This window comes from Phacochoerus africanus, chromosome 2, assembly GCF_016906955.1.
Source record: "Phacochoerus africanus isolate WHEZ1 chromosome 2, ROS_Pafr_v1, whole genome shotgun sequence".
NCBI classification, from domain to species: Eukaryota; Metazoa; Chordata; class Mammalia; order Artiodactyla; family Suidae; genus Phacochoerus; species Phacochoerus africanus.
Window position 1 is genome coordinate 218,062,469 of NC_062545.1, and position 72,089 is coordinate 218,134,557.

The 72,089-nt window shown below is 37.4% G+C and overlaps 1 protein-coding gene across 1 annotated transcript; it reads right to left on the minus strand.

The window, feature by feature from the left end:
• Positions 1–4,854: 4,854 nt before the first annotated feature.
• On the minus strand, positions 4,855–46,856 carry IL33 (interleukin 33). Its single transcript, XM_047767664.1, has 9 exons — positions 46,634–46,856; positions 20,071–20,175; positions 17,902–18,008; positions 12,227–12,352; positions 11,525–11,668; positions 10,272–10,379; positions 9,552–9,602; positions 8,589–8,686; positions 4,855–6,969 (listed from the first exon to the last, which is right to left on the minus strand). The coding sequence occupies exons 3-9, from the start codon at positions 17,996–17,998 to the stop codon at positions 6,763–6,765; spliced, it is 831 nt and encodes a 276-aa protein (XP_047623620.1). The 5' UTR covers positions 17,999–18,008; positions 20,071–20,175; positions 46,634–46,856; the 3' UTR covers positions 4,855–6,762.
• Positions 46,857–72,089: the final 25,233 nt, after the last annotated feature.

Sequence of the window (72,089 nt, forward strand, 5' to 3'; positions counted from 1 at the left end):
GCAAGAAGCACCTCTTCCCACTTAGCCCCTACAGGAGGTGCTGCACCAGCTGCTCCTAGGTATAGGTTCCTTAGAAGGGATAGTGATCAAGGGTCTGCCAAACTCTGAGGTGACTGGGGCCACAGGTGGAGCCCACTCACAGGCCCCCGGTGGTGGCAGCCCTTGCCTCCCTCTGGCGTCTGAGATGATTTCAATTGTCCTTCCCTGCCACCTGTAGATCATGCAAGAGGCACCATGTTGCATTTAGCCCCCTGCTGCCCTTAGCCCACACAAGAGGTGCCCAGCCATCCACAGCCTACACAAGAAGCTCCCAGTCTCCTCTAGTACAAGCCAGTGGCTTCTTGCCACCTGAAGACTGCACCAGAGGTGCCCCACCATCTGAGATCCCGCACTTGGATGCACAGGGAGATTCCTATGGCGGTCCACCCCTCCTCCTCTCACCCTCCTCAACAATGGCACCTTGCTTCTCCTGCCACCCAGACCTTCTCCCAGGTTCCCTCTGCCTTGGTGTTCCACTCCCCAGCCTGTAGCACACTGCTCCCCTGCCCAAGGCACAGCACTCCTTAGTCCCTTAGGCTGTCCCCACACAGCAAAGCCTAGTCCTCTCCCCAGGCCTGACCTCCAGAGCCTGAGTCTCAGCACTCAGACACACCTGAGCATCTCAAGCTGTGGTGGCCAGGGCCGGTGGTTCAGATGATCTGTGCGGCTCTCACTCTATTTTTCCCTCCTCAGCCCATCTACTGTGCTTTTCTTGGCAACACTGAGGTCCCTCCATCTTGGCTGATCTCCCCATCAGTTAGGTGGCTTCCCAGGGTGTAGGTTCCTTTTCTCCTTCACAGCTCCCTCTCAGGAATGCTAATCCCATTCTGATTCCTTTTCTCAGCCTCTCTCTCTCTTTTCTTTTGTTCTACCCAGTTACAGTTATGTCAAGAGTTTCTTGCCCTTTTTGGAGGGTTAAGTTCTTCTGCCAGCATTCAGTAGATGTTCTGTGTGAATTGTTTCACATGTAGATGTGTTTTTTTGATGTGTTTGTGGGAGAAGGAAAGTGCAATGTCTTACTCCTCTGCCACCTTGAACTGCCTCCTGATCTATTTAATCTTATTATTACATAATTTTTAGTTATCACATTTTTATATCTTGAAACGTCTATACTCTTATCCAGCAATCTTTTGAAATAATATGGGTCATTCTTTAATTTTTACTATTAAATATTTTTATATTTATTCTGCAATATTTGATACATGTGAAAGACTATGTAACTTATTTGTAGGTTAAGAAATGTGGAGTTCCTGGAGTTCCCATCATGGCTCAGTGGTTAATGAATCTGACTGGTATCCATGAGGACTTGGATTTGATCCCTGGCCTTGCTTAGTGGGCTAAGATCTGGCATTGCCATGGGCTGTGGTGTAGGTCTCAGACACGGCTTGGATCCTGTGTTGCTGTGGCTGTGGTGTAGGCTGACAGCTACAACTCTGATTTGACCCCTGGCCTGGGGAACCTTCATATGCTGCAGGTGCGGCCCTAAAAAGACAAAGGACAAAGAGAAACAAAATGTAGAGTTCCTATTGTGGCTCAGCAGGTTAAGGATGCAGCTTTGTCTCTCTGAGGATGTGGGTTTGATCCCTGGCCTTGCTCAGTGAATTAAGGATCTGGTGTTGCTGTAAGCTGTGGCATAGGTTGCAGATGTGGCCCAGATCTGGTGTTGTCATGGCTGAGGCAAAGGCCTCAGCTGTAGCTCGGATTTGACCCCTAGCCCAGGAACTTCCATATTGCTACAGGTACAACCGTTAAAAAAAAAATGTGATCAAATAAGCACCTATGAACTTAGTGGATTACTTCTATAGCTGTCAGAGCTTATCCATTCTGATCACTACCCCCTAAACACACACATAAACACACACACACACACACACACACACACACACACACACTATCGCTTATAGGGTTTTTCTTAAAAGTCATGGAGAGATTTGATTGTGCCTTTCTGTGTTCTCATTATATCTTACAAACCTTGTTTTTAGGTTTACCTGTATTTCTAAGCTAACATTCATAGATGCTTGCAATGTGCAAGGCAGTTCTTATCACTGTCCTAAGAACAGGTGTTAACTTCATCTCTTCTATGGATGTTTGCTTTAAGCCACATTCAACAGAAGGCTCATTAGCTTATGCAGACATAGATTTATTTTTCTCTCTCAACAAGAAAGTCTGCAGTTAATGCTATAAAGCTAGTATGACAGCAAAAATTTGTCACATGTGACCTGGTCTCTTACATTAGGTTCCCCAGAAACAGACCCTGATTAAGGGATTTATTAGCATGTGACTTACTAAGGAAATATTCCTAAGAAAGACTTCTTGAGGGAATTGGGCAGACCAGGAATGAACAGAAATCTGAGCAAGAAGGTGATCTCATATTGAAGTCCAGCAGAGGATGACTTCCACTAGAATCCTATAGGGGAAATCTTGAGTGAAAACTAATTTTTTTTTCACCCGAAAAAAGGGAGGTGGGCTTTCAAAATCTTTGTGAGGCTTATGGAAGGAATGCAAACTCGTAGAAACTGATCTTTCTGTGCAAGAGAGCACAGCAACATCAGTACTGTAAGGGCAGTCTCTGTAAGGAGAGTTGCAAATGCTGGATATTGAAAGCACACAGAAGTTGTGGCGATGGCTGGTGGTCTGATTATGTAGTATACCCATAAATATTATCATAGAATTCAGTATAAAGGAATCTGAGGAGATTTGAGCAGAACACCAATATTGTTCTTTATACTAGTGTTCTCCCATTTTTTTTTCCCCACCTACCGCTTTTAATGTGTAAGCCTTTGTCTCCTTGTGTATTACCTCATGGTCAGAAGTTCTCTGCTCTACATTCAGCCTCATATATATGGTCTAGGTAGGAAGAAGGGGAGAGGGTAAAAGACTGAAAAAGGACATGCAAGCTGAATATATCCCCTTTAAAAATTTTTTTCTCAAACCATTATACTGTCTATATTGTATTGCCCAGAAGAATATCAAATGGTTACCACATTACTGTGTGGGAGTCTGGGAAGGAGTGAATTTTTAGTTGGGCTTCTTGCTGCCCAGGACAAAATGAGGTTGTTCTGTTGGTAGGAAAGCAGGGGTGATGGTGATAGATATTAAGTAAACAACTGTAATGTTTTGTATCTCATCATTTTGCAGTGGATAAGTTGAGACTGAGCAAGGTTATATAATTTGCTAAAGTTGCACAGCCAATAAGCAGTAAACTAAGCCTATGTTCTTAATATGCTGGGGAGCGATTCTTGCATTCTATTTATGGGAGTATCCTCTGGATTAGGGACTGTAATTGGACTTGGGCAAGTGTTTTGTCATCTTGACACCTCAGTAGGAAGTAGCTAATTGATACATCCAGTATACATGGCATGTATTTAAGGAGTATCTGCTAGAAGATTAGATATCTGGGCTATAGAAGTGATTGCATGAGGAGAGAAGGAACTTTAGGACAAGCCTGTCCCAATCCCCACTCTAGTATCTCGGTTTAAGATTTTTCTATCTATTCGATTACTCAGTATGAGGCACAAAGTTTGAAGTTGGGGCTGGTCTTTGGATTGTTTTGTTCTGCAGATATGGGATTGTGAATTAATCCTTTTAGACGCTGTCGCATTCTAATTAAATTAGCAAATTTCTTTCCCAAATTCTCAAAATTTCAACTTTCTTAGCTTTTTTTCCATCTCTAAGTCACTTTACTCATTGAAACAAAATTTTCTCAATATTTTAAGGTATACAATAAATACATAAAAATGTAAAGAATATAAATAAAATTAGGGAAAAGAAAGTTTTAACATAATTGTCCATTTCTGGTACAATGAAATGGGCAAGTTCCTTCAGGTAATGTGTCTTAGAGACCATCAAAACATGTGCAAGTAGCATTATTCACAATAGCCAGGACATGGAAACAACCCAAATGTCCATCAACAGATGATTGGATTAGGAAGATGTGGTATATATACACAATGGAATACTACTCATCCATAAAAAAGAATGACATAATGCCATTTGCAGCAACATGGATGGAACTAGAGAATCTCATACTGAGTGAAATAAGCCAGAAAGACAAAGACAAATACCATATGATATCACGTATAGCTGGAATCTAATATCTAGCACAAATGAACATCTCCACAGAAAAGAAAATCATGGACTTGGAAAATAGACTTGTGGCTGCCTGATGGGAGAGAGAGGGAGTGGGAGGGATCGGGAGCTTGGGGTTATCAGACACAACTTAGAATAGATTTACAAGGAGATCCTGCTGAATAGCATTGAGAACTTTGTCTAGATACTCATATTGCAACAGAACAAAGAGTGGGGAAAAAAATGTATACATGTAAGGATAACTTGATCCCCTTGCTGTACAGTGGGAAAAAATAAATAAAATAAACAAACAAACAAAAAACACATGCAAGTAAGTGACAAAGAGCCACCGCATATTTGAATATTTTAATCAAATAATACTATGGTGATAGTGGAAAGTATTTTTTAAAGGAAATTTAAACATGTTTTATAAGATAACCAGGTTGAAAGATATATAAATAAGGAGTCAGTTTAAAGTTCTGATGCAAGTATATGTTGGCTCTTTGATTTTGGGTAAAAGTCACTGAATATCTCCTTTATCCTGGTGCATGATGGACACTGGGAGTATAATGGTGAAAAAGACACAATCTCTTCTCTGAAAAAATCTTATGTAATTTTAAGTCACCAAGAATATTAGGAAAATGACCTTCCCCATTTGCTGACATTGATGGATTGGGGTATGCTTTCTTTTACTTAAGAATTTCATAATATTGCATCATTTTATGATAAAATCATTATGGTCTCACATACTTTTGAAAAATACAGTTTATTCAAGAATATAAACAATGTGCAATGAATATATTTGGTTACTTTGTAATAATCATTTTAAGTATATCATATAGATACATATGATCAACACTTAGTATTTTTCAGAGAGAATTATATAGATTCAGCTTTTATTTTTGTCTCTATAGTAAAATTATTGACAAAGCAATGAAACAAAGACATATTTTTTCTACAATTGTTTGTCCTCCTATAGTGATTCTCAGACCCTTTTATTTTATGTTTCACCAACAGTTATATTCAGTATATCTCAACAAATTAAAAACTAAAAGGCCTATACTTTCCAAAAAAATCATATTTCATAAGTAGTCTGTTATTATGTTTATCATTTATTATCAGTATTATGCCTATGAACAATTTAAGGAGAAATTGCTAAGGATTTTTGTTTTTGTTTTTGTTTTTTTTGGCTGTGTCTGTGGCATGTGGAATTTCCCAGGCCAGGGATCAAACCTGTACCACAGCAACAACCTGGGCTGCTGCTGTGACAGGGTCAGATACTTAACCTGCTGTGTCACAAGGGAATTCTGCTAAGGTTTAAAAATAAGCAAAAGCTATTTAGTACCTGAAAAATGTTATTATATGCTTGAGTACAAATGTTAGGTATCTTAGTAACAATAAAACATGAAGATGTTTAATAAAGAACATTGCCGTCACTAAGTTTATAGCATAAGGCAGCCAAAGCAGAATAAAGATGTTAACATCCAGAGGTCAGGTGATGTGGAAGTGAAGCTCACAGGGTACAAATGTAATGTATACCACAGTGGGTCAAATGAAATGGAGAAGAACCGTAAGTCAAATGAATATTCCATAGTAAGCAGGGTCATTGGGAATTTGAACAACAAAAGGACTTGTGCACATAGGAGGAAAGGATTAGAGGAAATTCCATCCAAGGTGATGAGTATATCAAGTCATAGATCCCTGGAAGCCAGGGTCAAAAGAACATGGTATGCTACAAACATGAGGGACAGTTTGTTATTGAAATTGCAATTTTAATCCTGTGTCCCTCTAGGCTTGGTAGGTTAGATTAGATGACTTCTGCAACATACCCCCTCCCGCCACCATGGTACATGGATCCCATGGTACTTAGGTACCCGAACATATGTTGTGGCTCAGTGCTTTAAAAGAAATTCTAATTTGTTAGATATTCCTAACAATTTCACTGGAATTTATTCACTTTCTAACATAAGAGTGCCTTGCTTAAAGTTAACTCAGTCTGTAAAAATCAGGATTAAAAGATGAGTAAAAGTGAAATTATTAACTTCTAAAATACTTGATTTATTTTTCCTAAATTTTAAAATAATTTTCCTAAATTATTACCTGCCTAGCCATATAGGCATCTGAAGTTTCAGGTATTTAGAAACTTGGTCTTTGATTCCAGTTGTGAAGTGTTCAATCTGTGTAACTTCCAATTATCTTTTTATTAGCAACTCTAGTGTTTGAGGCTATTGTTTGGAACCAGGGAAAATTATGTCCCTATGTACCTCTTTAAAATGGATCCTTACATAAAGTGAGACTGAGGATAAGGCCCTTGCTTCTCTCCAGAGGTCTCAGCTCTAAATATGAAATTATTTCTGGACTGAAAATAGAAAAAATAAAAGTCAGGCTGTATATCTTCATAATCTTAGTAAGTCTCTTTACTGATATGCTATTTAATATACTAATACTTGTATTGAATATGCAGTTATACAGAGGAAAATAAAAAACAGAACTAAAGGATTACAAAATAATATTTTTATACATAATAAGGAAAACATTACATAGTAAACCAAACATTATATTTCCCTTAAATGTTATCTGTCTCTTTCTTTACCTCTCATCCTTTCTCCAATGATAGCTATTTTGGCTATTCAATCCAAGATCCCCAGCTTTCCGTCACATTAAGTTTGAGAGCTTAAATGTGGTATTCTCTCTATTTGAATCCTCAGGGTGTTCCCCTAGTTTTATTAGAGCTAGCTGGTTATTCTTTACTCCTAGAAACACTCCAGGATGGCTCTTACATTCAAATGAAACACATTTGGAGGGCTGCTCATGAAGGACAAAGAAGGCCTGTTCTGGCAGTGGATTTTCACATTTCTGTAGCTGAGGAAAACAAGAGAGAAAGTAACCAATATGTGAGTGGGAAGTCCAGAATCAACTTTACATCCCTGTGTTGGAAACTAAAGGAGAATAATTATTCATCACTTGATATTTATAGCAATCCTGATTACCGAGTAGGGAATAGAAGGTGGGAAAGAAGTGAGCAGAGAGCCTAAGTGGGGAGATTTGATTTGATTTACTGATAGTATATTTTGAGAGACATGATGGCTTAGAATAACTGGATCTGGATGCAGTTGTTCTCCATTTGTACCCCTCTTTGCCATGTACTATCTCCAAGACCTGGGCTCTTTGCTTTACCACTCAAGCCTCAATTTTAGTCTACCTGTCTTCTAAATTAGTCAACCTCCAACTTACTCACAGATATGTGAGTGATATAAATGATTATTATTTTAAGACACTAAGTGTTGGAGATGGTTTGTTACATGGCAAACCTAACCAATATAATAATGTCATAAGAGTTACTGTGAGAATTACATGAGATAGTGCTTGTAAAAACATTTAGCCCACTGCTTGGTGTATGATAGGGGTAAACTCATTATTGAGTAGTTACGTATGCCAAACAGCATTATATACACTTAGCTTTTTTTTTTTGCTTTTTAGGGCCACACCTGCGACATGTGTGTTTCCAGGCTAGGGGTCAAATCAGACTGTAGCTGCCAGCCACAGCCACAGCCACGGCAACACGGTATCTGAGCCATGTCTGTGACATACACCACAGGTAATGGCAATGCAAAATCCTTAACCCACTGAGCGAGACCAGGGAATCGAACCCACGTCTTCATGGATGCTAGTCAGATTAATTTCTGCTGTGCCACAATGGGAACTCCCTAGGATTTTTTTTTTAAACGGAGATGCCTGTTACCATCCATTGTTTTGTTGATACCTTGCATGGCTATATTAGTTAGCTTTATAATCTGTGAATTTATATAATTTACCTTCTATATTATACTCTCATGTTTCCATTATTGTGCACAGTTTTGACTTGCTTGTTCCTTAGGATATTTGTAAAGCTTCATTATGAGTAATATAATACTGCTATTTACTAACTGAAGAAGACAATAGTGAATCCTATGATTAGAATGTAGATTGTTATGCTATCTATATATCTTGGCATATGGAAATGTTTATGACCCACCCTTTAGAAATCTCAGAGTATAAAACTACTTTTGCATTTGCTCAAGAAAATTATATTTTATGAGGAAATACATCCTGGAAGAACATAGTAGTTCCTAAAGCCAAATAGAAAGGATTTGAGATCATTCTGTGTAGCAGTGTTTCCAATATTTTAATGTACATATGAATTCTCTGGAGATGTATTAAAATGCTTATTCTGAGTCAGTTGAAAGGGAGCCTGAAAGCCTACATTTCTAATAAGCTCCCAGGTAAGGCCATACTGCTAGCAGAGAGCAGACTTTAAATAGCAGGGCTATACATGCTAATTTCCCTTCCTTCCCTACTCTAGAAGCAAGTTATTGATAGTAAGCATTTTGTTTTATGTACACTAGTATAGATAAAACTTCTTCTTCAAAATACCTCAAATACCCAAATCTTCACAGCTGGGTAGAGTCAAGTCATGACAATTAGGTACATATTTCCATTACCTCCACAGAACGCTCCTTACTGTTGGCATGCAGCAAGAAATCTTTGTCTTTTGTGGGGCTCAGGTTTACCATTAATTTCCGATGATCACCACCACCATCTTGCAATTTAAAAAGTGCAAATTATAAAGTTAAGAATTATAACCCATTTTAATTTAAGTCAATTTAACACTGAGAAAAGAATCCAAGGTGCATGTAAAACAACTACTTCTTTCACTAACATGTCTCTTAGAAATATTTGTACCCAAATGAAACTAAAGAGTCATTGGACAGTAGTAATTCTAAATCCCCTTAGGAGAAGGGCTAATCTTCTTATGTGCTTTTTAATTGCAGAATTGTGACTCAAATGGATGTTGCTCTGGGTATCAGGTTCTCTATCTACATAGAAAGCCACTGGTAGTTGTTCCCCAAATCCAATTTCTTTCTCTTTTAGTGTGATAATAGAACATTTCCCAGCCTGCCTTCTTGTAGCTGAGTGTAGCAATGTTGTCTAAGTTCTAACTAAGGCGAGGTGAGTGGAATTGTCAGGTGCAAGTTCCATTTTGTGTCTTTAAAAAGAAAGAGAATTCATGCATATGTTTTCCTCTGTACTACTGATTGGACATTGTCATGGTGGCAAGAAATCTTGAACCACGTGGATGTTGGCAGAGCTAGAAAGAGGAAAGGAGCTGGTTCGCTTGGCAACTTGTTGAGCAGAACTGTCATTCCAGCCCTGGCTAAGATAGAAATAAAAATTTGTGTAACCTAAACCACTATTATTCTGAATTTCTCTTAAATGTAACCAAACCTTTATCCTAATTACTAAACTGAAAATGGATAAAATGGAGTAAATCCTTTTAAAATCTAAGATTTTTATCATGAGCTTAGGTCAGGGAGAAACTTCTTAGACTGCTTTCCTTTCCCATGGAGCACTTTACCCTAAATTTAAAAATTCAAGCACCAGATCTACCCAGCCTTCCCAATTACCTGTTTCACTTGAGGGGATTTGGGAATCATAGTAACGGAGTAACACCTTATCTGAAAGAGAATGGGTAAAATCCCTTTGGTGAGATACAGTTTTATCAGATAGTTTCAGTGTATATATATATACACTGATGTGTATATATCAGTGTATATGTGTATATACACTGATATATATATATATATATATATATATATATATATATATACACACTGATATATATATATAAAACACATCAGAAAACATGCTCTTCTTTTATTATGTATTAGTAAAAGCAAAACTTCTGTGATTTTGGGTAAGGTCTTAAAATGTGTAAATATGTTCTGAGGCATTATCGAACAATATTGGTATTAAAATATTAAAAATATTGCTCATAGCATTGGTATATTCTTTTACTGGAGGTTGTAGTTTGGCGATATTGAGAAGACTGGAAAGATCTGGTAGGGTAATTTAGTGACAGCCAATATGTGTGGTACCTCCTTCCATATTTCACAACAGATATCACTTCTCAATATATCATTCTTCCCTAATGAACTCTGAATAAGCTTCTGAATCTCCTTCAGTACAGTGGTATTCAAGCATCCACTGCCAGTGCATTGGAGTTAGCATGCAGCATGAAATCTATTTGCCATGACTGAGTTAATCTATTGTTTATGGTTTGGTAAATTAATTTTTTACCTTACTAGTCATCATTATATCATTATAGACAATAGGAAATATTGTACCTTTCTCTTGGTCTTTTCTCAAGTCTTCAACATAGATCTCATAACTTCCATCCTCAAAAGCAAAAGTAATGTATTGATCGTTATATGTACTGAGGGAAGCAGAATGTTCTGTAACAAGTAAAAATCTTATTATTAAGAATTCAAAAAACTTGTTTCCCTGAACAATCTTTTAGAAATAAAAAAAAACCTCCTCAATGGATTGTGTTTTTTCGTTTGTTTTTGCAATATAAGCTTCACTTTGTCCATCACTATTCAATAGATGAAAGCCTTTGGCACAAGTTTAATGTAGCTCAAAGGCTGAGGTGGGCCACCTGAATGGGATTAAAAAATGCTAGCCTCCTGCATGAAGGCCATGGGAGGCTATGTTAGTGTGCTTATGGGAGGGTTTGGTGGGAAGAAAGAAGTGGGAAAAATGATAGACCTTGCCCGAGGAAACCTCCATTTCTTGGCTCCTCATGGTCTAGGGAGAACTACGGGCAAGAAGGAACTATATTTTGATAGACATGGATAAGTGAATTCCCAGTTGCAAAGCATAGAGTTACTCAGAGACTTCCAGCAGTCCTGAAGAATGCAGGTGTGAACCTCATTCTATCCTCTGGCTAAATAACAGAGACACTTAAAGCAATACTCTCAATTTTTTTGAAGATGTACTGGTATATGTAGAAAATGATAGTATTTCTACACTGTGCTGGGGTAAACTGGAGCAGATATAGGGACTACATGTATAGGTCCTAGAGGAAAAAAAATCACTATATTTTCCTTAAGTATAGACTTATGTGCAAGAAAATAAAATATTAAAAAGAATATTAAATATTAAATTTATTTGCACAATTAGGTGATATGATTTAAAAACCATTAAAAACTATTTAGAATATTCAAGTTGAAATTTAAAAATATAATAGCTCTTCCTTTTCTTTCATTGTCAAATCGTTGAAGTTTGGGGAGATAATGTGGTTTTTTCTCCTAAAGGATGATGTATTCTTCCCAGGAATAATATATATGAAATTCTATTCCACGGCAAGCATTTCAAAATTATAGTAGATTTCTAACTATAGAATGCATATACATTGTTAGAGCAACTACCCTGTACCTAGTTTGAATACCGCTATGTGGGCATATCAACAGCAAGTGGACAGAAGTTTCTGATATACACAAAGTTGGAGACTTGGGGCTGCTTCCAGTTGTGGCACTTACCCGGGTCCTGTGTTTTACTTCCCTCCTTACCCTCATACCATCCCTGTGAGCAGTCTTACCTTTGATACTTAGAAGATTAGTTGCTGTGGTATATTTCTGGACCATAGTATTAGCAAAGGTGAAGCCCTCCACAGACCGTTTAAGGTGTCCTAGTTGCTGCTGACAGGCAGCAAGTACCAGAGGTTGCTTTTTGCACTTTTTACCTGCAGGACAAGGGTGGGGATAGGAGTGGACTGTCAGTACTCTATGAAGACCCGTCCCCTATCTCCTCTTTGACTGGATTTCCAGTCAAGGCTGCTTGTCGACAGTGTTGACTGGCCCCAGGACTTCAGCCACCACAGGATCTGAAGGGGTCAGCATCTCCTACACACTTATATCCCATTAGGGCACATCTGTTGGAATCCAGGCAGGAGAAAACTAGTCACCCAGTGGTCTCCACACCCTAAAGGCAACCCTATTAACATTTTAGTTTACTTCGTTGAAATAAAAGAAAAAACCTTTATAAATATGTAAATATATTTATAATTTTGTATCCTCTATTTTCACTTAATATTTATAACATAACCACTTATCCCATGCCATTAAAAACTCTTTATATGCCATTTTGAAAAATGGCTAAAAAATAGTTCATCATCTTTACACTTTTACAGGAGGAATTTGGGTGAGGAAAAAAATTATATATCTTGAGGTGGTATATGAAGGCAAATGGAAGCCCAACACTATGTTGAAAAATTATCAGAAAATGCATAGTTTCTCCTTACCTTTTGTTGGTGAACGCCTTTTGGTGGTTTCTTTCCCAAAGTAACAGGTCTTCTTTTCTATGATAAGGCCAGAGCGAAGCTGCATAAAGTACATCTGACAGACTTCTTTAGCCTTCTGTTGGGATTCTAAGCAATTAAAAAAATTGTGATATCATTTCATTTCATCCATCTTTATCCTTTTACAAACCCTGAGTATAGCAGGCTAAGAAAGCAACTATAGATCTACAGTATCTTATCAGAGTCCTTGGGGCCAGCTATATTTCAAATTTCAGAGATTTTTAGATTTTAAGATTGTTGAGTAGAGCATATGTTGTGTATAGCTTGCATATCCATCGGGGACTAGGGCAGCACCTCATAATAAAAAAATAATAATTTTATACTAAAACATAGGAAGATTTTCATAAAGTAGAATTAATAAAGATCTTATGTTTATTCGGGTTATGATTTAATTGTCAAGTGAGCTCAGGTTGTATTTTGCTCTCAAACAAGTTATGAAACTTTAGGTCTTTAGAAAAGATTTTGGTTTCAAAATTGTTATAAGGGAGTATGGATCTACATCCAACAAATGTCAATCTTTGCCTGAGGAGGAGCTCTTACAGTCATATGAAATCTATAATCTTTTCTACTTATCTAAAATATGCTTTTTAACAATTTTAGAGGGATAGCTGTAGTCTATAAGGTTTATTGACATTAAAAATAGCTAACCTATGTCAAGGAGATTTTTGCCTGTGTTTTCTTCTAAGAGTTTCACGGTTTCAGGTCTTACCTTTAAGTTTTTAATACACTGTGAGTTAATTTTTGTGTGTGGTGTAGATAGGAGTTAAGTTTCATTCTTTTATATGTGATTATCCAGTTTTTCCACCACCATTTATTGAAGAGATTATCTTTTCTCCATTGAGTATTTTTGGTTCCCTGGTCAAATATTAGTATGTCTACAGTGAGCCAAGCACTGTGCTGATAATTTTACATACTCTTTCATTTAACCCTTTACAAGTAATGTTGCAAGGTAGGTATGATTCTTTTATTTTAGAGATGATCACTTGACATTCTTAGCAGTCATGACACTTGTCCAAGGTTATAGGTCTGGTGAGAAGTTGTGACTCAAATGTGTATAATATTAAAGCTCCTCTTCCATCTACCTCCATCTAAGAAAATGCTACACAACAATTTTAGAGACTAATAAAATGCAAACTGAAATAAAATCAGTTGAAGTAAAAAATTAATTGATTAAATAATTCTTATTTATCCAAATAAAAATTAACATTTCAAATAAAAATTAAATTTGCCACTTGGAAATCATAAAAAGCTTTTCAGAGCTCAATAGGAAAGAAAAATTTAAAATCTGAGTCATAAGATCTAAATTTTAAACATTATAGTAAATGAATTATCAAGCAAGTTATACAATATAGCTAAATTTCAATTCATAGTAATTCAGAAAATGAAAATAATTACTTGTGACTTTGAGATCCATTCTCTGATCTGTTTTTTTTACTCTCCAGAATATCTGCCTTCCTAATATGCTTTTTAAAGTTAAGTGGAATTAACTTTTGTTAGGTACTATTTTGAGTTATCGATGTCTTGCCTCCAATTCAGATTAACAGCTTTAAGTGTATTCAACTTCAGAGCTGGGCAAGACTATTTAATCATAATCATCCACTCTGGAACTCCGCAATATTGTTTTGTTTTACAATTTCAGAAATATCAGCTGTGGTATCTTACACATAGGGTTAGGGTTAGGGTTAGGGTTCAAAGATAATTTACAAAATTGTGCCATAGGCAACATTAAATTTGGTTTCCTGACAACTAATTCCAGGTTCAAAGATAATTTACAAAATTGTGCCATAGGCAACATTAAATTTGGTTTCCTGACAACTAATTTAATATAATACATTATTAATTATATGTTATGTGCTAGTCTTAGCCATCAATAACCAATGTTGTGTTTGATATCAATAACCAATACTGTGTTCGGATTGGCCTTTGTGGTTATTATGATTGCAAGATACCCTTCAGCAGTAACCATCAGGAAACTAAAAAAGTAGAGGTTTATTAATTATAAAACCTGAAAATTACACTGTGTATCTGGGATCACAGAGAGAGCACAGGTAGAGGGAGTTCATGGGACTGGGGTTCTGCTTTTTTTGAGGTTGAGGGAGCTTAGGATATCAAGAGCTCACTATTTATTGGTGAATTTAAAATATAAAAGCAGGAACTTAAAGTGTGGGGAGAAAAAAAAAGTGGTCCAAATTGCTAGATATGGAAATCAACTAAGATTTCTGGTTCGTTATCTAGTCTTCTGGTTCATCGTATGTTTATTTAAGATAACTGTCTTTCAACTGGGTACCACCTTGAAGTGGATAGCACAGCAACCAAAACTTAAGTCAGGCACTTACTTTAGAAAAAATAAAAACAAAACCCAACTGTCAGAGTTCCCACTATACTGTATCACATTGTCTCTTGAGAGCTAAAAGACATGAAATGGTACTCTTAGCATGCTCATTCCTAATATGCTTATCTTTATGTCTAGCATCTCATGGGGAAATGACAGGTATGTCTAATATTACAGACTATATGGGGACCAAGATATTGATCTTGGATAGTAAGATGTGAGGGTCATAATATTGAGGAAGTATTGTGGATGTAGAAGAAGAGAATTCGGGTTTAAAGATGTGAATGTAAAGGACAGCATCTAGTGGACAAACACTGGGTATTCATTGCGGCTGACTGTGTTTGAAGTTTGTAAAATACTTCACATTGCGAGGATTTGGTAGAATGTATAATTTGGTGTTGTAGGCAGCGGAAACTGAGGTGTGAGGGCTGAATTCTTGGCCTGAACACATAAAGCTGGCATGGCCATGGGAACTCTGTAGAAGATAGTGCCATTAGGGTCAGAGGGTCAGCTTAAACTTATGATAAGGCTATTGCAATTTCCTGTGTCTCCATCCTGCTTGATATCTGAGGGCAGTGTCTTTGTAAGGCTTTTAAGCAAATTCTCATAATAAGTTTCATCATAGCAACAGGGTGATAAAATCCCTCACTTATCCCTGGTAAGTGGGGATAGACCTGGAAATTTTGTTGTAGTTCTGCCACTGAGAGAGCCAGACAGTGGCTGAGAGGACCTACAGAAGTAAATCACTTCATCTTTCATTTTTCCTTAAACACTCATTTCACCAAGGTCTCTTCTCACTGCTGGCTGCCTTTAACCTGTCTGTGGCATTTGACTTGGGGACTGCATCCTTCTTTGAACTCTTCTTCTCTTATTGGGTGTATCAGCAGTCTGTTTAGATTCACCTCGTCTCCCTCTGATCAGTTCTTCTGTGTTTCTTTGATAGATCTTCCTTCTCTGCCTGCTCCTAAAATGTTGATGTCCCTGAGAATTTTGTCCTTTGCCTTTTCCTCTCATTCAAGACATTCTTTCTGGGCCTTCTTACTTGCTCCAGTGACTTCAATCAACTTTGTATATGCTGATGACTTAACATCAGATTTTATGAGAGGAACCACATATTCAGATTTTTATGTAAAATCTCCCAATTTTTAAATATTGCCTCAATTATAGAACAATAACACTGTTCAGTCAAAAAAAAAAAAAAAAAAAACTTCTCCTGGATGGATACATCCCACGGCTCCTGGATTATGTCTTCTGGATAGATCCATAAGGAAGCTGGATTTCAGGGCAGGGACAGGGTTGGTGGATATGACAGAGGAAGTAGCAGAGGAGAATGGCCTGACCCTGAGGAGTAGCTTCCTGGAAATAGGGAAGGAAATGAGTTTGGGGAGAGGCTTTCCTAAAGCTCATGAAGTCCTGTACTAAAGGTGAAATGCCCTGGTGATGACAAGAACTCATGTGGTACCTGACTTATGGACACCTGTAACAGTTGGATACTGAGTTTTGTGACTTTGTGATTGTGTCAGATCCAGTTAGCCTAAGGGGGGAGAAGAAATTAAAATGAACTTTCTTGTTTTGTTGCTTGAGGGCTCATAATAGTTTATTTAGAAAAAGAAGATGTGACATTCCTTGCATCTTGAGTTTTGAGAATCGGTTTGTACCTATCACATACCACAAGTATCTGCTAAAATTTTAGCCAGGAGTGTTTAAGTAACAATACTTTTAGTATTGAGCTGAGCCAATATTGTTGGAAGAGAAAATCTGTTAAGGAACAATAAAAATAATGCGACATGATTTGAGGATTATCTTTACCATTATTTCTCTAAATGTGTAAATTAACTCTTAGGGGCCACTGCTCCCTTAAAGGAGGGGTTACATTTTCTTTTTCCATCAATGCCAGCAACTCTGGTATATACTCCAGACTGTTCCCTCAGTCCAGAATCTATAGAGAGACCATACTTCCTAGGATACAAAGAGAATGCATTCTGTATTAAGAAACAATTTGGGGGTATATAGTCACTTCTGATGAGTCACTCTTCATGCAAGGAGCATTCTGACTCAGACATAAATAAAAGGGACTAGCTTTGCTGTGATTTCCTGGCAATTCAGAAACCACAGTCAAATTACTGGTTTCCTTACGTACAAAAGAAGAACATGGGTGGGCCAGAGCCTCAGGGAGGACAGAAATGATATTCCTTAGCACTGACTTGTCTTCCAGCCTAAAATGTTTGGGGAGATGGGAGGAGTTCAAAGAACAAGGGTGTACCAGTCCCCACCATCATTTCTCATCCTCTGTTTTCTCATGGTCCACAGAGCTCTGTTAATTCTTTTGTGTTACTGCTCTCAAGTGAAAAACATGGGTATAAATTTGCAAAATTCTTTCCTAGGATAGGTAATTTTAAGGCTCAAAGTTGTATGTAGCCCTTTCATCTTAAAGCTATGGCAACTACCTGACTTTTTGCCCTTCATCTTATTCCAAATCCTTTGAGTTTGCAACTGGATAGACTTGAGGATCATTTTGTCAATTATGTTCTATTTGGACCCTGGTTTATTTAAATATCTTCACTTGTTATTTTCTCCTTTATAAGAAGTCACAAGTCAAGACCACAAACTTGATATACCAAAGGTCTTAATAAATGTTGAATAGAAGTGGGCAAGTTTAAAATTTTGTCAGTTAATCTGGGGAAAAGTTTTGGGACTTGGTGGCAAGAGGTATGGGTAGAGAAGGGATTGATATGAACAGCTACAATTATGTTTATCATGGAGCTCCCATTGTGGTTCAGAAGTAATGAACCTGACTAGTATCCATGAGGATGTGGGTTCAACCCCTGGCCTCCTTCAGCGGGTTATTGCTGTGAGCTGTGGTGTAGGTTGCAGATGTGTCTCAGATCCTGCATTGCTGTGGCTGTGGCATAGGCTAGCAGTAGCTTCTAGCCTGGGAACCTCCATATGTCACAGGTATGTCCTTGAAAAGCAAAAATAAATAAATAAAATGGTTATGTTCATCACTATTAGCAGGTTTAAATCATCTGAGTCACTCCTGTTCTGTGATATATCAAATAAGCAAAAGTTGGCCATATAGTCTGTTAAAATGAAACTCTCCTCTATTTCACACTTATGAGCTGTATCTTTCAATTTCAGCTCTTGTATTCTTAGTAACTTTTGGTAAGGTTATAAACCAAAACATATGGTTTATATGTAAAGCATATATAAACATTGGAATGATATGGATTTGGTAATGGATTAAAAAAATAGTGTATAAAACAATCAGAAAGACTTAAGTCCTTACTTCTCAACTTGGGAGATTTTATCGAGGCTTTGCCGGCTGAGCTATTCATCTTTGCTGTGGAAATTTTGGTGGTTGAATACTTCACTTCAGGCTTCATTTTCAGGCTTCTGTTGGATTGAAATATAGCATTAGTGCATTTGTCTCAACTTGAAAACAAACAGAAACAACTGTAGATAATCGATAACATAGCCACATAGAGAAAATAATTATTTCAGTAAAATTTGAACATAGTGTTCTGAATATATATCTAAATCAGAATATAGTCAGAGGACAAATTAACTGCAAAGAAAGCTCTACTCTGTGGGTTTATTGTTAGTGATAATATTGATATTGAAATTCTAAGACTGCGTTGCTGTGGCTGTGGGTAGGCCGGCAGCTACAGCTCCGATTTGACCCCTAACCTGGGAATCTTCATATGCCTTGAGTGTGGCCCTAAAAAAAAAAAAAAAAGGAAGAAAAAGGAAAAAAGAAATAAATAAAAGTTAACACACTATGATGACCTAACTGCACTGTCGCACATTATGCTTACAAGTTAAATACTATTATTATGAAATTTATTATTTTAAAGGAGATGGACAACTGCCTGAGCATTTGAAGTTAAATTCCTAGTTCTGATTATTTTCTTTCTACATTTGGAGGGAGAAGACAGAAAACAGGGTCGGGAAGTTCCGGCATAAAGATGGAAATCAGGAGAGTAGATTCTGGTCCTGGTTCTGCTTTTGCGATCCTGGGCAAGAAACTTAACATTTCAGTCTTAGCCTATTCATCTATGGAGTGAGGGGCTCAGTAAATGATGTCTAAGGTTTTCTGCTTCAAGTGTTCTTGATCAATAAAGGTGGGCGAATCAGAGAAAGAAAGTAAGGACTGATGTGAGTCCCTTATGCTCTGTGAAGATAATATTCACTCTCATGGAAAGATAACAGTCATTCCCGGGGGCACAATAGGGAATCTCCACTATGCTATCATTGAAGGATTTTATTTAAATCTCTTATAAATTTCATTAGGATCATCTCTTCTTGCTGAATAAAGGAGGAGCCTTGCATTCCTGGGTATGAGGAATCACTGAAAGATAAACTTCATGCACCTTTATTTTTGCTCCTGGACAATCCCCTATAGGCTGAAATTCCAAATTTTCTTATTTACTTGGAACTAGATTCTTACACATAGCCATTCTATTTACAGCCAGTTTCATGAACAAAATTTTCTTTCTTTCTTTTTTTTGGGGGGGGGGGGAGGGCCACACCTGAGACATATGGAGGTTCCCAGGCCAGGGGTCAAATCAGAGCAGTCAGAGCAGTAGCTGCCGGCCTGCCCATATCCACAGCAATGCCAGATCCAAGCCACATCTGTGACCTACACCACAGCTCATGGCAATGCCAGATTCTTAACCCACTGAGTGAGGTCAGGGACTGAACCCATGTACTTATGGATACTAGTCAGATTTGTTTCTGCCCAGCCATGATGTGAACTCCTATTGTGTTAACTTTTAAATTGTACAGAAAATAGTTCAAATAGTTTCCTGCATATTGCAGTTCTTCAGGTAACACTTTACTGATAGTATGAAAATTACATTGCTAGATTTTTTAAAAGTTGTAATTTCAAATAAATCTAGGAAATGTTTCAATCTGTATTCCACTTCTTGGGAAGTTAGAATTCATATTAGTATAGTAAAGGTGTTGACAGTCCCTCACTGAAGAACTGTGGCTACTTTTAACTAATTATTTTCAGTAATTTTTTTATCTTGTAACCTCCTCAAGCTCCTCTGTTAACACTAATAGCTAGCTGGTTTGTGAGAACACGCTTGGAGGAATTCTCCTCTAAACCAACATTAGCTTGCAGAGTTATATAAGATAGGTAAGAAACTGAAAATCACATTTAAAATGGAGTCATTGGCACAGAGAAAGTAAGCTGTTTTTTAAGAATAACAAGTCAAAAGCATAGTCAAGAAATATTTTCTAATCCTAGTCTAAAAAACAAAGTAGTTTCTTTAAACTATCTACAAATCTTCTGCTTAAAAAATACCATCACCCTTTTCACCATTTTTTTCAGCTTAAAATTTACTCTTTATTATCTTATTTTTAAATCAGAAATATTACAGAGTATATGGCAATATAAACATTACTGGTTCTTTTTTGCTGCTTTTTCTAATAACATATGGCAAATACTCACCTAAGTTATAAATATGAAGGGTTGCTGTCAAATGATGAGGTTTCCTGTCATCCGCACTTGGTAGTAGTTGATGCAGTTATATTCCAACTCTACTTTTATATACACCTATTTGGTTTAAGCAACACTGGGTGACAGCATTTGATGAATAAGGCAATGCAACAACAGAACTAGTTGAATGGGTTAGAACGAGTAGAAACATATCTTATTCCCATGGCCAAATCCTAAACAGCTTTTAAGATTGTTCTAGCTTTAGCGCTTTCAATGAGTTATATACTCGGTTAGTCATTTATTTTTATAAAACCTCTATGACATGGATTCCACGTAATGTTTATTGCTCAGTTATAAAGCAATAACTTTATAAAACAGGACACAGATTATTTAATTTCCTTTCTCTTTTCTACATAAAGTTGAAAACTTTAAGTATTTTTTTTGCAGGTTATAAAGATGAGGTAAGGCCCTTAGAAAATGTATAAATGACCAGAAAGCATGTATGCTGTAGATCCTGACATTCTATTTTCAATGCAAAAATACTATGCATGTCTATTTTTTATTTTAAAAAGTAGAATCATACTGCAAATATTGTTTTGTAAGCTTTTTTCATTACACAATTAATACTACATCATAAACATTTCCACATGTTAGAATCATTCTTTTTACAGGAAGTATTACAAATAGCACTCATTCATGTAAATATATCATAAGCAATCTTATATTGACTAACTCTTTGATTGTTTCCAGTTTTCTCTTTCTTTTCTTTTTTTTCTTACATCACCAATGTCACAACTGACAGCTGTGTGTATGTGTGTGCATGTGTATCTGTGTTTGATTCTTGGTAAACCTTTGTAAGTTCATTTGTAACATAAATTCCTAGTGGCAGAACGCTGTATCAAAGAGTACATGTACCTTGTATTTTAAAAGATATTATCCAATAGACTTCAAAAAATTTTGTATTGATTTATAATTTTTCAACAATTCAGATGAGTGCCTTTTTCTTCACTGCCTTTGCAGCAGTAGCATTCAACACCTTTAAAATGTTTGCATTTTTAAAGAGTGGAACATATCTCATGGTTTTGAATTTTATTTCTTTAATTATTTAGTGAGAATGAACATCTTGTTAAAACATATTTGTCGTCAGTGTCTGCAAATTAATGGTTTATATCAACTCTTGGTAAATTAAGAAATGAAACCCTTGTCTGTCAAAATTTTTCCTTAGTACCAATTATCTTTAGACTTTGAGAATTGCATTTTTTTTGAATTTTGACATGTTTTTAAATATCATGTGGTAAAATTCACTTAGTGTTTTCTTTTAGAACTTTTCATTTTTGTGTCATGCTTCAAAAGGTCTTCCCCTCCTCCAAGATTATAAATAAATTTATTATGTAATTTTCTAAAACTTTTATTCTTTACTATTTAATACCTAAATCTTTAATCCACTATTACTTTTAGTATAAAGTGCAAGAATTTTTTTCCTCAAATGCTTATCCCAAACACATGTGTAATCTTATTTAGATAAAGTGAAGTTTCATATTATGTAGGGACTGTCAGGCAGAGAGTTATAAATGCAACAGTATGGAGTTTGAATTTTATCCTATAGACAATAGGAATCTTTTGAAAGTTTTATAAGCAAGTGAGAGATAACATCAAAGATGTGTCTTATGACTGTTTTTGTGGGGTTTTTTTTGTTTTTGCTTTTTTTTTTTTGGTCTATTTAGGGCCATGCCATGGCATATGGAAGTTCCCAGACTAGGGGTTCTGTCGGAGCCGTAACTGCCAGATTATACCACAGCCACAGCAATCCCAGATCCAAGCCACATCTGTGACCTATACCACAGCTCACTGAGCAAGGCCAGGGATCAAACCCGCATCCTCACGGATACTAGTTGGATTTGTTACCACTGAGCCATGATGGAAACTCTTTATGACCATTATTTTATGGCTCTGTGAAGGACCAGAAGGAAGGATAGAAGGAAGTTAGAAGGCTAATTGAATAATCCAGGTAAAAATGGGTGAGGCGAGACCTAGTAAGACTAGTAAGGAGAGTATGAACATGATGAGTGCTGCAGGCATTTCATAAGAGTCCTTGAATATAAGGATGAGAAAGGCTCCCAGAAAGCCCTGTTCTAGCTCTGTTAAGTCACTCAGCCCATTAGTAGCTGAGTCAAGATTAGAACCATATTTCATTCCCAGTTCAAGGTTGTGTTCACCACAGAGCCCCCAGAGCTTGTTTTTGATATGAGTATATCAGCTATGGACTAGGGAGGGAGAGGTAAAGAGAAGTGAAAGTGGTGCCAGTGGTTCAGGGTAGGAAACTCAAGTGGGAGTTCTTTGGCAGAAACAGGTAATGAGAGTGATTTCGGGCAAATAGTATCTCAAATTTGAGGAGCAATTAAGGGAAAATTTCAGCAGGGACCTGGAACTAGGTTGTGGGTAGAGACCAGAGTTAGCCATGTGGATTTGTTCATTTTTGAAAGCAAAAGAGTTGATGATGTGGGAACAAATGAGATTGTCTTTCCTGAGGGTGGAGCAGGAAGAGAAAGCTGTGTCTAGATGAAACTGTGGGTTAAGAGAAGAAAAAGAGTTCGCAAAGAAGATCGGAAACAGAAGCAGAAAAAAAAGAGGTCATATTATCAAGGCTAGGAAAGGAGATAGTCTCAAAAAGGAACATTTGGTGATGAGTCCTGCAGGGCCCTAGCAGGAGATTAGTTAGGGATCTTAGAGAGAGTCCTTTAAGCATTGTGGGAACTGCAGTGCATGACACAGTGTGAAGAAGAAAGGAGTGAGGCTTTTCAAGAAAGTAATGAGAGGGAGACAAAGAGTATCTTTATATCTTGACAGTAGCATGAATAGGGAAGATGCTACTTACTAGTTAAGTAATCTTGAGCAAGTTACTTGATGTCTCTAAGGCCTCAGTTTCCTCATAATAACATTTTTTTCTTATAATAATTTGAACTCATAGGGTTGTTGTGAGAATTATATGAGAAGGGATATTTTAAGCACTTAGCACATAGCTGGAACATAGTAGAAATTTAAACTAATGTTGCTGTTTGACTTTTTTTTTTTTAAATTGGGATATGGGACCCTTAGGAATGTTTCATTTCAGAGAGAAAGCCAATGAAAAGGAGAAAATTGATATAGTAAAGTTCCAGAGGAGACAGAAAAGAGAGAGGGGGGAAAAACCATTACTGAAAGGGTCAACTTTGAAAAGGAGGAGGCCTACTTCTTTCTTTCCTCCTTTGTGAGAGTAAGAAAAGCAAGAGAATGGGAGAAATGTGAAATCTAAGGTTTAGGAACATGAACTTGAGGGTCTTGTAAATGGCCTGAATCTTCTTCATAAAGTAGGTTGTGAGAAGTGTTACAGAAATTAAGAGCAATATGGTTAAAACAACTACCCAAGGAATGGGAGATCCTATTTGTTGGACAGCAAGTTTCATTTTTGGAAGATGAAAAAAGTTTTGGAGACAGATTGTGGTGATGGTTGCTCAACAATGTCACTGTACTTCACATACATTTAAAAAGGTTAAAATGGTAAATTTTGTTATATTTTAGCACAATTTTATATTTAAAATTTTTAAAATGAGGAGCTCCCATTGTGGCTCAGTGGTAACCAACTGACTAGTACCCATGAGGACACAGGTTTGATCCCTGGCTTCGCTCAGTGGGTTAAGGATCTGGCATTGCCATGAGCTGTGGTATAGGTCGCAGATGTGGCTTGGATCTGGTGTTGCTGTGGCTATGGTGTAGGCTGGCTGCTAAAGCTTCTATGTGATCCCTGGGAACTTCCAGATACCATGGGTGTAGCCATAAAAAGCAAACAAATTTTTTTTAATTAAAAAAAAAAGCTTTTAAAAATGGGATTGGGAAAAGTAGAAAAAGAGAAGGTTGTTTTATAAACAGGGAAATTCTAATGTTCCCTGTTTTGGAGGTGGAGATGTTCTGATGATAATGGTGGTGAGGATGAGGCTTTGTGGGTGAGCTATGGAAGACTACTAAAGAGTCATTTAAACAGGCACTAAAGTCACCAAGGGTGATGACAACAGGGGCAATATCAAACAGAAAATGATGTTGGGGGTCTCTGTAACCAGAATGGAAAGAAATTAATGTAAGTAGTTACCAAGGGCAATGGAAAATGAGAAATATGCCACTTTCTCTATTGACCCTAAGAAAGAAGGAGAGCAAGTTTTGAGTGTCTCCAGGGGAAAGCTCTATTTTAGATAATAAAAGGAAAGAAGGGAGTTCCCGTCGTGGCGCAGTGGTTAACGAATCCGACTAGGAACCATGAGGTTGCGGGTTCGGTCCCTGCCCTTGCTCAGTGGGTTAACGATCCGGCGTTGCCGTGAGCTGTGGTGTAGGTTGCAGACGCGGCTCGGATCCCGAGTTGCTGTGGCTCTGGCGTAGGCCGGTGGCTACAGCTCCGATTGGACCCCTAGCCTGGGAACCTCCATATGTCATGGGAGCAGCCCAAGAAATAGCAAAAAGACAAAAAAATAAATAAATAAATAAAATAAAAAAATAAAGTACTGGTACCCTTCAGAATGTTAAGTTAGCTGCTAGTCTTTCTTTCTTTATTGTGAATTTACTTTTTTTTTTTTTTTAGGGCTGCAAATGCCGCATATGGAAGTTCCCAGGCTAGGGGTAGAATTGGAGCTGCAGCTACCAGCCTACACCACAGCAATGACAAATCAGAGCCAAGTCTGTGACCTACACCACAGCTCATGGTAATGCTGAATCCTTAACCCACTGAGTGAGGCCAGAGATCAAACCTAAATCCTCATGGACACCATGTTGGATTCTTAACCTGCTGAGCCTGCCACAATGGGAACTTTGTGAATTTACTTTTAAAATAAATAAATTTAAAGTAGATTCATTGGGAGTTCCCTTCGTGGCTCAGTGGTTAACGAACCTGACTAGGATCCATGAGGATTCAGGTTTGATCCCCAGCCCTGCTGTGGAGCAGCATTGCCGTGAGCTGTGGTATAGGTTGCAGACGCAGCTCAGATCCTACATTGCTGTAGCTGTGGTGTAGGGTGGCAGCTGTAGTTCCGATTTGACCCCTAGCCTGGGAACTTCCATATGCTATGGGTGTGGCCCTAAAAAGCAAAAAAAAAAAAAAAAAGAAAAAGAAAAAGTTCAACCTTTAATGCCTTAGAATGTAGTTAAATGTTTGAAAAGAAACATTACTAGTCATCATTGTAGGAATATCCCTACTTCTCTGAGGTTCCAAGTTCACAAATGGTGTGGATTTGTATCTCTACTACAACACAGAATGCTGCCTAGTAATAAGAACAGTAATAAATCAAACATTTGTGTAGTGCTGGGCTAAGTGCTAGGGATACAGTAGTGAACAGAAAAAACTTCTTTCTGCCCCCCTGGAGTTTATTCTTTTGGGAGAAAGATGTTGAGCAAATGATCACACAAATAAATCATTTGCAAAAACTATAAATAATAATTAGGATGGTAAGGAAGATAAAGGAGTAGTGTGGTCAGAGAAGGTAGCATGAAGAACACATGGCAGAGAGAAAACAGAGGGTGCCTTCTGGACAGAGAAAACTTCAGGGGCAAAGGCCCTGACAGAATTTGTAGTGTGTAGGGAACTGAGAAGGCCAGTGTGGCTGAAGCAGATTAGGAAATGGGGAGAGTATAACGTAATGGGCTTGGAGTTGGGGATGGAATGACACAGAAGCCAGGAAGGAGCTTGGATTTTATTCAAGGTGCAGTGGGAAGCCAAAGAAGAGTTTAAGTGACATGGAATGTGACTTCATTTTTTTTGTTTGTTTTTTTAAAGAGTGCTCTGGCTGCCATATGAGGAACAGATGGAAAGCAGTAAGAGGGAGTGAAATCAGCATGGAGTTGGCCTTAGTTCAAACTCTTTATAGTAGTGGTGGTGGTGATGCTAATGGTGTTAACAGTTACAGTGTCTTGGGCATCTTCTATAGGTCAGATGCTTTACATACAGTATTTTTGGTTGTCACTATGACACTAGTATTTTAATATGATTGCCTCTGTTTAGAAGTGAGGAAATAGAGGCTCAGAGAGATTAAATATCTTACCAAAAAAAAAAAAAAAACCACATAGCTAATAAGCAGCAAAGTCAGAATCTGAAATCAAGTCCATCTGGTTCTTTCTTTTATTCCATGGGACCCATTAGTAGAATGAGATGGAACTGTATTCCTGGGCCTTAAATTCCATTCACTGCCTTGTCAAGCTTGCATGTTCTTGCCTGTGTAGAGGATCTCTGAGGGTATGGTGAGATTATACAAACCCATTGTTATGTACTAGAAAATTACTGAAAGAAGACAGCACCCCCAAACTGGTTCTGCCTGGTAGGAGAGAGAGGAAATGAGGAGTATAACTAAGTTTGGCAACACTGTGTGACTTAATTTTGAGAGATTTTGCAGTGGAGCAGAAGGGAGAAGGTAAGAGGAGAGGGTGCTCACACTGGCCTTAAAAAGCAAAAAAAGAAAAGAAAATTTATCAAATTACTCTTGAATCATTAGGATCTAATAATAATAATAATGAATAATAATGTATGTTCATTAATTTTCTTAATATATCATTCAAATGGCATATAATTTAACAAAGTATCTGCTGTGTGTAATTATCATGAGCATTTGATAAACCAGATAATAGGTTCTACATCAAAGCACTAAAGGCTGATTGGTTGATTGGTTTTTAGGGTTTTTTAGGGCCGCACTTATGGCACATGGAGGTTCCCAGGCTAGGGGTCTAATCGGAGCTGTTGCTGCTGACCTATGCCAGAGCCACAGCAACACCAGATCTGAGCCTCGTCTGAGACCTACATCACATCTCACAGCAACGCTAGATCCTTAACCCACTGAGTGAGGCCGAGGATCGAACCCGCAACCTCATGGTTCCTAGTCGAATTCGTTTCCGCTGCACTACAACGGAAACTCCTTCTATGCTTTCTTACAGTTTTCCTGGATGCAGTCTTATCTAATCATTTTTATACACTATACAACCTGCCCCTTCAAACTTTCTAGCCTTACACAGCCCTTCCCTCCATACCCTGTACATTTCAGACCCATTGGACTGTTTACTGTTCCTCAAGTTACCATGCACTTTTGCACCTTCATGCCTTTGCTCAAGCTCTTCCTCTTGCTAGATATACCTCTTCAACCCTTCACTTGGGAAACTTCTACTTAACTTAGAACTCAATTCAGTTGTCTTTGCCTCCCTCACCACACACAGTCAGCAGAATTTTTGTTTCCTCCCTTACTTTCTTATCATATCCAACTTTATTTGTTTCTCTATCTCCTCCTCTGAACTGCTAGCTCCTTGGGAACAAGGGTTATACCTTAGTCATCTTTTGTTTTCCAAGCAACTCACCATAAGCAGGCACTCAGTAAATGTTGTATAATTTAGATCATTCCTTGCAAAAACCCTACAAACTAAACAGGACAGCTATAACCAATTGGACAGATGTAGAAACCCTGTCCAAATCCCAAAGATCTGTACAGAGTAGGGGAGTTGGAACTGTGGGTTGAGCATTGTGAAACTGGCACTACTACATTCTGACCTACAAAAATAACATTTTCGTATGGCTCAGTCTACAAGAACCCAGGTCTTCTTGTTCTTGGGTTAATGTGTTTTCTAAAGCATTTAAAGAAGCTAACTTTCTGTTTGGCCCCATAGTTTTAGTGTGACCAACATTTTGAATTATTTAGTTCAATGTGTTGTTTTATTACCATTGGATGCCCCTCCCCGTGCCTCACATATTTTGGAGACCCAACTGTGTGCTGAACCAAGTCTTTAGCGATTTTTAAAGAAGCAGCAGTAGAATGACCTCCCATTCCCAAGCTTAGACCCAGGATTTGCTCCCTCCGCAGAGGGCTTTTCAGCTCGCCAGGTCTCAGTTTCTTTATCTCAAAAATGAAGTGGGTGTTTGAAAGTGTGGGTATTCTTATCCTTTTGACTCTCTTTCCTGTGCCCCTGTATAGGCTCCCAGTTCATCCCCTTCCTTACCTTCTTCCAGGCCTGCTTCTATACAAGAGCTGCAGCAGCCCCTTGCCCACCCAAAGGATGCCATCCTCAGAAAAATGTCCAAGCTCTTCCCAGCCCTGTGTTCTCCTCCTCTTCTTTTACTAACCTTATAGCAAACATGATGAGGGTGGACAAGGGGTAATTAAGTAACCCGAATATCATGCCTTGTATAGAGGTGGATCTGAAATCCAGGTAAGTCATGGACATGGGTACATTTCATCTTATGGCAAAATTACAGTGAAAAGGAAAGTCTATAGAGTCTGTATCATAGTTTTGTTTTTGTTTTTATGGATTCAGAAAGCTCCAAGTCCTAGAGGAAAGCAATGTGTGGGAAAGAAACATCAAGGAATAAATAGGTCTTTGGCTTTAGCTTGATGCTGAAGTTTAAAATTAAGATGACTTTTTTCTTTTACTTTAAAAATTCATTTTTAGGAACCATGAGGTTGCGGGTTTGATCCCTGGCTTCGCTCAGTGGGTTAAGGATCCAGCCTTGCCATGAGCTGTGGTGTAGGTCGCAGACGCGACTCAGATCTGGCATTGCTGTAGCTCTGGTGTAGGCCAGCGGCTACAGCTCCAATTAGACCCCTGGCTTGGGAATCTCCATATGCCACAGGAGCGGCCCTAGAAAAGGCAAAAAAAAAGACCAAAAAATTATTTTTAAGTAAAACAGAACAAGTAATATTACAAATTATGAATTTTGTAAAAATTCAAAGGAGTATGAAAAATTCAATAGAATTATTGAAAAATTAAAATAGAAATTCTGTTTTTTTTTAACTAACCCTTATATAATGTTCTCTGTGCCACACTGTACTGTACTAAGTGCTTTATATAAGTAACTTATTCAGTCATCATAACAGTTTTGTCAAGAGCGTACTATTATTTCCCTTGTTTTACAGATGAGGAAACTGAGCCACAGAGATCAAAGAACTTACATAAGATCCCATAGCTAAAGCCTCAAGCAGACATTTTTAGAATTCATGAGGTGCTCTAGGAGAGGGGTGGAAGAATTCAAATCTGTTGGGCTTCAGATCTTCCTCCCTATTTGCAAACTCAGAGCAGAAACCCTTTTCCATTCTGAACTTCTGCTTAAAGTTTTCTAGGTCAAAACATTTTTGCTACTAAGAAAACAAAAGCAAAAGTTTGAAAATATGGTATGTTATCTGGATTATTTGACCTTGTAAAGGAGACCAGTTCCTGCACCTTCAGTGGTTGTCTAGGTAGTGAGTAGATTTAGCAGCATTAAAAGGAAATCATTACATACAATCATTACAATTTATGGTTGGAATCATTACAATTTATGGTTGGAAGAGGAAATTTTCAAAAGAATAAGAATTCTTTAAGAAGTAGAAAAAAGTAGAATCCTTTAAAAAGTAGAAAAAAGAAATATTGAATAGAAGTTCCTGTTGTGGCTCAGCAGAAATAAATCCAACTAGTATCCATGAGGACACCAGTTTGATCCCTGGCCTTGCTTAGTGGATTAAGGATCCAGCATTGCCATGACCTGTGGTGTATTTTGCAGATGTGGCTTGGATCTGGTGTTGCTGTGGCTGTGGCTTTCCATCTAGCTTGTAAGGCATTGTAAGTGTGGAATGGAAAATATTTTAGATGTAATTAAAAATAAATCACAGAAAATATTTCTGGCAAACATTCTGTAGAAGTTGGCAGGGAATAAGTAGTGGGGGCAAAATCTCAGCCTGGGCAAAGGCTTTGCTCAGAAGTACATGAAGAAAAAGCAAGTACCAAGCCACAGCATATGAATATACCTTAGTTACCAGGACATAAAAGCAGCACTCAAAACTGGAGATAAAATGCAATCTGTTTTGCTTCAGTTCACTGCATTAGCCCTGACTTGTTTTGCTTTCTAAAAAGTTTATACTTAGATTCACAAAGGAAAACAACTTGCAAGGGCAGGCAATGATGATAGAGCAAACTCTATCACCCCTATTTATTAATAAAAAAGATAGTAATTGTATCTATGTGTATGTGTGCTTAAAAGGATTATTTCTGGATTGTGCCTAATTCTCCACAAATATATACCCACAAGTGTTAGAGCATCTGGAATTAATAACAATACAACAAAGCAGATTGCTTAACCAAAGATGAAAACTTGCCCATTAATGTCAGCTTGACTCTGTGCCCAGATTCCAAAGCCTAAACTGATTTAATATTTGCACAATTACAAATCCTAACAAGGATATAGTTCTGAGGGCAGTATCCAAAATTCTATTGGATGATTTGCTGTTGGTTTCTTAAGAAAAACATCAGATTTTATTTATTTATTTATTTATTTATTTATTTATTTATTTATTGTCTTTTTTAGGGCCGCAATGGTGGCATGTGGAGGTTCCCAGGCTAGGGATCGAGTCAGAGCTATAGCTGCTGGCTTATGCCACAGTCACAGCAGCACCAGATCTGAGCTGATCTGCGACCTACACCACAGCTCACAGCTCATACTGTCTCCTTAACCCACTAAGTGAAGCCAAGGATTGAACCTGCGCCCTCATGGATACCAATCAGATTCGTTTCCACTGAGCCACATCCAAGAGAAACATCAGATTTTAGTCAGGCAAAGACAGCTTTAGATTTTTAAGTGCATCTTCAAAGTAGAATGCATTATGACTTTAAATTAGCTGATTTAGAAATAGGTTGATTTGGGTATGGTACATTCTTAACTACATAAGACATTGATAAGAAGAATTTATTTCAGATACCACAGATATCTATTTAAAGCTAGATATGAAAATCTACCTAACTCCCATTCCCAGTGCATAGGGATGCCACTAGATAATTCTGGAATTGATCCTTGAGACTGGTAGGCTTCATTTGGAGGCAAATTTGGAAGAAAAAAAAATAACAAAAGGAGCTCCTGAAAGGATGAGCCAGATGGTTACGGTAATGGAGAAAGAAGGACTCTGTCTCTAAAATTTAGGACCAAGAGAAAGCAACCCAAAGCAGCAGTTGAAATAGCAGAAATTTGCACTGGTGGAAGATCCAATGTACCAGATCTACTTTAAAAATAAAAACATTTAAGAAAAAATTTCCTATTTATGATTGAAAGTCAGCTACTAGTTTGTAAAGTGCTTACTACTTATATCATGAAGACTAAATATAAGTTGTAAAAATATTCTTTGCTTTGTCTGAACGTTCTCTTTTAAGGCTCCTCATACTCAACTAGAAGATAAGAATTGTCCTTGTGCTAAATAAAAACAATATAAACAAATGGGTCCTAACTAAACTTTGTACAGAAAAGGAAACCATAAACAAAATGAAAAGACAACTTACAAAATGGGAAAAAATATTTGCAAACAATGCAATCAACAAGAGATTAATTTCCAAAATATACAAACAGTTCATACAGCTTAATATCCAAAAAACAAACAATCCAATGAAACCAATGGGCAGAAATTCTAAAAATACATTTCTCCAAAGATAGACAGATGGCCAAAAGGCACATGAAAAGATGCTCAACATCACTAATTATTAGAGAAATGCAAATCAAGACTACAATGAAGTTATACCTCACACCAGTCAGAATGGTCATCATTAAAAAGTCTACAAATGATAAATGCTGGAGAGGGTGTGGAGAAAAAGAACCCTCCTCCACCATAGGTGGAAATATAAATTGGTACAGCCACTAAAGAGAAAAGTGCGGGGGTTCCTTAAAAAACTGAAAATAGAGTTACCTTTTGATCTAGAAATCACATTCCTGGGCATATATCTAGAAAAAAAACTATAATTTGAAAAGATGCACACAATCCAATGTACATAGCAGCACTATTCCCAGTAGCCAAGATATGGAAGCAACCTAAGTGTCCATCAACAGATGAATGGATGGATATATATATATATATATCAGCCATAGAAAAGAATGAAATAATGCCGTTTGCAGCAACATGGATGGACCTAGAAATTATCATATTAAGTGAAGTGAGACAGAGAAAGACAAACATCATATGATATTTATATGTGGAATCTAAAAAATGATATAAATTAACTCATTTCCAAAACAGAAAGAGACTCACAGACATAGACAAAAACTCGGGGTTAGCAAAATGAATAGCCAAGGGTGGGTGGGTGATAAATTTGGAGGATGGGATTAACACATACACATCACTATATATAAAATAAGTAAACAACAAGGACTTACTATATAGCACAGGAATTATATTCAATATCTTAATAACTTAAAATGAAAAAGAATCTGAAAAGAATATATGTATATTATATATTTTATATATATATAAATCTCTTTGCTCTACACTTGAAACTAAAATTAACTATAAATTCTATACTATAGAAGTATGGTAAGTTGACTATACTTCAATTAAAGAAGACATAAATACACAAATAGTTATACACACACAGAAGAATTGTCCTTGTGCTAAAAAACCCTCCAAACCAATCAACCAATCAGCCTTTAGTGCTTTGATGTAGAACCTATTATCTGGTTTATCAAATGCTCATAATAATTACACACAGCAGATACTTTGTTAAATTATATGCCATTTGAATGATATATTAAGAAAATTAATGAACATACATTATTATTCATTATTATTATTATTAGATCCTAATGATTCAAGAGTAATTTGATAAATTTTCTTTTCTTTTTTTGCTTTTTAAGGCCACACCCGTGACACATGGAAGTTCCCAGGCTAGGGGTCCAATCAGACCTAGAGCTGCTGGCCTATGCCATAGCCGCAGTAATGAGAGATCTGGAGCTGGGTCTGCAACCAACACCACAGCTCACAGTGAAGCCGTATCGTCAACCCACTGAGCCTGGGATCAAATCTGTGTCCTCATGGATACTAGCCAGGTTTGTAACCTGCTGAGCCACAGTGGGAACTCCTGATGATTTGTTTTCTTTTTTCTAATTAAGGTTACCTTGCAACTGATACAGAACAGAGGGATACCTCAACTCCAAAATTACAATCCTAGGGAAGGTATTTTTTTTTTTCTGAAGTGTGTTTGTCAGCTAACTTGAGGGCAAAAAATACTAGTTTCCCCAGACTGAAACAACATATTTCTAGGAAAGGGAAAGACAGTGCATGCCTTAAAGTTGAAGTGAACCACAATGCCTATCTATCAGAAGGCTAAAATGAGATAGAAAATACCAAGTATTTGCAAGGATTTGAGACAACTGGAATTCTTATACATGGCTGCTGAGAGTGTAAATTGCTACGGCCACTTTGGAAAATAATTTGATAGTATTCACTAAAGCTGAACATATGCATATCTTTGATCCAACAATTCTACTTGAAGGCGTATACCCAACAGAAAGGCATTAAAATGTTTACCAAAAGACATGTAAGAGAATGTTCCTAGCAGTCCTAGTAATATAATTTCAAGCTAAAAATAGTGCAAATGTCTGTCTACATTATAAATTGTGGCACATTGATTTATAGGAATTCTAACCAGTAATAAGAATAAACAAGCCACTTCTATGTGCAACACAGAGGCATTTCACAAACATAATACTGAGTAAATGAGGCCAGATACAAAAAAGTATATAACGTATGAATTCATTTATAAATAGTTCAGAACCCCCACAGGCAAATTGAATATATGATATTAGAAAACATAATAATGACTTTTTTTGAAGTGGAGAGAATTAACTAGAAGAGGTCATGAAGAAACTTCTGAAGTTCTTTACTCTTCTGTTTCTTTTTATGGTTACTAGGTTTGTTCACTTTGTGACAGTTCATTAAGCTGTATAGCTATGATTTGTGCAGTATGTTATATATTAATGAATTTTTTAAGTTAAAAGAAATAGAAATTGACAGTGACTTCTAAAATAAATGGATTCCACATTCTTAAGTGTGGTGGTCAAAGAGACTCATTGGCATAATTAAATAAGCACTCTATTTTATGGTTAAAAAAATTAAAGGAACATCAATGTCTGTTTAATAATGAACTTAGCTGACTAGAAAATGGTCAGACAGAAAATGGACGCATTTCCTTTCTTCCCTTAGTATGGAAGAAGTGCTTCTATTGTGCCTGATTAAAGATTTAATTTACGTCCTGAAAGAATTGAAAATCAGATTAATGCACACACAAAAAAAATCCTAGGAGTAAACCTGACCAAGGAGGTAGAAGACTTATGCACTGAGAACTATAAAACATTAATTAAGGAAATTAAAGAGGATTCATAGAAATGGAAAGTATCTCATGCTTTTGGACTGGAAGAATTAATATTGTTAAAATGGCCATACTACCCAAAGCAAGCTGCAGATTTAATGTGATTCCTATCAAATTGCCCATTACATTTTTCACAGAACTAGAACAAATAATCCAAAAATTTATGTAGAACCACAGAAGACCCAGAATTGTCAAAGCAATCTTCAGGAAAAAAAAAAAATACAAAGCTGAATACATAAATCTCTCAGCTTTGTAAAAATACAAAGCTGAATACATAAATCTCTCAGACTTGAGATAAATGCCCATTAAATTTTTCACAGAACTAGAACAAATAATCCAAAAATTTATGTAGAACCGCAGAAGACCCAGAATTGTCAAAGCAATCTTCAGGAAAAAAAAAAATACAAAGCTGAATACATAAATCTCTCAGACTTGAGATAATACCATAATGCTACAGTTATCAAAACAGTGTGGTATTATTACAAAAACAGACATACAGATCAATGGGACAGAATAAAAAGCCCAGAAATAAACCCAGACACCTACAGTCAATTAATGTTCGACAAAAGGGGCAAAAATATAAAATGGAAAAAAGGCAGTCTCTTCAGCATGTGGTGCTGGGAAAACTGGACAGCTTCATGTAAGTCAATGAAACTAGAACATACCCTCACACCATGTACAAAAATAAACTCAAAATGGCTTAGAGTCTTAAACATAAGACATAATACCATAAAACTTCTAGGAAAGAACATAAGCGAAACATTCTCTGACATCAACCATACAAATGTTTTCTGAGGTCAGTCTCCCAAGGCAATAGAAATAAACCAATGGGACCTAAATCAAACTGACAAACTCTTTCACGGCAAAGGAAACCATAAACAAAACAGAAAGACAACCTATGGAATGGGAGAAAATAGTTTCAAATAATATAACCGATAAAGGCTTAATCTCCAAATTATACAAAAAACTCATACAACTCAGTAACAACAACAACAACAAAAAACAACAAAAAATCCAATTGGAAAATGGGCAGAAGACCTAAGTGGATTTTTCTCCAAAGAAGACATACAGATGGCAACAGGCACATGAAAATGTGTTCAGTATCACTAATTATTAGAGAAATGAAAATCAAAACTACAATTAGTTACCATCTCACATTAGTCAGAATGGCCATCATTAAGAAGGCTACAAAAGCAAATACCGTAGAGGGTGTGGAGAAAATGGAACCCTCCTACACTGTGGGAACGTAAATTGGTACAACCGCTGTGGAAAACAGTATGGAGGTACCTCAGAAAACTAAAAATAGAAATACCATATTATCCAGCAGTCCCACTCCTGAGAATATATTTGGACAAAACTAATTCAAAAAGATACATGCACCCCTGTGTTCAGTATAGCACTATTCACAATAGCCAAGACATGGAAACCACCTAAACGTCCATTGATAGAGGAATGGATTAAGAAGATGTGGTTTATATTCACAATAGAATTCTACTCAGCCACAAAAAGAACAAAATAATGATATTACTTATATGTGGAATATAAAATAAGACACAAGTGAATCTGTCTACAAAATAAAAACAGACTGACAGACGTAAAGCACAAACTTGTGGTTGCCAAGGGGGATGGGGAGGGAGCGGGATGGACTGAGAGTTTGAGTTAGTAGATGCAAACTATTACATTTAGAATGGATAAATAACAAGATCCTATTGTATAACACAGGAAATTATTTCTAATCACCTGGGATAGGCCAGGTGAAAGTAATATAAAAAAATTATGTATGTGTATGTATGCCTGGGTCACATTGCTGTACAGCATAAATTGGCACAACATTGTAAATCATCTATATTTTAATAAAGAAAGAAAATCAGATTAAAGAAGATTTTTAAGGTGTTTTTCAGACTAAGATAGTATCCTCAGGGTAACTCTGAAAAACATTTGGCTGCCTTTTTCAGTGATGGTCAAGAAGTCCTTATAAACTAAAAATGGTTGGAGTTCTGCAGGAATTAGAGGATGTTGAGAGTTACCTAACAAGAGTATTCTTTCTTTTTTTTTTTTTTTGTTGTTGTTGTTATTGTTGTTGTTGTTGCTAGTTCTTGGGCTGCTCCCGCGGCATATGGAGGTTCCCAGGCTAGGGGTCCAATCGGAGCTGTAGCCACCGGCCTACGCCAGAGCCATAGCAACGCGGGATCCGAGCCGCGTCTGCAACCTACACCACAGCTCACTGCAACACCGGATCGTTAACCCACTGAGCAAGGGCAGGGACCGAACCCGCAACCTCATGGTTCCTAGTCGGATTCCTAAACCACTGCGCCACGATGGGAACTCCGAGTATTCTTTCTTAACTGACAAATCTCACTTCTTTCTCCAAAGAAGAAATCTAGATATGCAGAAACGTAAGCCATTCATTGACAATACTGTTTCCATCTGACAATAATACATCCAAGTGTGGACATGTGACCCAGATCTAGCCAATGATGTCCCAGGTGTGCCTGGGACTTCTCGGAAAATTTCTCCTCTTAGAAGTAAGTGCTCACAGACATAGAGACCTTGTGGTTGCCAAGGGGGATGGGAGGGAGTGGGATGGATGGGGATTTTGGAGTTAGTAAATTCGAACTATTACATTTAGAATGGATACGCAGTGAGGTCTTACCGTGCTTCCCAGGAAACCTATACAGTCTCTTGGGATAGAACATGATGGGAGATAGTATGAGAAAAAGAATGTCCGTATATGTATGACTGGGTCACAACGCTATACAGCAGAAATTGGCACGACACTATAAATGAACTATATATATATTTTTTAAAAAAACGTAGTGCTTTTTGACTTCCACTCACTTGGCCTCTGTGAGGATGTGATACTCAAAGCTGGGCCAACCATCTTCTCCCATAAAGGGAGAAAACATGGACAGTCTGAGAGTGGCTGAGCAGAGGGTTGGAAAGGGCCTAGGTCTTTGGTGACATCCTTGCTACTTTGCGTTAACTCTGTGGCTGCCAACTTAAGGACTTCTTGTTTAGTGAGAAGTGAGTGTCCTTGTATGTTAAAGCCATGTTCAATTTGATATTCTTTTGTTTCAGGTAAAGAATATCAAGTGATACAAATTCTCTGTATATGTATTTGTTGTCTAAATGTAACCTACATTGGCTTTTTCTAAATCTTGAAATGGTTAACAACTAATAGTTTTTGGACTTTGACTTAATAATATCTTTAAAGTCAGTTGGATTGTTTCAACATTTTCTCCCTCTCATCAGAGCTCTTCTTCTTTATAAAAAAATATTTTTTGTGCTTTTTTTTTTTTTTTAAGGGACCCACCCACAGCATATGGAGGTCCCAGGCTAGGGGTCCAACTGGAGCTACAGCTGCCAGCCTACTCCACAGCCACAGCAACACCAGATCCCAGCTGCGTCTGCAACCTGCACCACAGCACACGGCCATGCTGGATCCTTAACCCACTGAGTGAGGCCAGGGATCAAACCCGCAACCTCATGGTTCCTAGTTGAATTCGTTTCTGCTGAACCACAATGGGAACTCCTCTTTTTAAAAATTTTTAATTGTGGTAAAAAAATACATAATTAAAACTTACCCTCTTAACCATTTTTTTTTTGTCTTTTTAGGGCCACACCTGTGACATATGGAGGTTCCCAGGCTAGGGGTTGAATTGGAACTGTAGCCAATGGCCTATGCCACAGCCACACCAGATCTGAGCTGTATCTGTGACCTACACCACAGCTCATAGCAATGCTCGATCCTTAACCCACTGAACAAAGCCAAGGATCGAACCTGCATCCTCATCGATACTAGTCAGATTTGTTTCCAAGACGGGAACTCCCTTAACATTTTAAGTGTATGTTTCCGTAGTGTTAACTGTATTCACATTGTTGTGGAACAGATCTCTAGAATGTTTAAATCTTACGAAACTGAAATTTTATCCATCACATAACAGCTCTCATTTCCCTCTTCCTCAAGCCCATGGCAACCCTGTTCTATTCTGTTTCCTAATAGCCCCATATAAGTGTGATCATGCAGTATACAGTATTTGTGTCTGGCTTATTTCACTGAGCACTCTGTCTTCAATATTCATCCTTGTTATAGCATGTGATCTCATTTTTAAGGCTGAATAACATTCCATTGTATATATATACACTATACTTTCTTTATCCATTCATTAGTGGACATTTGGGTTGATTCCACCACTTGGCTATTTTAAATAATACTGCAATGAACATGAGTGTGCAAATATCTCTTCAATATCCTTCTTTCAGTTCTTTGGATATATACCCAAATGTGAGATTGCCAGATCATATGGTGATTATATTATTAACTTTTTGAGGACTTTCATACTGTTCTCCATAGTAGCTAGTTTAAACATTTTAATATTTAAATATTGTTATATTTTAAGCAAAAATTTAGTATAATAATATGTTATAAAATTGATATATTTAAATAAAAATATATATGAGAGAAAGCATGTATCAGAAATACAAAGGATAAGCTGAAAATTTTTTTGTATCAAGACAAGATTTTGCAAATTTAGGAGTTCTTCAACTATTTGAGGTGTTCTTTTAAAAAAATTCATATTGCCTGGCCATCATTAACAAGTCAACAAATAACAAATGCTGGGAAGGTGTGGAAAAAAGGGAACTCTTTTATACTGTTGGTGGGAATGTAAATTGATACAACCACCATGGAAAACAGTGTGGAAGTACCTCAGAAAACTAAATATAGAACTACCATGTGACCCAGAAATCCCACTCTTGGATAAAACTTTCCTTGAAAAAGATATGTGTACTTGTATGTACATTGTAGCACTATTCACAATAGCCAAGACATGGAAACAACCTGAATGCCCATCAGTGGATGAATTGATTAAGAAGATGAGGTATATATACACAATACTACTCAGCCATAAAAAAGAATGAAATAATGCCATTTGCAGCAACATGGATGGAACTAGAGACTCTCATACTAAGGGAAATAAGTCAGAAAGAGAAAGACAAATACCATATGATACCACATATCTAGAGTCTAGTATATGGCACAAATGAACCTTTCACAGAAAAGAAACTCATGGACTTGGAGAATAGATTTGTGGTTGCCAGGCGGAAGGGGCGCGGAGTGGAATGGACTGGGAGTCTGGGCTTAATAGATACAAACTATTGAATTTGGAGTGGATAAGCAATGAGATCCTGCTGTATAGCACTGGGAAGTCTATCTAGTCACTTGCGATGAAACATGGAGGATAATGTGAGAAAAAGAATATGTGTGTATGTATGACAGGGTCACTTTGCCGTATAGTAGAAATTGACAAAACACTGTAAATCAGCTATAACAGAAAAAATAAAAATCCTTAGAAATTCAGATTGCCATTAATAGTATTATTATTACTATTTTTAGTGCTAATTTTACAGATTGCCATATAGTACTTTTATTGCTATTATATTCTTGTCAAACACCAGTTGGGTTTGTTTACCCCAAATTTTTATGTATATAACTTTGTGTATAAAACTATGAAAATAATTCATACATAATCATGAATTAAGTCATTTTGGGTGGACAAATAGTGTCAAAATAAAATAACTTGTATATACATTGAAGCTCAAATTTCATTAACATCCTACTTATAAAGTAAACTGTTAAGTAGGTTCCATATCCTCCAGTAACCAATGTAGAAACCAAATTTTAAAAACCGTCAATTAATAAGACATCAGTATTTTAAAAATTAAAAAGAATAATTGTACCAAGGTGTAAATCAAATATTTATACATTCATAACAAAATAAAATATTAAAAATAATTATAAGAATTTTGACATATTAATAAAATAGATAAAAACTCAGATATATATCAGTGTTAGAACTCCACTGATAATGCAGATATTGACCTCATGATTATATATATCATGTATAATTTCTTCCCCTGTCTCTGTAACTGAACTGCTTTAATTTTGATATTAAGATGAAATAATACAAAATAATCCCAGAGCTCAGATTTTGGAAGCCTAATAATGTTCTCCACTAAAGAAATTAGAGCTCTTTGGAGAATGGCTCATTTCATGTTTTGGGTAGAAGAAATGCAAGGTGACCCTGAATAACTTGTTGCCTGAAAGCAGTGATGCATATTTTAAAGTTCTGGGGTAGTTTAAAAAAAAAGAGGAAATGAGCCACCTTAAAGGGGCTTCTGTGCTAAATTGTGACAATGTGACTCAAAACAACAAAAAATTATAGCTAATCAAAACAAGTCTGAAAACAAGTTAATTACAGCATCACCCAAAATCATAAATCCATAATGATGCTCAAAAGGGAAAAGTACTAAAACCTGTTTTCTGATCAAACTATTATCTCATGTTACCTTTATTCATTAATTATAAATATATTCTCATAATATGTGAACGTGTTTTCTTGTACAAAGACCAAGTTATTGCTAGCATAACCTTTATAGGATTTTTCTCCTATGTTTGGATATGCCTATCAAGTAGTGACAAACGCTGGCAAGGTTGTTAAAAGTTCTGTAACTCTTGAGATATTCCATAGCACCTTCAGTTCCACATTATCTCAAATTGGCTGCTATTAAAAAAAAAAAAAAAGAGCCAGAAAGAAAGTCCTTCTCAATGCTGGTATTCAGTAGGCTGGTTCCTTTTTCACTTATCTCCACTCACACCATGCCAGCTGTTAAATGTTTTGAACATCACCCCTGGATAGACCAGGAGATTTTCTTTCACAACCAAATGGCCACCCAGTGATACACTGCATCATTAGTAGATATTAAATTCAGTTGTTAGAAAACATTTAAAAATTAAGAGTATGAAAGCTTTCCACTCACAGATGTGATAGTTCCTGGCCATTGACCTAAATAAACTAAGCCATAATCCACACCCTGGATATTGAATTCCCATAAAACAGAGCTTTGTGCAACAATCAGAAAATACAACTCAAAGGTCTGGAAACTGTCCACACTGGTATGACAAGCCTTTTTCTTCCACGCTGCCCACTTTGCAAGCTGCAGCAGTCCTCCAAATTGCCGACTTCATTATCCTTACATGAGATTCTAACTAGGCTCAGTTCTTGGTTACTTGGTAGCTGGGTTTAAGATGAAAATTACTAAAGTGGGAAGACTGTTAAATACTTCTTCTCCTTTCCAAGGTAAGACCTAATTATGTTCCTCCTTTGGACAGATATGACCCGTTCCTCAGTATGCCTAATGATGCAGAGCAAAAGAACTGGTTTCCCTTCCTTTGCTAAGAAGAGGTGTTGCCTATAATAAGTACAGAAATATCTGGTTTTAACAATGAACCACAATCCTGGAAGTTACTAGTCCCTGAATGGTTCTTCCTAGATTGTAGGGAGAGCCAATAAATCTAAACACAGATTTTCTTTAAGGAGGAATTGCCACAAATAACCAGAAAAAAAAAAAAGGAAAAAAAAAAGGATACTGCTAAAAATGACTTCTATCTAATCTTTTATACTTTTATGGATTAAAAATACAAGGATTTATAAACTATATTTTTCCCAACTGGCACATCACAATACAAATGACTTTATTAATATTTCTAAACGCTGAGTCTAATTTCATGGACTTCATAGTACTATGAAAAAATCCTTCCACTTTACATGATGAAAGGTAATAATAATTGGGCAGGCAGATGTAAACATTACATGTCACATCCTAGGCATGGAACCCATCATACTTTTTTTAGTAAAATAGCTTATATTCCTTTGATTCAATAATATACAATTTATTCTATTAATTATAATTGTCACCATGTAACATCAACTGTGAGTATGGTTTCACAAACCACATGACGCTTTTTTTTTTTTTTTAATTTTGTCTTTTGCCATTTCTTTGGCTGCTTCTGTGGCATATGGAGATTCTCAGGCTAGGAGTCGAATCAGAGCCATAGCCACTGGCCTACACCAGAGCCACAGCAACACGAGATCCAAACCATCTCTGCAACCTATACCACAGCCCACGGCAACGCTGGATCCCCAACCCACTGAGCAAGGCCAGGGATCGAACCCGCAACCTCATGGTCCTAGTGGGATTCGTTAACCACTGAGCCACAACGGAAACTCCACAAACCACATGACACGAGTAAGTCAGTGAAGGAAAAAGTACATACTCTCCTTGATAAAATAATGCTACATATACATTGAGGTAATATGGATCTTATATAAGTCAAAATGAAGAAAAAAGGGAGCTAAAGAGCTAAAAAAATAGCCACAAAATCATATAAGAATGCATGTTGCCACCTGTGTCTGTGGCTAAAACTTTTTAAAAAGATGAAAAAGTAATATTTACTCAAGGAAATACTTAATACCTATACTACTGACTTACCAGTGTGAAGCAGTCATGCTGGCAACTGATAAAGTAGGTTTAAACAGGATTGCTAAAGAATGAGGACAAGTTATACATAATATATATATAAAAGATGATGGAAAAATAAAACCTCAGGAAGGAAAAAAAACTTTTTTTTTTTGTCTTTTTAGGGCCACACCTGCAGCATATGAAGTTCCCAGGCTAGGGGTCAAATTGGAGCTACAGCTGCCAGCCTACACCACAGTTCATGACAATGCCAGATCCACTACCCACTGAATGAGGCCAGAGATTGAACCAGCATCCTCATGGATATTAGTCTGATTTGTTTCCACTGCACCACAACGGGAACTCCCAAAGAAAGAGTGTGGTTTGCTTCCACCTGGTTTTGAACTGGGGACCTTTCCCATGGGAGGTGAATGTGATAACCACTACACTACAGAAATTAGCCTGCATGTTTTTGGAATTAATAAATTCAGGTTAGAGGAAAGTTCACATTTGTGTTTAATAATCCCCCCAAATGAAAGAACATGGGGAAAAGGCATACGTTCTCTTTAAAACAGAAAATATAAACTGCTGAAATATCATTTCTTAAACATCTGCCACTGATAGATCTGGCTAAGAAGTTGGAGTGGTTGAGATTTGAACACAGCAGGCATGCAGAACTATGAAGTTCTGTCAAACTCTTTAAGAAAATACCTTGTGGTTGCAAAGGAAGAGGGGGAGGGAGTGGGATGGACTGGGAATTTGGGGTTAATAGATGCAAACTATGGCCTTTGGAATAGAAAAGCAATGAGATCCTGTTGTATAGCACTGGGAACTCTAACTAGTCACTTATGGTGGAGCATGATAATGTGGAAAAAGAATGTATACATGTATGTATAACTGGGTCACCTTGCTGTACAGTAGAAAATTGACAGAACACTGTAAACCAGCTATAATGGAAAAGATAAAAATCATTATAAAAAATAAATAAAAGAAAATACTTTATCTTTGTTGAAAAATCCAAGTAATGAACAAAACGTTCTTACAATTACAAAAGCTCTTGGATGCTTTAGCATTGCTGGGGGAAATTGTGATGGTCATCTAATATATGAGCTGTTCAAAGTAAAGGGGAACTAGATGTGGACTGGTATGCTGGTTAAAAGTGAAGACAAATTTATGGGTGGATACCTGGTTCCACTAAGAGAATGGAGGATGACAGGGACCCTTTCTCTCAGATGGTGATGAATGCAGCCCTAAAGAAAGTAGGTGAAAGATTTTAATGTTATCTCCCTAAAAATTTTTTTGAAAATGATGGAAACTCTGAATAGAAAAATAGATTCTCAAAGAGGATTAGAGATGCATTAAATTAAACCACTTAGAATCCATCTTCCTTGTTGGTTTTTTTTCCTTCGTGGAATTTGACTCTGGGTTTTAATTTCTGGTCTGAAATATGGTGGTTGTGTCATCTTGAGTTGTCTCACTTGCTTAATTTTATACATTGAGAAAATAACATTTATCTCATAGAGGTACTGTGACAAATGGATAACATGGAATGGAATGTCTCACATTTAGTAAATGTTCAGTGATTATCAACAGCTACCTTTCATGACTGCTTCTGACTTGCTTTACCTTCCTAAGCGTCTCAGTGCCTCTCTAGGGTAGAGTGTTTTATTATTGTTTTTTGTTTTTATTTTACGTTTTACACTAGAGGGTGAAAATATTCAGTCTTAGGAAAGTTAAGATCCAAAAATCACACAACTACTCACTATCAGATGATGGACTCTATCTGACTCTAAAACTCTGTTTCTTACTATTATGCTATACTGCACTCTTCACCTGAGGCAAAACAAAACAAAAACAAAAACATTCACAGATATAGCAAAATTTACCAACAATAACAAGGACAGCATGTGAGCCTGTGCCAGAAGTCTGCTACAGGGAGGAAGTGTCCCAAACTCTGTATTCCCTTTTTACCACCCCCAACAATGAACTTTACTTGTCCTCTTAAGACTCTGTCCCCTTAAAGTTTTCTTTTGCATACTGATATTAGTGTCAGAACCTAGAGGGAAATTGAAAAGACATTAGAAGTTCTACTATGATTCCTGAAGTCCTTGAACCAAACATCACTTTTTAAAGGATGGAATTCAGATTTCTTTCTGCTGTTCAAGACTATTTTTGGTCTTAATGTTACTAAATGTCCTTGTTGCAAACTGAGCTATAAAAGGAGAATTCTGTCACTTGATTTTCACCATGTTTGCCAAAATTTCAACTTGTTGAATGAAACATACATTGATTTTGGCACAGTCACACACACACAGTCCACCTAAAAAGACTTTATGCTATCAGATTAACCAGCATAAATATTCCCTGATGTATATATATATTTGTCTTTTCCCAAAGCTGCCCCTTCTGCAGTACTTTCATGCAATGATTTAATTTTGCACTTATATCTCCAAAAAGACCTCGTGCTGTCAGATTTATTGGCATAAAAAAATCCTTGAGGGAGTTCCCACCATGGTACAATAGCTTAAGGATTCCCAACAGCAGCAGCACAGGTTGCTGCAGAGGTGTGGGTTGGATTCCTGGCCAGGTGCAGTGGGTTAAAGGATCCGGATGCATTGCCCCAGCTGTGGCATCCATCCCATTTGTCAAGGGTGTGGCAGTAAAATGGAAAAAAAAAAAAAAAAAAAGAGCTCCTTGGTATTCATTTTTTTCCTTCTATCACTGCTGTGCCCCACCCCCATGCCTCACCTCCCACATATTTCTCTAATTTAATTCTTCCATGGAGCAGAACTTTTTTACCACTGAAATTTAGATACATTCCCCCAAGCTATTTGCAAGTTGTTTCTTTTATCTCCTACAGACTCTGACCATGAATGGCAGCTCCCATTTCTCAGTCTCTTCCTTTACTTTCACCTCTATTTCATTACCTAAGTGAAAATTCCTCTCAGAATTTTTCCCCTCTGTTAATGGGAAAGGGGAAAAAGTACATTCTGGATTTAGATACCAAAAGTTAAACAGTGGTGGGAAAAATAAGAAAAATATCTAGGTCAATACATTGTTGAGAAAATGAATTATGCAGCTACCAGTCAAAGACTGGTAGGAAATCCAGGATCCTTTCAGAGAAGCATGAAGAAGAACATGTGAAATGTGAGTTGCAGAGAGTAATGTCCATGACAGTTCTTTACTCTTTAAGGGCACTATCCAACAATTCAGCTCAAGCACCCCAAACTTTAAGAAATAAAAGATTCTGAAGTCTTGAATACAGAGCTGTGACTTTTCAGGGTTGGAATTAAAAGAAGAGCACTAAGTATTCAAAAGACAAAAGTGAGAAGCAGTAGTAGGTAGGGATGTAGGGAATAGCATAGGATGGCATACAGAGATGTATACAGTGACATACACAGATGATTCAAGTGCTTACACAGTGCTGAGGAGGGAGTGAAAGTTAAGATCTAGCCACACCTAGTCCTGGATACTCCACTCTCAACTCTCCAAAGATATTCTGGAATCAACCTGAGTACAGCTACAATACTTTAGGGTTTTGAGCCATTTCTTTATTAAAATAGCCTGGAGGAAAGTATTCATGTGAGGAAGGATAAGGCAAAGAAAAGTGCAAGACAGCAAGAAATAAAGAGAGCAAAAACAGTTTTCATTCTAAATGAGTAGTATCAAAACTAATGAGCTTTTGAATTTACTCATTTAGAATGTCAATTCCTTATTTTTTTCACAAATGATTTATTTTTGAGCAGATGTTTTTGAGAGGAGGGCTCCTTTTTGGTTCCTTTATTTGTCCCTCTTTCTTGAAAACCACTTGTAAACAATTGTGAGTAGGTTTGTCTTGGATAAGCATTAGGAGTAGGAAGTAGAATTATCAACTTGGTTGTGGGGGAGGGGAACATGTACTATAAAGACTATTACCCTTTATTTTAGCAATTTATTAGTAATTTTACAAATCACTCGAAAGAAAGCCAAATGGAATTCTAAGTAGCAACTCATCTTTTACTACTATTGGCAATTATAATAAATCAACCTAATTATTTTATAGAAATAAAAAGCATTTCTCCATGGTTTTTAAGATCTTACTTCACAAGAACTGACTAAAAATCTATCAGAATGTTGATTTCATTCTTACCTTGTGATCTTGTTTTGTTTTCTCCCATGAAAAGCTGTAGCTCTGTGTTCAGAGAGTTGCAGGCTCTTTTTATTACTCAAAGTTTGGCAGAGAGCCAAACTGCTGTAGAAGGGAAAGCTGAGTGGGTGTGATTTTAGCAGATTTTTAATAGCATGTAAAGAGCAAATAGTTACAATTCTATCAGCTAAAATTTACTGCTTTCTGCCTTCTCCTCCTTTCCTTCTTAAAATTAATCTAGCAATTATAGATTTTATGCTCTGTGTTTTTATGCTTGCAACTCACATCAGGATTACCTCACAGTGCAACCCTTTCATTATCTCCAAACTTGAGCAATTATCTGCTATAAACAATAATATTGTGTCTGGGAAGAATGAAAGAGGAGGGCTGTCTCCATATTTGAGATAAAGGCAAGCAGGCAGGAAGCTGAGATGATCTGTGCTGATTGAGTATTGAGCTGTGTGCAATAAGTGGGAGAGATGGATGACAGGTAACAACAAAGGGAATGTCATCCTATTCTACCCCGAGAATTCTTGCAAATACTGAGATTACAAAAGATAATAGTATGGCTTTATGATGTACTCTGAACTCTTCATTATTACAAAATGAACAGTGTCTCTTATAAGCTGTATATAGTTGGGTTTTATTTTGTTTAATTTCTAACCAGTTTGACTATCATTTGTCTTTGAACTGAATTATTTAGTATATTTACATTTATTGTAATTATTAATATTTGCATTTATTTTTACTATCTTGCTTTATTTTTCTATATTTTATCCTCCTGGTTATGCCTCATCTTCTTTCTTTCCTTCTTTTGGATTAATCAGTTTTTTAAATTAGGAAAATTTCCTCTACAGTCATGCCCTATAACTCTTATCTCCTCAGTAGAGTAAGACTGCAAAATGAAACAAAAACTGCCAAAACTTCAGCTCTGCTTTTAAGGGACTTTCTAATTTGTTTTAAGCCTCTGCCTCATGCAGTTGCATAATCTGGCAAATATTTTCTTGAGAAAACTCTTTGTATGCAAGGCCTAGTTCTCCCCAGCCCTTTCTTTTCACTGAGTTTTTGGCACTTCAAACCTCCAATTTTGTCTCTGCAGCCCCTTAAGATAACCAAAGACTTTTTCAACTTCTCTGTTCTAGTAGTGTCCTTCTGCCCAGACAAAATCAACATTACCAGCCTTCCGGTGCACACATGGAATTGTCAAATGCCCCTAGGAGAAAAGCTTCAGTTTATCTCTTCTTGGAATCTTGATTCCTCATACCCAGTGCTTCAGTAATTTTCTCTTACATGTAAATCTATTTTCATTTGCATGTTTTTGTTTGTTCGTTTTTGGTGATTTATCTGTCCTTGTTATTCTTAAAAAAGGCGACATTTCATTGGGAGTGAAAGTCCCTAGCTATTTGAGTTGAATGCAAATGAAAGCATGGCTTCAGAAGCCAGGAGTCTTGTAGGTCATTTGGGCTTTATTCAAATGATCATAGAATTTATTATCAAAACTATAAAACTTTTGAGATTGAAAACAGTGTTATTAATAATTAGGTCAGAGTAATAGGTGAACACTGAGATATAGTTACCCTAGGTTTTATGGTTTATACAGTTCTTTTTCCTCTCCTGTTTCTTCTCAAATACCAAATCTGCCTCCTTTCAGGATAGATGGAAGGTGGCTATCTGAAATTTTCCTGACCCACAGACACATACTATATCTGGTGAAGTTACTTTGCTCCTAAAAAGATAAATAATGCTAAAACCGAGACTTTGCTACCAAGACATTTTAAAAAATTAAATTGCAAAAGATATACTTTAGGCAGAGGAAGCTGACACCAAATGGTAGGTCTGAGCTCCAAGTGGAATTGAAAAGCAAAGAGTATGATAAATATGGAGGTAATCGTAAACAGATACTAACTATAAATGATGATTATTTATTTTAAAATTAAGAAAAATAAGCTAGAACTAAATATGTGACAAAAGTAGCCCATAAATCTGGAGAGGTGATGATAGGAATGGGAGTTCTCTAAGACCATGGATTTGTTAGAAAGGGGGTAAAAATATTGCTAAATTATAGACTCAGATACATTAAGCATGCGTATTATATTTTCCAGGAAGATTTTCAAAATAATAGATATCAGGTGCATGACTAACTTCCAAACTATGGGAGGAGGAAAAATAGAATGAGAAAAAATAGTCTATACAGTAGAAATAAGTAATGGAGAGAGAACAAAATAGTCCATACAATGTAACTAAGAATGGAAAGAGAACAAAACATAATGAAAGGCAAGACAAAGACAAAAGACAAAACAGAGTATATTTAACCCAAATATGTCAATAATTTTGTTGCATGAATTAAATGCTCCAAAGAACTAATATTAGACTTGAAAATATCCGTCTATATCCTATTTTTAAGAAACTTATATAGAATCTATAAATTGAAATTAAAGGATAGAAAAAATATATGCTGGAAAATAGTAATCAAGCTGATATTGCTCGATTCATGTTATGCTTTTAGGTAGAAAGTATACCTAAAGATAAAGAAGTTTACTGAATATGAGCAAACATTCAATTTACTGGGAAGAAATACATCTAAATCAACAAAAACTGTCACAGTTTAAAGTAAATAAAACAAAAATGAACAGAACTACAAGGGGAAATACACATATTAATCATTCTAGTGAGAGATTGAATACATATATCTGAGCAAGTATTGTTAAGTAGAAAAAATATAAGTAAGAATGTAAACATTTTGGATGACACAATCAATGAAGTAGGTCAAATGGAATGTAAATTGCATTTTATTTAGGAGTGAAGGAGTGGGATCAAGATTGGGAAATAGTAGGATATGGAGCTCAACTTCTCCCACAAACACATCAAAAAAATACCATCTAAATGTTCATAAAGAACATCTAGTGAATATTGGAAGAAGACCTCAGACTTCCAAAAAGTGCAAGAGACATAGCTGGGTAGAGCAAAAAGAAAAGAGAGAGAGAGAAGAGAAAAAATGAATCAGGATGGGACCAGCACACCTGAGAGGGAGCTGTGAAAGAGGAAAGGAATCTGCAGCCTCAGAGGAAAGTGCAGCAGGTGGTTGGAGGAGGGCAAAGCAGAAGGAGAGCTGCACAGATGATTGGTACCACTGCCCAGCCTACCACAGTCTGTGACACTTGGGTGGGGGTGTGTGCTGAGACTCCAGTTACTGCCACTGCCCAGGGCCCTGCAACCAGGAGCGGGGCTGGGCACTGAGACTCAGGCTGCAGAGGTTGGTTCTGGGGAAAGGACTGGGACTGACTGTGTGGAAACAGCCTGTGGTGGCTAGGAAGCACAGTTCCACAGACGAGGGAGCACGAGAGGAGGCCTGGGCCTGCCGGAGAAGCAAGGAGCCATTGTTAGGGAGCATGAGAGGAGGAAGGGTGGGACCACCACAGGAACTTCTTTCTCTGTGTATATGCAGCCTCTCAGGGGACAGGACATCTCTTGTGTGAGCTACTGGGCAGGTGCAAACCACTACAGCCATCTTGGACTCCAGAGGTGGGCATGGCCCACCACCACTAAGGGTCCTATGACCAGGCACCAGTGGCAGCTCCAGTCACCTCAGGGGTCACTGCAGAGAGCCCTGCAACTGAGCACCGTGTTTCCCTCACCTCCCTGGGAAAGTACACACCCCACAGTTGCCACTGTCAAGAGCTCTGGGTGCTGCTACCACCTCTCTGAGTGTTACTGAGATTGCCTAGGGCCCTGCAACCAGAAGCAGCCTGTGGCTCCACCTCCCATGGGTCTCTGCCACTGTCAAGCCCCATCAACCAGCCGCTGCCTGCCTACATGCACTGCCCATTGCCCCCACCTCCCTGGAAGCACAGGAAGGCCAAACACCTTCATGCCCCCTATCAAGGAGATAAAAGCCTGAACACACTGAGGAAACAAACAAGTATCCAAACCAAAAGTAGCCCTAACATTAAAAACAAACAAACAAACAAAAAACAAAACAAAAAGTAATCCCTCACAAGCTACCCAGGTGTGCTCTCACATATAAATAGCCCTCCAAGACTGTTAATTATTGTTTTCCCTAAACTCACAGAGTAAAAAAAAATATAAGCAAAATGAAGAAGCATAGGAACCATTCCCAGTGTAAAGAACAAGAGAAGGAGTAAAGAAAAGAAGCAGACCTCTGCACTCTTAACAGACACTGAGTTGAAAAAGGAGGTAATTAAAATGCTGAAGGAATAAAAAATGGATATCAACAGCAACACAGATAATTTTAAAAAGGAGCTAAAAACTATACAAAGGAGCTAAAAAAGTTAGAAAATTCATTCACAGAGACACAAGCTGAATTAAAGATATTGAAGAGCAGAATGAATAATACAGAGGAACAAATTAGTGACTTGAAAGATAGAATAATGGAAATCACCCAATCAGGACAACAGACAGAAGCCCAAATTAAAAAAAAAATATGAAAGCAATGTCAGAAATCTATGGGTTAATATAAAGTAGGCAAATCTACACATAATAGGGATTCCAGAAGAAGAAAAAGAAAGAGGAATTGAAAATATACTTGAAGAAATTATGGCTGAAAACTTTCCAAATCTAAAGGAAACAGATCCAGATACAGGAAGTGGAGGGCCCCAGACAAGTTGAACCCAAACAGACCTACACCAAGACATAGTAAAAATGGCGAAAGTTAAAGATCAGGAGAAGATTCTAAACAGCAAGAGAAAAGCAAAGAATTAATTATAAGAGAACCCCTGTAAGGCTATTGGCTGATTTCTCTACAGAAACACTACAGGCCAGAAGAGAGTGGCAAGATATATTCAAAGATCTGAAAGGGAAAAATTTGCAGCCTAGAATACTCTCCCCAGGAAGATTATCATTTAAAATAGAAGGAGATAAAGAATTTCTCCAACAAACAAAAACTATAAAAGAATACAGCAATACTAAACCAATTGTAAAAGAAATACTGAAATGGCTCCTCTAACTAGGAAAGAATCAAGAAGATAGATGATGGAGGAAATCACAACTAAAAGTAATCACATAAATAAGCCAGTATACAGATCTCAAAGGGGAAAAAAAGAAGTTCACATTGTGACTCAGTGGGTTAAGAACCTGACTTGTATCCATGAGGATGCAGTTTTGCTCCCTGACCTCTCTCAGTGGGTTAAGGATCCAGCATGGCTGTGGTCTGTGGTATAGGTCACAGACACAGCTCAGGTTCCCTGCTGCTCTGACTGTGGCATAGGTTGGCAGCTGCTGCTCTGATTCAACCCCTAGTCTGGGAACTTCCATATGCTGCAAGTGCAGCACTGAAAAAAGCAGATAAATAAATAAATAAGTAAATTAAAAAAAAAAAAAACCTATTTGTAAAAGTGACAATAAGCACAAGGGACAGCAAAAGGATAAACATGAAGATACAAAAAAGGACATCAAAATCATTAAACGTGGGGAAAGAAAGTAAGAAAAATCTAGAGTTTTTTTAAAAAATTTTTTATTACTCAAATGAATTTATCACATCTGTAGTTGTATAATGATCATAACAATCTGATTTCACAGGATTTCTATCCCACAGCCCAGGCACATCCCCCCACCCCCCAAACTGTCTCCTCCAGAGACCAGAAGTTTTTCAATGTCTGTGAGTCAGCATCTGTTCTGCAAAGAAGTTCAGTCTGTCCTTTTTTCAGATTCCACATGTCAGTGAAAGCATTTGATGTTGGTGTCTCCCTGTACGGCTGACTTCACTTAGCATGATAGTTTCTAGGCCTATCCATGTTGCTAAAAATGCATTAACCACTTTTTTCTTTTTGATGGCTGAGTAATATTCCATTGCGTATATGTACCACCTCTTCTTGATCCACTCCTCTGTCGATGGACATTTAGGTTGTTTCCATGTCTTGGCTATTGCAAATAGTGCTGCAATGGACATCGGAGTACATGTATCTTTGCGAGTCGTGGTTTTCTCTGTTTAGATGCCCAGGAGTGGGATTGCTGGATCAAATGGTAGTTCTATTTTTAGTTTTCTGAGGAATCTCCATACTGCTTTCCACAGTGCTTGCACCAATTTACAATCCCACCAACAGTGTACTAGGGTTCCTTTTTCTCCACACCCTCTCCAGCACTTACTGTTTGTAGACTTTTGGATGATGGCCATTCTGGCTGGTGTAAGGCGGTACCTCAGAGTGGTTTTGATTTGCACTTCTCTAATACTGAGTGATGTGGAACATCTTTTCACGTGGTTTTTTGGCCATCTGTATGTCTTCTTTGGAGAATTGTCTGTTTAGATCTTCTGCCCATTTTTGGATGGGGTTGTTTGTTTTTTTGGTATGGAGCTGCAGAAGGTGTTTATAAATTTTGGAGATGAATCCCTTGTCAATCGATTCACTTGCAAAGATTTTCTCCCATTCTGTGGGTTGTCTTTTCATTTTGTTTAGAGTTTCCTTTGCTGTGCAGAAACTTTTCAATTTGATTAGGTCCCATTTGTTTATTTTTGTTTTTGTTGTCAATACTCTGATAGGTGGATCTGAGATGTTGCTGTCATTTATGTCAGAGAGTGTTTGGCCTGTGTTTTCCAAATCTAGAGTTTTTTTTAAGAATGTGTTTGAGGGAGTTCCCATCGTGGCGCAGTGGTTAATGAATCTGACTAGTAACCATGAGGTTGTGGGTTCGATCCCTGGCCTTGCTCAGTGGATTAATGATTTGGTGTTGCCGTGTGCTGTGGTGTAGGTCGCAGATGCAGCTTGGATCCCGGGTTGCTGTGACACTGGCATAGGCCGGCGGCTGCAGTTCTGATTACACCCCTAGCCTGGGAACCTCCACATGCCATGGGTGCAGCCCTAAAAAAGGCAAAAAGACAAAAAAAAAAGAATGTGTTTGAGCCTATATGACTACCAGTTTAAAAGTGAGAAATACATACTCTTTTCAAACACACGTAAACATATTTTTGTCTATAATGTAAGTTACAGAACTATTTCAATTGATGTCACTTAATAGAGCAATTTAGGGAATTCCATGGTTCCATCTCTTCACAAAAACAACTAATAAGCTGGAGAAAACTGTTAAAATCCAGTTTAATATTACCCTTCAATCTAGTAAAAACTTAAAACAACCATGGAAAACAATGAAGAGAAAAGATAGTGCATTGCAGTGAGAGAGTGCTGTGGCATTTTTAATTGGGTATTTGCCATCCATCACCCCCCGCAAATCAATGGCAGTTATGAAGACTGGACAGCCTGTACTCCTGGTTCAGGTGCTAGTGCTAGAAGGAGTAAGATGGATCTTATTCTCAAAGAATTGTAGTTGTTTGTGTGTTTTGATCTGACATGTCTCACTACAGGACTGATACTAGGGCCTTCCTTTTTTGAAAATAATTTGCTTTGAAGCATTCCCAGGGCTGGGGTTGCTTCCTGGGAAGTTTTTACCAAAAGCAAAGGTGTTGTCTGCAGCATCCTGGCACAAGGGATGAAACAGAATAAGCAGGAGTTATTCTCAATGGGTTAAGGATCAGGCATTGTATGGCCATGGCTTGGGTTTGGTCCGTGGCCTGGGAAAGAAAGGAAACTTGAGAATGGAAATATGGGAGAATAAGAGCTTCTCAAACTTCTCATGTATAATAGAGAATCAGGAAGACAATGCTTATACCCAAGCCTAGCCACATATTCAAAACAGGCCTGAGAAGACCCTATACTTCCACCTCTGGCTCCATGCTAGCATGAAGCGAAGGCTAAGGTAGACTTATAAATCACCTTGCTAAGCACTGAAGGCATTCCTCAACACAGAACCAATCTGCAAAAACTGGGAGAGTAATTTTTTTCTTCTATTTTTGACTATAGTTGTTTAAGCAAATCACTGTGATAACACTGGCTGAAAGCTAAGCTAATGGAACACAGACTTCGGTGGTCACACACAACAAAGAATACAGACCATAAAAAACACTTTAAGAAGCTCACTAAACAGACAACAACAATCGACAACATGTAGGAGCATCAAACCTGGGACTGGGAAGAATTGAATTTCCAGAATTACTACTTTACAATTTTCAACATGTTGAGTGTTAAACGAATTATGAGCTACAGAAAGAAACAATAAAATATGGCCCATTCATAGGATAAAAAAAAGTTGACAGAAACCATCCTTGAGGAGAATCAGACATGGGATTTAACCAGACAAAGACTTTAAATTAACTATCTTAAATATGTTCAAAGAGATAAATGAAACCAGGAGAATGATATGCCACCAAAATAGAGACTATCAATAAGGATAAAAATTATAAAAAGAGCCAAATAGAAATTCTGGAGTTGGAAAAAAAAAGGCAAAATAACTAAAATGAAAAATTCACTAGAGGAGTTCAATAGCAAATGTGAGTATTAAAAAGAATCAGTGATTAGGTCAATTGAGATTGTCCAGTCTGAGAAACAGGAAGAGAAAAGAATGAAGAATAATGAACAGAGATTAAGAGACCTATAGGACATCATCTAGCATGCCAACCTATGCATAATAGGAGTTCTAGAGGGAAATAAATGAGAGGAAAGGACCAAATATTTTTTTAAAAATTATTAAAAACATGTTTGATGAAATAAAGGCATCCATATATCCAAAATACTCAACAAAATTTAAGCAGGATAAACTCAGAGATCCCTTGTCCTTAGCTTTTGACAAGCTAAAGACAAGGGAATTTTGAAAGCCATAAGCGAAAAGTTTCTTATCTTGTGTAAAGTATCCTCAGTAATTTCTCTTCAGAAACCGTGGAAATGAGAAGGCAGTAGTACGACATATCTAAAATGCTGAAAGAAAAACACCATCAACCAAAAGTTCTATGTGTGGCAAAACCATCCTTCAAAAATGAAAAGGAAATTAAGATATTCCCAGATATACAAAAACAGAGAGTTGGTCACTAGTAGATCTGCCCTGCAAGAAATATTAAGATAAGCCTTTTAGTCTGAAATGATAGAACACTAGTGGGTAACTTTAAGCCATATGAAAGAAAAAAAAAAGAACAATGTTAAAAGGTAGCTTCAAGAGTAAGTATAAAAACAGATATTATTACATTTTTATTTATAACTTCTTTTTTCTATATAATTTAAAGAATAATGCATAAAACAATAACTATAGATCATATTTATGGACACAATATAAAAATATTTAATCTGTGAAAAAAGTATGGAATTGTAAAGGAGAAGAGTTTTGTATATTATTGAAAATAAATTGGTATTAATTCAAACTTGATCATTATAAAGTTAGGATTCTATTGTGATCCTTAGGGTAGCCATGAAGAAGAAAACAAATATACATAGAATAAGAAATAAGAGGGTAATCAAAATGGTACACTAGAAAGAAAATAAAAAAAAGAAGGCAGTAATGAAGGAAGTAGGGAACAGAAAAGATATGACATGTTGAGAACTAATAGCAAAATGGCAAAAGTATGCACTTATGAGTATTTACTTTATGTAAATGGATTAGATTTTCCAATGCAAAGGCAGAGACTCACAGAATGAGTAAAAACCATCATTCATGGAGTTCCCTGGTAGCCTAATGGTTAAGGATTTGGTATTGTCACTTCTGTGGCTTGGGAACTTTTGTGTGCCATGATGCCGCCAAAAAAAAAAAAAAAAAAAAAAGACCATGATCCAACTATATTCTGTCTACAAGAGATTCACTTTAGACCCAAGGACACAAATAGACAAATAGGTTGAAAGTAAAAGGATGGTAAAATGTATTCCATGCAAATAGTAACCAAAAGAGAACTGGTATTGCTGTGCTACTATCGAACAAAATAGACTTTAGGACAAAAATTGTTACAGGAGACAAAGGCATTATAATATTGATTAAAGGGTCAATCCATCAATAAAATTAATAATTATAAACATATACACACCAAACTATAGAGCCCCAAAATATATAAAGCAAAAGCTGACAGAACTGCACGGAGAAATAAACAATTCAACTGTAGTAGTTGGAGACTTCAATCAATACCCACTTTCAATAATGAATAGAAAAACCAGACAGAAGATGAAGAAGGAAATATAAGGCTTGAATAACACTATAAACCAACTAGACCTAACAGAGAGCTATAGAACACTCTACCCAACAGCAGCAGAATACATTTTTTCCTAAGTCTCCATGCAACATTCTCCAGTAGAGACACATATTAGGCCACAAAACAAATTTTAATGAATTAAAAAAAATAAATCAGGACTTCCTGTCTTGGCACAGTGGTTAATGAATCCGACTAGGAACAATGAGGTTGCAGGTTCTATCCCTGGCCTTGCTCAGTGGGTTAGGGATCCTGTGTTGCCGTGAACTATGGTGTAGTTTGCAGACGAGGCTTGGATCCCATGTTGCTGTGGCTCTGGCATAGGCCGGTGGCTACAGCTTCGATTTGACCCCTAGCCTGGGGATCTCCGTATGCCTCAGGAGCAGCCAAGAAATGGCAAAAAGACAATAAATAAATAAATAAATAAATAAATAATAAATCAGTTAAAATTTCTTCTCTGAGCACAATGGAATAAAAGTAACAACAGGAGGAAAACTGGCAACTTCACAAATATGGAAAAGTTAATACACACAAGCAACTAATGGGTCAAAGAAGAAATTAGATGTGAAATTAGAAAATAATTTGAAATGAATGAAAATGAAATATATGCAAACTTATGCAGAGAAAACTGTTATAGGGGAGGAAAATTTTTCCTCTAGGATATCTTTCTAAGTTCCTTTGACTGGCCAAATAATCAAGTTCACATAAGGCAGCTTAACAGAAGGAAATCATAGGAATGTGATTTCATTTGTATAGAGGCCCCATAGGTTTGAGACTTAACTGACTAAGGAAGGCTGTTAATAGACATTTTTAGACAAAGAATAAATTATTTGTGATTTGACAAATTTTCCTTCGGGTAGTAAATTAATGAAGAAATAACACAGTTTGTGTATACAGCTCTCAGCCTTGAATTCCCTATCTCCAGTAATAAGTATGCCTTACACCTTCCTGGCATAGAGAGAACATCATCCCACAAGAGCACTGTTTCCTGCTTTCAGAGGAACTTAGGAGGGTCAGAATAGTCTCCTAGCTGTTTGTCAGATAACTTTAGATTATAATAATCAACATGCTGCCTTTACATATTTTGAAGTAGCTTCCCCCAAGCTCTAATCACAGTGCTCAAAGGAAAAAAAATCTTTTTGTCTTTCTAGGGCTGCTCCTGTGGCATATGAAAGTTCCCAGGCTAGGGGTCAAATAGAAGCTGTACCTGCCAGCCTACACCACAACCACAGCAACATGGGATCCAGAGCTGGGTCTGTGACCTACACCACAGCTCACTGCAATGCCAGATCCTTAACCCACTGAGTGAGGCCAGGGATTGAACCCACATCCTCATGCATACTAGTCAGTTTCATTACCACTGAGCCACAACAGGAACTCCAGCTCAAAGGAAAATTTATAGTTGTAAATGCCTACATGAATAGAGAAGAAAAAAATGGACAGAAGATCAAAATACACATTTATCCAAAGAAGAAATACAGATGGCCAAAAAACACATGAAAAGATACTCAACATCACTAATTATTCTAATTTTTAGAGAAGTGCAAATCAAAACTACTAGGAGGTACCACTTTATACTAGCCAGAATCCATCCTCAAAAAAAGTCTACAAATAAATGCTGGTAGGAGTGCAGAGAAAAGGGAACCCTTTTAAACTGTTGGTGAGAATGTAAATTGACGGAACCACTAAGGAAAACAGTATGGAGGTTGTTCAAAAACCTAAAAGTAAAACTACCATATGATCCAGCAAACCTACTGCTGGGCATATGTCTGGAGAAAGCCATAATTCAAAAAGATATATGCAATATTTACAATAGAACACGGAAGTAACCTAAATGTCTATCAACAGAGGAATGGATAAAGAAGATGTGGTACATATATACAGTGGAATATTACTCAGCCATAAAAAGAATGAAATAATGCTTTTTGCAGCAACTTGGATGGACCTTGAAATTATAATACTAAGTGAAGTTAGTGAAAGACAAACATCATATGATACCACTTATATGTGAAATCTTTAAAAAGGACACATATGATCTTATTTGCAGAATAGAAACAGACTCACAGACTTTGAAAACAAACTTATGGTTACTAAAGGGGATAGGTTGAGAGAGGATGGGTGGACTAGGTGTTTGGGATTGGCATATGAAAATGAGATATGTGGAATGATTGGCGAACAGGGACTTGCCTGTATAGCACAGAGTATTCTACCCAGTATTCTGTGATAATCTCTGTGGGAAAAGAATCTTAAAGAGAATGGATGTGTATATGTGTATAATTGAATCATTTTGTTTTTCAGTTTTGGTCAGTTTGATTAATATGTCTCAGTGTATTCCTCCATGGGTTTATTTTATATGGTACTTGTTGCACTTCCTGGATTTGAGTGAGTGCTTCCTTTCCCATATTAGGGAAGTTTTCAGCTATTATCTCTTGGAATATATTTGTTGTTGTTGTTGTTGTCTTTTTTCTATTTCTTGGGCCGCTCCCGTGGCATATGGAGGTTCCCAGGCTAGGGGTCCAATCGGAGATGTAGCCAACGGCCTGTGCCAGAGCCACAGCAATGCGGGATCAGAGCCATGTCTGCGACCTACACCACAGCTCACAGCAACGCCAGATCCTTAACCCACTGAGCAAGGGCAGGAACCAAACCCGCAACCTCATGGTTCCTAGTCAGATTCGTTAACCACTGTGCCACGACGGGAACTCCTCTCTTGGAATATTTTTTCTGTCTCCTTCTCTCTCTCGTCTCCTTCTGGCACTCCTATAACACGAATGTTGGAACATTTAACATTGTCCCAGAGTTCCCTGAGACTCTCTTCATTTGTTTTGAATCATTTTTCTCTTTTCTGTTCCACATCCATAATTTCCACTAATCTGTCCTCCACCTTGCTTATTCATTCTTCTGCCTCCTGTATTCTGCTGTTGACTGCTTCTAATGAATTTTTTATTTCAGTTATTGTATTTTGCATCTCTTCTTGCTAGAGCTTTACGTCTTGTATTTCTTTGCTCAGTGTTTCCTGTAAGTTATCCATCTTTGCCTCCAGTTTATGTCCAATGTCTTGCATCATCGTCAGCATCAACAGTCTAAAGTCTTTTTCCCGGAGGCTGAGAATCTCCTGATCACTTAGCTGATTTTCTGGGGGTTTTTCTTTCTCCCTCATCTGAGTTATAGTTCTCTGTCTTTTCATTTTTTATAGATTTTTGGTGTGGTGACCTTTTTGCAGATAATAGAGTTGTACCCTCTCTTGCTTTTGCTGGCTGCCCCCCTTGTGGCTGAAGTTGGTACAAGAGGGTTTGCTGCAGGCTTCCTGATGGGAGGGACTGATGCCCGCCCACCGGTAGGTGGAGCAGATTCTAAACCCTCTGATGGGTGGGGCTTTGTCTCTGGATGGGATTAGAGGCAGCTGTGTGCCTGAGGGGTCTTTAGGAAGCCTGTTTACTGAGGAGCAGAGCTGTGATCCCACCTGGATTGTTGTTTGCCCTGGGGCTTCTCAGCACTGGCTCATGGTTGGGGCCAGATTTTCCCAAAATGGCCACCTCCAGAGAAAGTCATGCTGTTGAATATTCCTGAGATTTTTGCTTCCAATGCCCTTCCCTCACAACAAGCCACATTCAACCCCTGTTTTCCCAGGAGGTCCTCCAAGAACTGCAGTCAGGTTTGACCCCAGATTCCTATGGAGACTTTGCTTTGCCTTGGGACCCAGTGCATGTGAAAGTCTGTGTGCACCTTTTAAGAATGGGGTCTCCATTTCCCCCAGTCCTGTGGAGCTCCTGCACATAAGCCCCACTGGCCATCAATGCTGCATGCTCCAGGGGCCCTTTCTCCCAGTGCCAGATCCCCACACATGGGAGTTTGATGTGGGGCTCAGAACTCTCACGCCTGTAGTTGAGTGTCTGTGAACCAGTTAGTTTCCAGTCTGTGGGGCTTCCCACCCATGAGGTATGGGTTGTTTATATTGTGAAATCACCTCTCCTACCTCTTGATGTGGTCTCCTCTTTGTCTTCTGGAGTAGGATATCTTTTTGAAAGTTTCTGTTCCATTTGGTTGAAAATTGCTCAGCCTTTAGTTGTGAATTTTGTTGTTTTTAGGAGAGAAGTTGGGCTCCAGTCCTTCTATTCCACCATCTTAATCCCATCTTCTGAATCACTTTGTTTTACAGCAGAAATTATCACACTTCAAAAAATGAAAAAAAAAAATCCCAAAACCAATAATCTAACTTGAAATCTTAAGGAACTATGAAAAGAAGAGCAAATTAAACTCAAAGCTGTTGCCAAATGCAAATTTGTGAGCCTGATGCACAATGAGGTCAAATACACCAAAACATTGGAGTTTGGAGCAGAGAAGATTTTACTGCAGCACCAAGCAAAGGGAATGGGTGGCTCATGCTCAAAAACACCCAAACTCCCTGAAGGGTTTTGGCAAAATATTTTTTAAGGCATGGTGAAGGAAGAGCATGCCAGGATATGTGATCAGCGCTTGCAAAATTCTCTGATTTGTTAATGATGATCAGTCTTTGGGTGCCAGACCATCTGGGGCTAAGTACTTATGATCAAGAAGTAGTTAATTTCGGAGTTCCCTTCGTGGCGCAGTGGTTAATGAATCTGACTAGGAACCATGAGGTTGCGGGTTCAATCCCTGCCCTTGCTCAGTGGGTTAACGATCTGGCGTTGCCGTGAGCTGTGGTGTAGGTTGCAGACTCGGCTCAGATCCCGCATTGCTATGGCTCTGGTGTAGGCTGGTGGCTACAGCTCTGATTCGATCCCTAGCCTGGGAACCTCCATATGCAGTGGGAGTGGCCCTAGAAAAGACAAAAAATAAAAAGAAGTAGTTAATTTCTTCAATTTGGTGGTTGTTTTAGCATCTGAAAAACTCAGGAAATAAGCATCAGATACTATCCTCTAGGAACTTCAAAAAATACCTAAAGCAGAGGATATGGAGGAAAGGCATGTCCTGAGAAGGCCCCATAGGGTCCTGCCTGGTTACAAGATAGCAGAAGAAAGGGAATAATGAAGATGAGAGCTGAATAAACTAAATAGAGAATAGGAAAGCAATAGAGAGAATCACTGGAACCAAAAATCGATTCTTTGAAAGGATAAACAAAATTGGAAAAACTCTAGCTTGACTAAGGAAAAAAAGGGGATTCAAATTGCTAAAATCAGAAATGAAAGTTAATATATTACTGTCTTATAGAAAAATTATAAGAAAATACTATAAACAATTACATTTCAACAAGTTAACCTAGATAAAATGGACAAATTCCTGTAAAAAAAGGCAAATTAGGGGAGTTCCCATCATAGCTCAGTGGCTAACAAATCCGACTAGGAACTATGAGGTTGCAGGTACGATCCCTGGCCTTGCTTAGTGGACTAAGGATCCGACATTGCCATGAGCTGTGGTGTAGGTTGCAGACACAGCTCCGATCCCTCGTTGCTGTGGCTCTGGCGTAGGCTGGCAGCTACAGCTCCGATTCAGCCTCTAGCCTGGGAACCTCCATATGCCACAGGTGCAGCCCAAGAAAATGGCAAAAAGACAAAAAAAAAAGGCAAATTATTAAATTTTCCTCAAGAAGAAATAGAAAATCTAAACAGACCTATAACAACAAAGAAAAGCCTATGAATTCGCCAATCATTTAAAGAAGAATTGACACCAGTACTTCTAAAACTCTTCAAAAAAATAAAGGAGCCAGTAGCACAAGGAATAGCAGGGAACTTCCTCAGCATGACTAAGGGCATTTATGAAAAACCCACAATATTACACTCAATTATTAAAAACTGAAAGCTTTTCCCCTAAGATCAGAAAAAGACAAGAATGCTTGCTTTCACCACTTCTGTTCAACATTTTACTGGAAGTTCTAGACATGGTGCAATTAGGCAAAAAAAGAATAAAACATTAAAATTATCAAAGGAAGAAGTAAAATTTTTTATAATTATTTGTAGATACATGATCTTATATGTAGAAAAATCCCAAAGAATCCACAAAGACTAGAACTAATAAATGAATTTATCAAAGTTGTGGGTTATAAGATCAGCACATAAAAGTCAGCTTCATTTCTATACAATTGCAATGAGTCAAAAAATAAAATCAAGAAAACAATTTCATTACAATAGTGTCAAAAAGAATAATATCCTTAGGAATAAATTTGACTAAGGAGGTGGAAGAATTGTACACTGAAAATAACAAAACATTGAAAAAATTCAAGAAGACATAAATGAATGGAAAGATATTCCATGTTTATGAATCAAAGGGCTTAATATTGTTAAAATGGCCATATTCTCCAAATTGATCTATAGATTTTACACAATCCCTATCAGAATTATAGCTAGCTTCTTTCTAGTAATGACAAACTGATTCTAAACTGTATAGAAGTGCAGGAGACCCAGAATAGTCAAAACAATCTAGAAAAAGAATAGCTAAGTGAAGGACTCACAATTTCTGATTTCAAAACTTACTACAAAGCCATAGTAATCGAAATAGTGTGGTATAAGCATAGAGACAAATAGAACAGTGGTGTAGAATAGAGAGCCTAAAAATAATCCTTTGTGTATATCTTCAAATGATTTTTGACAAGGATGTCAGGGCCTTTCAATGGGGGAAGAAAAGTCTTTTTCAGGATATCCACATTGAAAAGAATGAAATTGGACTGCTATCTCACATGATATACAAAATACATAAAAATGGATCAAAGACTTAAATGTAAGAAATAAAACCATAAAAATCTCAGAAGAAACCTTAGGGGTAAATCTGTATTTGGTGACAGATTTTTATATAAGTCCTTGTTTAATATGAGACTTTAAAAAACATTTGTTTTAATATTCTGAAGTTGTTGGCTATGCAGCAATACCCACTGAAAGCTGATCAGAAGCCCTAGGGCAGTGGAGCCTAGTGGAGCAGTCCATAAAGTTAGCCTCTATGGTCACATATCAGGGAGAATGGGTTTGGAGGGGCATTCAAAAGACATTAAGCCCAGAGGACAAGAAGTCATGTCTCTCTGAAGGACAGGAGCTCCTGGCCACCCTGTGGCATATGGAGCTCCTGGACCAGGGATCAGATCTGAGCCACAGCCGAGAATTAAGTCACAGCTGCGGCAACGTGGGATCCTTAATGTAGGATCCTTAAATCCAATTCTCCATCTTCTTAGCATTTATACCAAAGACCAAGAAAAACAACCACATGATAGACCTCACTTAAAAAATAAGACTCCCCGAATTCCCCTCGTGGCTCAGTGGTTAACGAACCTGACTAGGATCCATGAGGATGAATGTTCAATCCCTGGCCTCGCTCAGTGGATTCAGGATCTGGCATTTCTGTGAGCTGTGGTGTAGGTCACAGATGTGGCTTGGATCCCTCACTGCTATGGCTGTGGCATATGCCAGCAGCTACAACTCTGATTTGACTCCTAGCCTGGGAAACCCCATATGCCATGAGTGCAGCCCTAAAAAGACAAAAGACAAAAATAAATAAATAAAATAAGACCCCCAAATGAAGTAGTCCTCAGGGTTATTGAGCAATAATCATATTATATTATATTCTGCTCTGTTCTTAACATTAAATGGCTTTTCTACCTTCATTACACTCAGTTCATGACCTTTCTTTTTTTTCTCTTGAAAAAAAAATAGAAGTATATAACTTTCATATCTTCCCATGCCCAAATATGCCTGCCTATTTTTATCTGTGCTATATACTGTTATCTTTTTCAAAATAATGGATATAATTTTAACTCCTCCATGCATGCATCAGATCCCATATCTTTGAGCCTGATGTAAATGCAATACTTGAAACAATCTCTCACTTTAGATTTCAAGATACCACACTTTACTGGATTTCTTCTTACCTCATTCATGACTCCTTTTCATCTTAATTGTTGAATTCTCAAACCCTTTCAAATCCTTGTTGGAATATTTCAGGGGTGGATCTTCAGATATCTAGTCTTCTCAGTCTATATTCCCCCTTATTATGAACTAAATTTGTATTTCCCCAAAATTATATGTTAAAGCCCTATCCCCCAATATGATGTTATATGGTGATGGGTCTTTGGATAATTTTAGTTAGATAAAGTCATGAGGGTGAAGCCATGGTCTGATGGTACTAGTGTCCTTATAAGGAGAAACATCAGAGAACCTGAGGCCAGGGATTGAACATTCATCCTCATGGATCCTAGTCAGGTTCGTTAACCACTGAGCCACGAGGAGAATTCGGGGAGTCTTATTTTTTAAGTGAGGTCTATCATGTGGTTGTTTTTCTTGGTCTTTGGTATAAATGCTAAGAAGATGGAGAATTGGATTTAAGGATCCTACATTAAGGATCCCACGTTGCCGCAGCTGTGACAATTCTCGGCTGTGACTTAATTCTCGGCTGTGGCTCAGATCTGATCCCTGGTCCAGGAGCTCCATATGCCACAGGGTGGCCCCCCCCCCAAAAAATAAATAAATAAATAAATAAAATAAAATAAAATTAGTATTAGATGTTGAATTTTGTCAATTTTTTTTCTACATCTACTAAAATTATTGTGTAGTTTTTCTTCTTGAGTACTGTGATGAATTACATTCATTTTTGAATTGAGCTAGTCTTGTATTCCTGGAAAAAACCACTTGGTTATGATGTATTTTCCTTTGTATGTATTGTTGGATTTAATTGGCTAATATCTTGTTTAAAATTTTTGCATTGGAGTTCCCGTCGTGGCGCAGTGGTTAACGAATCCGACTAGGAACCATGAGGTTGCGGGTTCGGTCCCTGCCCTTCCTCAGTGGGTTGACGATCCTGCGTTGCCATGAGCTGTGGTGTAGGTTGCAGACACAGCTCGGATCCAGCATTGCTGTGGCTCTGGCGTAGGCTGGCAGCTACAGCTCCGATTTCACCCTTAGCCTGGGAACCTCCATATGCCGCGGGAGCGGCCCAAGAAATGGCAAAAAGACAAAAAAAATAAATAAAAAAATTTAAAAAATAAAATAAAATTTTTGCGTCTTTGTTCATGAAGGATATTGGTCTGTAGTTTTCTTTTCTCGTTATGTCTTTGCCTGGTTTGGGGATCAAGACAATGCTGGCTTCATAGAGTAAGTTAGACAGTACTCCTCTTCAATTTTCTGGAAGTTTTTGTACAATTGGTATTATTTCTTCCTTAAATGTTTAGTAGAATCCCACAGAAGGCATCTGGGTCTGGTGGGGTTTTTTTATTTTACATTTTAAAATTTTTATTAAAATATAGTTGATTTACAGTGTTCCCTCAATTCCTGCTGTATAGCAAAGTGACCCAGCCACCCATACACACCCTTTTTTATTTTTCATTTTCCATCATGTTCTTACCCAAGAGCCTGGATACAGTTACAGTTCCCTGTGCTATAAACCAGGACCCAATTACCCATCCATTGTAAATGTAACAGTCTGCATCTACCAATCCCAAATTCCTCATCAGTCCCCCTCCCCCCCACCCCCGGCCCCAGTAAACACAAGTCTGCCCTCCATGTCCATGATCTGTTTCTGTTTTGTTGATAGATTAAATGTGCCATATTTTAGACTCCACATATAAGTGATATCATATGGTGTTTGTCTTTATCTTTCTGACTTGCTTCACTTAGTATGAGACTCTCTAGTTCCATCCACGTTGCTCAGATGACATGATTTTGTCCTTTTTATGGCCGAGTAGTATTCCATTCTATGTATGTACCACATCATCTTAATCCATTCATCTGTCAATGGAACTTTAGGTTCTTTCCATGTCTTGGCTATTGTGAATAGTGCTGCAGTGCATGTTTCTTCTTCAGTGAAAGTTTTGTCTGGATATAAGCCCAGGAGTGGGATTGGTGGATCATATGGTAGTTCTATATTTAGTTTTCCAAGTTATTTCTATACTGTTTTCCATAGTGGTTGTACCAATTTACATTCCTACCAACAGTGAAGGAGGGTTCTCTTTTCTCCACATTCTTTGTTTTTTGTTGACTTTTTAACAATGGCCACTCTAACTGCTGTGAGGTGGTACATCATTGTAGTTTTGATTTGTATTTCTCTAATAATTAGTGATGTTGAGCATTTTTTCATGTGCTTGTTGGCCATCTGTATGTCTTCTTTGGAGAAATGTCTGTTTACGTCTTCTGCCCATTTTTTTATTGGGTTGTTTGATTTTTTTGTTTGTTTGTTTGTTTTTGCCTTCTCTAGGGCTGCTCCTGTGGCATATGGAGATTCCCAGGGTAGGGGTCTAATCAGACCTGTAGCCACCGGCCTACACCAGAGCCACAGCAACATGGAATCCAAGCCACATCTGTGACCTACACCACAGCTCACGGCCACACTGAGCCCTTAACCCACTGAGCAAGGCCAGGGATCAAACCCACAACCTCATGGTTCCTAGTTGGATTCATTGATCACTGAGCCATGACAGGAACTCCTGTTTGCTTTCTTTTGTTGTTGAGTTGTATGAGTTGTTTGTATATTTTGGAGATTAAACCTTTGTCTCTTGACTCACTTGCGAAGATTTTCTCCCATTCTGTGGGTTTCCTTTTCATTTTTTAAATGGTTTCCTTTGCTTTGCAGAAGCTTTTGAGTTTAATTAGGTCCCAATGGTTTATTTTTGTCTTTATTGTCATTATTATAGGAGGTGGATCAAACAAGATGTTCCCATGATTTATGTCAAAGAGCATTCAGTCTATGTTTTCCTCTAGGAGTTTTATAGCATCTGGCCTTACATTTAGGTCTTTAATCCCTTTTGAGTTTATTTTTGTGTATGGTGTTATAAAATGTTTTAACTTCATTCTCTTACATGTGGCCATCCAGTTTTCACAGAATCATTTATTGAAGACACTGTCTTTCCTCCACTGTATGTTCCTGCCTCCTTTGTCATGTATTAGTTGACCATAGGTTCTTGGGTTTATTTTTCATCTATTTCTGTTTTTGTGCCAGTACCATATGTTCTAATGATTGTAGCATTGTAGCATAATCTGAAGCCAGGGAGTTGATTCCTACAGTTTCATTTTTTCTTGTCAAATTTCTTTGGCTATTCGAGGTCTTTTGTGTTTCCATACAAATTTTAAAATATTTTGTTCTAGTTCTGTAAAGAATGCCACTGATAACTTGATAGGGATGCATTGGCTCTGTAGATTGCCCTAGGTACTATTGTCATTTTGACTATATTTATTTTTCCAATACAAAAGCATGGTATATTTTTCTTTATGTTAAATTTTATTTCTTTAATCAGTGTCTTTTATTTTTCAGAATACAAGTCTTTTGTCTCTTTAGTTAGGTTTATTCCTAGGTACTTTATTCTTTTTGATACAATGGTAAATGGTATGTTTTCCCTAATTTCTCCTTCTGAACTTTTGTTGTTATACAGAAAGACAGTCAATTTCTGTGTCTTGATTTTGTATCCTGCAACATTACCAAATTCGTTGATAGTTCTAACGGTTTTCTGGTAGTGTCTTTAGGATTTTATAGGTAAAGTATCATGTCATCTGCAAACAGTGATAATTTTACTTCTTTTCCAATTTGGATTCCTTTTATTTCTTTTTCTTCTCTGATTGCCATGGCTAGGACTTCCAAAACTATGCTGAGGAGTTCCCATCGTGGCGCAGTGATTAATGAATCCGACTAGGAACCATGAGGTTGCGGGTTCAATTCCTGGCCTTGCTCAGTGGGTTAAGGATCCGGTGTTGCTGTGAGCTGTGGTGTAGGTTGCAGACGCGGCTCGGATCCCGCATTGCTGTGGCCCTGGTGTAGGCTGGCAGCTATGACTCTGATTGGACCCCTAGCCTGGGACCCTCCATGTACTGTGGGAGTGGCCCAAGAAATGCCAAAAAAAAAAAGAAAACTATGTTGAATCACATTGGTGACAGTGGACATCCTTGTCTTGTTTGTGAGACTTTCAAGCGAAATGCTTTCAGTTTTTCACCATTGAGAATGATGTTAGCTGTGGGTTTATCATAATCAGATTTTATTATATTGAGGTTGTTCCCCTCTATGCCCACTCTCTGGAGAGTTTTTATCAGGAATGGGTGTTCAGTTTTGTCAAAACCTTTTTCTGTATCTATTGAGATTATCATATGGTTTTTGTTTTTCAGTTTGTTGATGTGGTGTATTCCATTGGTTGATTTATGGATATTGAAGAATTCTTACATCCCTGGGATAAATCCTACTTGATCATGGTGTATGATCTTTTTAATATATATTTGAATGCAGTTCGCTAATAGTTTGTTGAGGATTTTTGCATATATGTTCATCAGTGATATTGGCCTGTAATTTTCTTTTTGTGATATCTTTGTCTGGTTTTGGTATTAGAGTGATAGTGGACTCATATAATGAGCTCGGGAATGTTATTTTCTCTGCAATTTTTTTGAAAACTTTCAGAAGAAGAGGTGTTAACTCTTCTCCGAATGTTTGATAGACTTAAGCTGTGAAGCCATCAGGTTCTAGACTTTTGTTTTTGGAATTTTTAAAATCACATTTTCAATTTCAGAGCTTGTGATTGGTCTATTCATATTTTCTGGTTCAGTTTTGGTAGGTTGTACCTTTCTAAGAATCTGTCCATTTCTTCTAGGTTGTCCATTTTATTGGCATACAGTTGTTCATAGTTGTCTCTCAAAGTCCTTTGTATTTTTATGGTATCAGTTGTAGCTTCTCTTCTTTTATTTTACAATTTTTATTTTTTCCATTACAGTTGATTTACCATGTTCTGTCAATTTCTACTGTACAGCAAAGTGACCCAGTCTCTCTCTCTCTCTCACACACACACACACACACACACACACACACACACACACACACACGTTCTTTTTCTCACATTATCCTCTATCATGTTCCATGACAAATGACTGGATATAGTTCCCTGTGCTACACAGCAGGATCACATTGCTTATCCATTCCAAATATAATACTTTGTATCTATTAACCCCAGGTTCCAAGTCCTTCCCACTCCCTTACCACCCGCCTTGGCAACCACAAGTCTGTTGTCCAAGTCCATGAGTCTCTTTTCTGTGGAAATCTTCATTTGTGCCATATATTAGATTCCACATATGTGATATCATATGGTATTTGTCTTTCTCTTTCCGACTTGCTTCACTTAGTATGAGAGTCTCTAGTTCCATCCATGTTGCTGCAAATGGCATTATTTTGTTTCTTTTTATGGCTGAGTAGTATTCCATCATGTATCTATACCACATCTTAATCCATTCATCCATTGATGGACATTCAGGTTGTTTCCATGTCTTAGCTATTGTCAGTAGTGCTACAATGAACATATGGGCACATGTATCTTTTTCAAGCAAAATTTTGTCTGGATATATGTTCAAGAGTGGGATTTCTTGGTCATACGGTAGTTCTATGTATAGTTTTCTAAGGTGCCTCCATACTGTTTTCCATAGTGATTGTATCAATTTACATTCCCAGGAACAGTGCAGGAGGGTTCCCTTTTTTCCACACCTTCTCTAGCATTTGTTATTTGTGGACTTATTAATGATGGCCATTCTGACTGGTGTGAGGTGGTAGCTCATGGTAGTTTTGATTTGCATTTCTCTAATAATCAGTGCATTTCTCTAATAATCAGTGATGTTGAGCATTTTTTCATGTGCTTGTTGGCCATCTGTACATCTTTTTTGCAGAAATGTCTATTCAGGTATTTTTCCCACTTTTCAACTGGGTTGTTAGTTTTTTTGCTGTAGAGTTGTATAAGTTGTTTATATATTTTAGAGATTAAGCCCTTGCCAGCTGCATCTTTTGAAGCTATTTTCTCCCATTCCGAGAGCTATCTTTTTTTTTTTTAATGGTTTCCTTTGCTGTGCAAATTGCTTGTCAGTTTGATTCTAATTTAATTGATTTGAACACTCTACCTCTTTTTCTTGATGAGTCTGGATAAAGGTTTATTGGTTTTGTTGATCTTTTCAAAGAACTAACTTTTGGTTTCATTGATCCTCTCTATTGTTTTCTTTATCTCTGTTATTAATTTCTGCTCTAATCTTTATGATTTCTTTCCTTCTACTAATTTTGGGTTTTCTCTGTTCTTCCTTCTCTAGATGTTTAAGGTTTAAGGCTAGGTTATTTTAGATTTTTCTTCTTTCCTCAGAAAAGATTTTATTGCTATAAACTTCCTTCTCTGAACCACTTTTACTGTGTCCCATAGGTTTTAGATTGTTTTATCTTCATCGTTATTTGTCTTTGAGTATCTTTTAACTTCTCTTTGATTTCTTCGATGATCCGTTGGTTGTCTAGTAGCATATTGTTTAGCTTCAAGGAGTTTGTGGGTTTTTTTTTTTACTGTTTTTTTGTTTTGTTTTGTTTTGTTTTTTTCTGGGGCTGTGTGCATGACATATAGAGGTTCCCAGGCTAGGGGTTAAATTGGAGCTACAACTGCTGGCCAAATCCAAGCTGCATATGCAACCTATACCACAGCTCATGGAAATGGCGGATCCTTAACCCACTGAGCAGGGACAGGGATCGAACCCACAACCTCATGGTTCCTAACTGGATTCGTTTCTGCTGTGCCACAAAGAGAACACCAAGTTCAAGTTTGTTTTTTTTGTTCGTTTGTTTTTATCGTAGTTGTTTTCTAGTCTCAGCACTGTCGTCAGAGAAAATGCTTGAAATAATTTCAATTTTTAAAAATTTACCAAGGCTTGATCTGTGGCCCAAGATGTGATCTTGGATAATATTCCATGTGCACTTGAGAAGAAAGTATATTCTTTTGATTTGGGGTGAAAAGTTCTATAGATATTAGCTAAGTCTATTTGGTCTAGTGTATCATTTAAGGCCTGTGTTTCCTTGTTGATTTTCTTTCTGAATGATCTGTCCATTGATGTAAATAGGGTATTAAAGTCCCACACTATTATTATGTTACTGTTGATTTCTCTTTTTTTGGCTGTTAGTAGTTGCCTTATATGTTATGGTGCTCCTATGTTGGGTGCATATATATTTACAGTTTTTGCGTATTTTTCTTGGATTGATACTTTAATCATTATGTAATGTCCTTCTTTGTCTCTTGTGACCTTCTTTATTTTCAAATATATTTGATATGAGTATTGCTACTCCTGCTTTTGTATAATTTCTATTTGCATGTAATATTTTCTTCCATCCCCTCACTTTATTTCTGTGTGTGTCCTTAGATCTGAAGTGGGTCTCTTGCAAGCAGCCAATATATGGGTCTTGTTTTTATATCCATTCAGCCAGTCTGTCTCTTTTAGTTGGAGCATTTAATCCATTAACATTCAATGTAATTATGGATAAGTATGTGCTTGCCACTTTCTTAATTTCTTTACATTGCTATTTTTGGTGTCTCTTTTTTTTTGGAGGGGGGGGTGCTGCACCTACAGCATATGAAAGTTCCCAGGCTAGGGGTCAAATCGGAGCTGTAGCTGCTGGCCTACACCACAGCCACAGCATTGCCAGATCCAAGCCACATCTATGAGCTACATACACCACAGTTCACAGAAATGCTGGATTCTTAACCCATTGAGTGAGGCCAGGGATGGAACCTCC

Bases quoted from the DNA above. Each gene is read 5' to 3' on its own strand.
- IL33 (XM_047767664.1), bottom strand. From the start codon at position 17,998: ATGAAGCCTGAAGTGAAGTATTCAACCACCAAAATTTCCACAGCAAAG. The intron at 11,669-12,226 runs GTAAGGAGAAAC...CTTGTCCTGCAG, and splicing joins AAGGCGTTCACCAACAAAAG to GTAAAAAGTGCAAAAAGCAA. The intron at 6,970-8,588 runs GTAATGGAAATA...TGTTTTCCTCAG, and splicing joins GTAAGGAGCGTTCTGTGGAG to CTACAGAAATGTGAAAATCC.